This window comes from Aegilops tauschii, chromosome 6 (genome assembly GCF_002575655.3).
Source record: "Aegilops tauschii subsp. strangulata cultivar AL8/78 chromosome 6, Aet v6.0, whole genome shotgun sequence".
In the NCBI taxonomy this organism is placed as follows: Eukaryota; Viridiplantae; Streptophyta; class Magnoliopsida; order Poales; family Poaceae; genus Aegilops; species Aegilops tauschii.
In genome coordinates, this window is record NC_053040.3 from 465171517 (window position 1) to 465243605 (window position 72089).

The 72089-nt window shown below is 44.5% G+C and overlaps 1 protein-coding gene across 1 annotated transcript in view; it reads left to right on the forward strand.

The window, feature by feature from the left end:
• LOC109731639 (photosystem II 10 kDa polypeptide, chloroplastic) overlaps positions 1-1158 on the forward strand; it is a 2715-nt gene extending 1557 nt beyond the window's left edge. Inside the window, exon 4 of the mRNA XM_020290808.4 lies at positions 865-1158. Within this exon, the coding sequence (XP_020146397.1) occupies positions 865-959 (95 nt within the window). The 3' untranslated portion in view covers positions 960-1158. The remainder of the gene's footprint in view (positions 1-864) is intronic.
• The last annotated feature ends 70931 nt before the right edge of the window (positions 1159-72089 follow it).

The window sequence follows — 72089 nt, forward strand, 5'->3', positions numbered from 1 at the left end:
GAGATCAACTAATAATGAAAACTTTTTCTCATGCATGTAGTGGTGGGCCTTTGATGAGGTGGCATGTGTGCATGTTGAGATAAATAGGATAGTGGGGATCAACTTCTTATGTATATAGGATGACACGTACAATCAATGCATGTGATAGTATTTATTTTCCACTATCACAGATATATACTAGTAAGCATAAGTAACGGATGGAGGGTATTTTGGTGGTATACTAGAGACACGTATTGAGAAATTTTTCTTGAGTGATTATCCGTATATAGGCTCCTTTGGTTTGCGGGATTCTAAAAACTCAAAAATAGGGAAAACAAAGGAATAGGCCAGAAATGCATGTGCAAAACAGAGGAATGATAAACACATGAATTATATCAAATTGAGTGTTTGGTTCATAGGAATTGAAAAAACACAAGAAACCTAATAAACATGGTCAAATTAAAATCAACCCACATGAAAATGTATAGTCAGAATATTATCATGCCACTAAGGTTTATAGTCTTGTTCTTCATGCATATGAATTTGAAAAGGAGGTCAAAGTAGGTAGTATGATTCCTGTGTTATTCCTTTGAAACTGGGTTCGAAGGAAAATTTTCTTCATTTTTTCTTTACCTCATTCCTTTGAACCAAAGGCGTGAATAGTATCACCATAGGATTTGTTTTTCATTCTTTCACTTTTACTTTGGACCAAAAGAGCCCTAAGAAGTTTAGGGCTTATTTGGATGGAAAATATTACTCTTTTTCACTTCAGACCGATACACGTTATTTTTCCTCGTGGAAAAAGAAGATGATTTAGAAGTGTTTTTGTTCAAATTCTCCAACAAAACCAGTAAGCTGATCCACGTCCGTAATATTCGCATGCAGGAACGACCGGGCTTCTTATCTGGGCCGTCACCCTCGCCGGCCTCCTCGGCGGCGGCGTCCTCCTCGTCTACAACACCAGCGCTCTCGCCGGCTAAGAGAGCATCTACGTGTAACACAGGGCCGGGTCTCTGCTTGCATGCACGTCTCTGTAATCTACATAGCTACCTCCTGTGAATGTATGCAATCAACGATGCAAAGTAATTGATCCGAACAGATGGTTTATGTGTATGTACGTAACGCTGTAACGATATACTTCCTACTTTGGAAACTGTAAAAGGGTGGATTCTTGGAGCCCGTATGCACGCACCCTCTACCATGCATAGGCGCATCTGTTCCTAGGTATTTGGGACGCGCCTGACTCGTGTCACAGAGTGCCCAGAAGATTAATATAGTGGCCGCCGGCGGTCGCCACCTCGCTCACTGCCCTCGATCGAATTGAACCCCCACTCTGCGACTGCCCGATGGAATCAACAGCGAGACTGAGACGGGGAAGAAGAAATTGGGTGTGGGAGAAATGTTGTTGCCGGTGTCGGATTTGGGGGAGGAGACGAAAAGGAAGTGTAAAGCAGCGTCTCCTGTGGGAGCTCCTATTTGACGCATTTTACGTCAAATTCTGGATCTGCTGCTTGACAATGAGAGCGGCTAACCAGTCGACCTGACAAGTGTTGCTGACTATAGAGGAGCACATATGTCTAAGGCTGGTCACAATGGGCAGGAACGTAAGCTAGTAACCTACACAGTTTCCTAGACTATGTTACTACCTCCATAGTGGGAAGGAACATGTATGTAGTGTCATGCAGCGATGTATTTATTAGGATATAGACTCATTGTTTCTTGAAGTGTGTAATGTTCCGGTAACTTAGCTAGTTACCACAAGTACCTCTCTCTTCATTAAATATGTGCCACATAAGCAAACTTGTGTTGGAGTGTGTGATGTTACTCCTAAGTTTCTGCCCATTGTGACCAGCCTAAGAACTAACTACAATGGAAAATCTGGGCATATCTGGAAAAAAATTCAATATTTCCCTCGAAATTGTGAAGACATTTGTAAAAAAACGAGTAACGTTTGAAAATTGGACAATTGTTTGAATAACTCAAACAAATTTCAAAATTCAAAAAAAACTAAAAACCATGGATTACATGACAGAAACAATTTTTGAAAATACTAAATATTTTCTCAAAAATCCGAACATTTTTTTAAATTTGAGAAACAAATTTGACAATGGAAACATTTTTTGATATTCCGAACAATTTTTCAAAAGCGTGATTTTTTTTGAAATTCCCGAATATTTTTCAAAAATGATTTTTTAATTAGAAAAAATGAGAACAGGGACATTTTATACATTCTGAACAGTTTATAGGAAAAAACATTTTTGGAAATTCCCGTACATTTTTTGAATTTATCAACAAAATTTCAGAACACGAAGATTTTCTAAATTTTGAACCAAAATTTAAATGCGAACATTTTCGAAAACCACGAACCATTTTTCCAAAGTCCAAACATTCAAAAACAAATTATGAACATTTTTGAAAATGCGAAAATTTTCTGAGTTTTGAGAAAAACTTTAAAACAGGAACGTTTCTTAATATTAAGAAAATATTTTAGAAAACAAGAACATTTTTTGAAATCCCCATGCATTTTTGAATTTATGATTTTTTTTTGAAATTTTGAATAAAATTTTAAAAATGTACGCTTTTTTGGAATTTCCAAATATTTTTCGAAATCATGAACAACTTGTAAATAACCTGAACATTTTTGGAGAAATGAAAATAAATTTGAAAAGGAAAAAACGAAAAAGAAAATAAAAAAGAAACAGAAGAAGGAAAGAAGAAAAGGAAAAAAACGAGAAACAGAAAAAAGAACGATGAAAAACAAAAAAAACGAGTAGAAGAAAATAAAAACAGATTCAGGGAATGTCTAGAAGCTTCCAAAACCGGATTGGTAGTTCCTACGCTTTGCATAAATGGACCGGCCAAAGGCGTCGCTCGGCCGCTCACCCTTCGCAAAACAGCGGCAATCTGTCGTAGAATGCGACAAATAGGATTTTCTGCCTCCAGTGTTCGCCCATCTCCACCTCGTATCCAACAATCGTTGCGGCATGGCCCATGTAGATACTGGCTCGGTCCGATCCAGCCCATCCAACCCTATCCAAGTCGGCCTAGGTTGTATTGCGGATAACCGTTGTCGTCCTCGTTCGGCTCTCTCTTCTCCCACCTCTCTACCGAAACATGTCGCCGTCGTGCCACCACGACCAAGGAGAGTTGGGACACGCTAGAATAGCGAACGATGCGTGTTCTGCAGCCTAGCTTCATGTGTGGTTGAGTGGATGGGGAGCAACACCTCCGTCCCTGTCATGCCCCATCTCGAGATTGGGATCAGATTTTGGGAAGAAAAGCTAGGGTTTGTCACGAGGAACGCGAATATGGTATCAAACTAGCATATACTCTATTAGCTATAAAGTGTTTGAGTTGTTCATCATAGAAAATGGCATAGCCTTACAACCAAGGGCGTTATCTTACATAGCTCAGCTGGTAGAGGGTGACGGTAAATAGTAGCAACAATGGAAATACTACAAGAATGGTAAAACGGTACAGTGAATGGTGAGCTCTGTGAGCCATCAGATCTCCTCACATCCTTCCATCTGGGCCGTCCGTTAACTGAATGTAGTGACACTCTTAACTGATGATATGCAGTGTTCTGAAAATACTCCCACCTGAGAGGGAAGTTGTCCTTAAGGAGCCTGACGACTGAATCACATGTTGATCGTTTGCTTGAGGAAGCACTGGTGCAGAGACATGCTATACAAATGGTTTTTAACCCCTTTCTGCAACAGAGTTTTAAACCATCACCTTGCTTGTGTGTGTGATAGGGGGGTCCTTCCCACACGACTCAGAAACCATCGGTGATGATGAGTAATATTTTTACACTCATTTCAACCTTATTTAAACCAAGATATTTTATTAAAAGAGAGATATTCGCTCCGATATTGCCACTAATGACTAATGAATGCAAAGGATTCCACAAATCCCCTCTTTGATATTTTTCCACGGGAAATGGGTTAAAAAGGAAAGAAATCGCGTGGGGGAAAGGAAAGGGAGGAAAATGGAGAAGAAACAAGTCACCAGGAGGCGCGAGAAGCTACCAGAGTCAAAGACGGTGTTCCATGCGACCGCACACACTCGCGTAAGCGGTCGTTTGGCGTGGAGACCGAGGCAGGTCGGCCACCTGCACAAATTTTGAAAAGGGGACCCCGTCAAAATTTCAACAGAAAGGGGAGCGTCGAGCACAGTCAGAACCTCTTCATCATCATCTTCATCCACAAGCCCTAGCGGCCACCATTTTCATCTCCATAGACATCTCCACCACCATAGTTCTCTCTGATCTAGTTCATACTTGTAATCGCGCATCGCACAAGGCATCCATTGTAAGACATATTGCAATCAGTCAATCCCAAGATGTGTTCTTCAATGTTTTCTTCTCGCGATCTGATCTCCATGTGTGAGTAGTTCGGTAAGGTATGGGGTGAGGCATGAGCCTTGCAACCCCAGGTATTTGGTGAAGGGATCAATGGAAGTCTTTGACACGACGTCTCATATGTGTGAAATAAAATTGTTTCGCGAAGTGTCTCTTGTCTTGTCCGCGATCTTCATCCCTGCAGGTACTCATGATCATGGAGATTGAGCACTTTTGAGGCTAGGAGCAAGGGGACCATGAATTGTTATACCGAACACCGGTGACAGTAAGGTTTAGTAGGGTAACATGGATCATATCCTTGGGGATTCATGAGGTGTAGTCATTAAACACCCAATGCTTTTGTCTGATATTATTATCTTAATTATCGGGGCAACCGTGAGATAGATAGAGCCTTTGATAGGACAACTGATTTTTGATGCAGGACTTGTGCCGGTCAAGATGTTATTTCGACACATCCCCCACTCCGATACGAAGCAAGCACCTCTTGATGGGTGACTTCCCGAGCACAAACTAATATAATTTTTATCCCAACATCAATACATGATTGTAAGCATTAAGACCTCAACCTCGTACATTCTTTTTATTGTAAGTGTTTGAATCACAATTTGCTTGCTGATCCGGTTAAAAGCTGGATTTGACGCTTTGGTAAAAGCTTGCTAGAGATCATTGCTTCAAGGGAATCTTCCTCTCGTGGGTTTGATACCCAGGGTCACCTCTGGGAAAATAGGTGTGGGATACCCTTTCTTGTTCCAATACCGGATCAATAAAAAGGAGATATCAGGTGATAGGTCATCCGGTCACACACGCCGGGCAAAAAGAGCTCGTGTGCGATCGGGCAAGCCATTGGAGAAAATTATACATGCCCAATCGTTTCCGTTCGTATGTACATCCCACACGGTGAATCTCAAACAAATGTTTCCGTCCTTATGTATATCACACACAATTTTTTATGTGGAGACTTTTGTGCAAGGTGGCCTAACGCAAATATTTGTCGAGAAGAGGTCGTGTGTGATTGTTCATTGATGCAACACACCTAGTTTCTAGAAACTGTGTGGGTTGTTTTAGTTCATCGCCCACGGTGTTATCTAAGAAACTGTCTACAATAGAAAAACTCAATAAGCAGGCTAATTGGCATATTATTGATAATCTATTTAGTAATCATATTGACATTTCATATCAAACACGTCATTTATTTCATATTTTTATTACGGCAACCAGGATTTCATAATTGAATTACATCAGAGTACAACATCAGATAGCTTCAACACTCCCGAAGTTGGATCGAGAAAAAGAGGAACCTCCCTCTCCCCACTTAGATTCCTTAGATTTGCAATGAGTTCATCTGAATCGATTTAGGCTTCTTAGTTTGTCGTTATATCTCGGTTCAAGAATGATGCCTTTATAGAGAACGATGCTCCAATTGTGTTCGGGATTCATGCTTTGTTTAGTTGAAGAATTCGAGGTCATGATTCATATTAACTTCACATTGTGCGGTCTTTAGGCCGAAAATTGGATGAAAGTAGTTTTCCCTTGTTTCATTAGGAGCGACTATCCTCTTGTATTTCACAGGTTGGGGTGGATTTTCAACTTAGTTCGTGGTGCTCTCGTCAGCTATTTTAATTGTTAGCCAAATCATGAATCCTAATGCACATCTATTTTCGTAGAGATTCCTTAGCACTCTATCCATGAATTACATAGAATGACGACCTTTTGTTTGGGGAGGGGGGATGTTGCGTAGTATTTCCATTGTTTATCGGGAAGATCTTGTCAGGAAGGATATAATAGATTGTTTATTCTATATATCAAAAATTCTATATTACATTGGATCTTGAGTTCCTTGTTTTTAAGGAATGAATGTGTTGTATCTACTTGCGATATCCATAGTATTATAGCGGCGATACATTTTGTTCATCTGAAATTGTGGGGGCCGCTTTTTAACATATACGTTAGCAGCCTTTTTCTATATTGGAATCGATCAAATGTTAAATCACCGTGAACTGAAATGTGACAAGATTGTCTCCCCATTACATGGGTTCATCACTTTTTTTGCTCACTTGTGTCTGTCGTGAGACAAGCATGGTCGCCGATATCAAAACAACCAACCACGAACAGAACATTCCATGGAAACCAATGTGGTCTAGTTATGAAACATGATGCATTATGAGTAGCGAAGTTAAATTGTAGAAATCTTTTTGTCATCTATCATAGAGTTGTTTATATTAGTAATGGTTGCAATAATTATTAGATGTTGTTATTTTATACTGTCAATGACATAAGGTACTATTTTGACTTGATTTGGTTGATAATGATGATTCATTCTTCTGCTTTGCATATCAAAGGGCGTCGACATGATGCCTCGGCCACGGAAGGGTATACCTTTTTATGTAACATCCCAAAATTCTAAATTTTGGAATGTTATATTAAATAGATAGATTTGATTGATTGTTTGATGGTTGTGTGATTGATTGACTGAAAGTGATTGAAATTCGAACTTTTTGAAAGTTAAATGAGAGGGAATAAAAGGACTTTCCCAAACTTTCATTTTGCATTTATGATCTTTGTGAATTCAAATTATTTTCAAATACAAAACCCTAGAGAGAAGATGACATGACTTCTGCCATTTAAATAAATGAAAAGGGTGTTTGAAAAATATTTGAATTCCATTTGGAAATATTTTTCCAATTCAGAAACTTCAAGCAACTCAATGGTTTTCATGAGAGAAGATAAAATGACTTCTTCAAAACATATGAAATATGAGTTGGAAGTTTAAAAGGATCTAATTTAAAGTCCTTTTGGAAATTATTTCCAATTTGGAGTTATTTGGTTTTTATTTCAAATTATTTTTCTCCAAAAATAAAATATATGGAAAATAGGGTAACATGATTCCCTACATCAGAAAATTGGAGATAAATAAATTTAAAATCAATTTGGTTTTTTAAAATGATTTTTATTGGATTTTAGTAGGGCAGTAGCACTCTTTGAATTATATGAATTTTTCTCGATTTTATTTGACTTGACAAAAATGTTCACGTTGTAGAAAATCTTTTTCTGAAAATTTGAATATATTATATGCCTATATAATATTTTTGTTTCTTTTGTTTTATTTATTTTCGTTTGTCTGTGTTTTTTTTAAACTTTCTCCACCGGACCGGGCCAACTGGGCCGAAGCCCAGCCAGCCGGCCCAGCCCAGCCGCAACCGCCTCTCGCGGGAGTCCTCGTCCCGCACGGCGCCGCCGGACTCGTCCCGAGCCGCCGCCCCCCTCGAGGCTATATATAGCCGGGCCCCGGGCCTCGCGCCGCCGCTCGCCTCCTCGCCTCGTGCCGCCGCTGCCGCGCCCTCGGACCGCTGCCGCCGCGCCCTCGCATCTCGCGCCGCCTCTACACTTCGCCGCTGCCGCCTTCCGCCACCCACGCCGCTCTGCGCCGCCGCCGCCTGCTGCTGCCGCTGTTGCCGCCGCCGCCGCACGCGCGCCGCCTCGCCTCGCGTCGCCCCGCTCCTCGCTGACGCACGCCGCCGCGGGAAGCCGCCGGAGATCCGCCGCCGGTTTTCCGATGGAAAACCGATCGAACCGGTATAAACCGTCGACCCCGATCCGGTTTTAATTTAAGTTTTCGGTTTTTCTTTTTAGTCCGGTTTATTTTTTTAGTTAGTTTATTTAGCGAGCGTTCGCTCGTTAGCTTCTGGTAGCAAACGTTTTCGTTCTGTAGGGTTCTGTAGCGAACGTTCGTTCGATAGGATTTTTATTTTTATTTTAGTTTTCGGCCAGGGATCTATTTGTGAGTATTTTATTTACAGATTAGTCCCTGATTTTTAAACGATCACTACTTTCTACTCGTTTGTGCAAATCCAACGAAACCAACGCCTACTTCTTCGTTATGATCTCCTCTTTCTAAAAAAACAACTTAAACATGTTTTTGAAAGATTTAAAATTTGAATTCAAATAGATTTGTATTTGAACTTCATTTGATCATAACTTGAGTTTTATAACTCCGTTTGAGTTGATTCTTTTTGCAAATTAAAGCTCTTGACCTAAAACTTTTTGATAAGGCCAAATTCACATAATTTTGGTACTGTTAGAAGTTGTTTTATGTTGCAAGAGTTATTTGCTTCGTTTTGATGTTTTCCGAATTGTTTTTCGTTCTTTCCGATCTTTTGAGTGATTGCTTATGTGAGGTTACTATTGCTTGCTTATGATAGATTGACCGGAGTGTGACGAGTAGAACTACCAAGAGTTTTGAGTGCGAATCATCTTCATCAACATTGCAGGCAAGTTCACACTTTGATCATATCCCTTTCATACCCAGTTTTTATGCATTAGTTTCACCCTCAAACATTGCATGAGTAGGATTGATAACATGTGGGTATTGGGAAGTAGTTGATGAGGTAGGAACCTATTGCCCTGCATTCAAACCTTGGGAGTTACTACGTTATGCTTATACTGCTATGCTATGCTCGTAGACGTGGATTGGTTGAGTGTATTCATGAAAGATGTGAGAGTTATCATTAATGGTTAACTTAAGGTGGCAACTTTAATACACATCTGGGTGGATTGGTTGGGGCACCCTGGAGTACCCAGTGGTTTGCCCGGGCACCTGGAGAACCCAGTGCTTGCCCAAGGGGATCCCGGAGGACCCGTGTGATCACCCTATGGAATGCCACCCAGGCTCAAAGGGATCATAAGATTATTCATGCTAGAAACTTCCGTGTGCAGCCACAAGCCATTATGGGCTCTGGCATAGTTGAGTAAGTTGCGTGAGCTCTTGAAGAGGTGGACTGGCAGATGTAGGGGATTGTAGGTGTAACGATCTGCCCGGAGTAGAGAGTAAATGCTTCTGAAAGATTGTGTCTCGATCATCCGTTTCTCAAACACCATGTAGCGCGAGAAATCCAACAGAGGAGATCGAGTCTTGTGGGGAAAAGTGCGCAAACCTCTGTAGAGTGTACAATCAAATCATGGTTAGTCGTGTCCCGGGTTATGGACATCTTGAGTATCTAGATCTTGGATTATCATGTGAATCTCATCATCATGTTACTTAATTTAATTTGATTGGGTTAATCACGTTCTTAATTGGGATTGAGTTGGAGGTACCTTCTCAATGTTTAACAACCACCATGATAGTTAAATAAAATTTATTCCTTTGTGGTAGGGAAAAGTTGGCTTTTCGCAAAACTGTAACCATAGAGCTTTTCCACCAGCCATATATGCATGTAGTGATAGCCATTGTTCATTATTCTCTATGGTGTGAATTTGCTAGTACATTCAATGTACTGACCCATTTCGGGCTGCAACGTTTCATGTTGCAGGATTCTTACGACGAGTAAGTGATACGTTAGGGTTACGATTTCTACACTCAACTTTGCCGTTGGTGTTGATGGGAATCCACAACCTTGTTGTTACTTCCTCTATTTGGATTGAGGTAATAGTATTTACGTTATTTTATACATGTGATTTACCTCTGTTATAAATCCTCGAGTACTGTGTGTGTCAGCATACCGATCCAGGGATGACACTTAAGCACAGAGACTTGACCGTCTGAGGTCGGGTCGCTAGAAGATGGTATCAGAGCACATGTTGACTGTAGGATGTGACCCTAGAAACTGGCAAGCCCATAGGAAGGATTTTCTCCAAAACTTTCTTTTTCAAAAAGATCTTTTACCTCTCTTCTCTTCTGAGCTTATTCAAACATTCCCTTTAAGTGAGACCATACCCCTTTTCCCTTTGGACCACTCGAAAATTCGACGGATGAGACCACTTCTAGAAGTATAAGATATCGGACAACTAAGACCACTTTGGAATGAAGAAGATTTTACCGTGTAAATGGAAACTACAACGGTTGAAGACTCTGAAGACTAGGAGAATTTGAAGGCTCTGAAGAATTCCCAGATTTGTATGACCTAGGAATGGCTACCCTTATGGAAGTTGGCAGACTATGGAAGCCGTCAATGCCCGAGATCAAGGTGTATCGGAGAAAGACTAGAACGTGGAGCATTAGAAAACAAAGTTTTGTCAAGGAAAACCCTAAGGTAGGAGATATCAACTATGGAGAAATAGCTCATGGAAATGACAAGAGCAGAAACACGGCTATCCATGATGTTATCGCCCGCTTATGCTATTGTCACCGTGCCGAGTTAAGCATGCATATGCATGGAAGTATTGGATGGTAGAAGGCTTATGGAGCACCTATCAGCAAGATGAAGTTTAAACCTTAGCCGGTGTATCACCAGGATCTGGGTGTTACATCAAGAAGTTAAGATGGACCTACAAGAAGCAGTATTTTATAAGGAAGCGTTTCGTGAAGAACTCAGGACCCAGAAGTTGAAAGTAGCCAAGCTAGAGGAGCAAAACCTCGAGATACCGGAGATTCGTCAGGAATTGAAGGACAGTAGGACTATGGTTCATGGTAAGGATGTTGAAATCCAGAAGTTTGGAACGCAATTATTAAAGGACGCCACGAGAGACTTCGCGTCAACAGAGAGGATCTGGCAAAAGGACTTGTGAAAGACAAGCATGATTGGAAGAAGCCATCGGAGACATGAACAAGACTTGAAGAGTTTGGCGACTCTGAAAATTTATTGACCTTTAGAAGACCAAACCCCTGTTATACCTACGTTAGATGCGACGTTTGTGATGCTGTCATTTGTTTGATGTTTTTCCCGACAGCCACAAATAAAATCTGCCTTTTCAAAACTTTTGTTTGTATTGGGTGTATCCCTCTCTATCTCTCTTATCTCACCCCAAACCCATGGACCCAATAGAGGATGAATGGAGATGAAACCATATTTTCTGGACCGATGAGTCAATTGGAGACAGACTGATGAATTCAGAACATGGAGGATCACATGGAGAATAACCCTATAGCCGGAAAGGATATGGCCCAGCATGCTCTTCAGTGTTTTGAAAGAGGTGCCACTACCTGGTAGAGGATGTACCAAACCATCAATGGATGGCAAAGAGTAACCACTTGGGAAGAATTTAAGTTGACTCTGCAAAGATCTCGTATTGTGTCCCAGAAGTTGATGCCTTATGGAAATGATATGGAGAAACCTGGTGCATGCAAGCTTTGTGGAGAAATAGGACACAACCATAAAGAACAAGGACGAATACCCTCATAAGCGGAGGATTACCCAAGGAGTTAGCCGAGGATCTCAGGGAACTTCGGTTGGAGATTGTTCCCAAAGGTTTTGTTGCAGCAAGGGAAGTTCAGTCTACATTGTTGGGAAAGATCCGTGAAGCTCAGAAGGATGACAAAGAGATTGCTGAGGTAAAAGAAAGGATGAGCAAAGGAAAGGCCAAATGTTTTCATAAGGATGAGCACGACACCTTATGGTTCGAGGACCGTGCATATGTGCCCAATAATGCAAAGATCAGGAAGTTAATACTTCAGGAGGCTCAGGACTCACCATACTCGATTCGCCCTGGAAACACCAAGATGTATTTGGATTTGAAGGAGCGTTTCTGGTGGACTAGTATGAAGAAGGATATTGTGGAGTACATAGCAGTATGTGATGTATGTCAGAGAGTGAAGGTAGAACAATAGAAGCCTGCAGAATTATTGCAGCCTATGCCGATACTCGAATGGATGTGGGACAAGCTTGGCATGGATTCCATCAACCGGATTACCCAGGACCCGGTCAGGGTATGATTCTATCTGGGTAGTAGTGGATCATTTGACCAAAGTGGCTCACTTTATCCCAGTAAAAAACCACCTATACAAGTGCAAAGTTGGCCAAGATATATATGACCAGGATCGTATGTCTGTATGGAGTTCCGAGGACCACCGTATCAGATAGAGGAACACAGTTTACCTCAAAGTTTTGGAATCAGCTGCACCATACTTTGGGTACTAGGCTAGAGTTCAGTACAGCCTTTCATCCGCAGACAGATGGATAGACCGAGAGAGTCAATCAGATTCTGGAGAACATGTTGAGAGCGTGTGCACTAGATTATGGATCTAGTAGGGATGATAATCTACCTTACGCGGAGTTCTCATACAACAACAGTTACCAGGCCAGTTTGAAGATGGCACCGTTTGAAGCCCTGTATGGACAAAGGTGCAGAACACAATTAATGTGGGATGAAGTTGGAGACCGTCAGTTGTTTGGACCAAATGTGATCAAGGAGTCAGAAGAGATGTTAAGTTGATTCGAGATAGACTGAAGGTAGCTCAGTCCAGGCAGAAGAGTTATGCAGACTCAAAATGCAAGGAGGTAGTCTATGAAATCGGAGACAGAGCACATCTTCGTGTGCCACCTTTGCGAGGAGTTAAACGATTTGGAGTTAAGGAAAGGTTAGCCCCGAGATTTGTAGGACCATACCGAGTTTTGGAGCATATGGGAGAAGTGGCCAACAAGTTGGAGTCACCCGAAGGACTGTCAGGAGTTCATGATGTGTTTCATGTTTCCCAGTTGATGAAGTGCCATGCAGAGATGGCCAATATTCCCCTTTAAGGACGCTTGACCCTGGAAAGGATAATGATGTTCCACGAAGTGGAGTATGGACTTCATAAGTATAGTTTTTTATCTCGATATGTGGGATATCCCACGAGGATGAAGAGATGAATTACTATTGGATATAAAGGAGGTATGATGTTGGAAATATGGATCAATGGAAACTCCATGATGAGTTTGAGTATTCACGTCCTAGTTTGGTGCCAATAGAAGGAAGGAAGACAGTACAATTGGATGGATTTAAGAACACTAGGAAGTTGGAAGTTGGAATAATGATCAGTTGCTCGATGATAAGTTCAAGGACTACAAGTGATGAGATGGGCCATAACCCACAGGCCCCAGGACCTGCCAAGAAGCAAGCACATTCTTGCTGAAGGAAAAACCCTGGAAGAAGTTACGATTTTACCGACAGACGATCTTATAGGAGTTACGCAAAACCTGAGAGTTGTGAAGGAACGATAGATGTTTGTTTGGCTTGCAGAATCTATGGAGTTATCCGAACTTGGTTCGTTGACAAGAGAAATTCTGCAATGCTTGTGAGGATGACCGAGTGTTAGAATGCGAGATTCACTAAACCGTATACATGGTAATGATTTGGGTGCGGGATGGATTGATCACCATACCGACTTACTCTTATTATTCGCCTTGCTATGTGGGATGGTAAATCTGAGTGACTTACCTATAGTAGAGAGACGACGATCAAAACCTTGTTTAAACCTTAGAATGGTATAGCAATTTTCCCTTGTACAAGGCAGCTTTTGCCAACCGTAGGTTATACGGTGAGGATCGACCAGACCCATTTCCTGCAGGAGAAACCATAAATTGTTGACCACCATGAGATATCGATAGTTGTTTAGTATTGGCGTCAGACCTGTCAGCTAAGAAGACCCAGTCTCGGAATAACCTTACCAAGATGAAAGGACAGGAGAATTAAGGGAAAGGTTATGCCACTACCGGAAGAGCCCAGAGAAGGACTTTTCCCGAGAAGTTGAGAAGATCGGCCCCGTCAAGAATAAGGATGGAGGACAAGAGTATTGATGGAACCGTAACCATGTTTCTAAGGGTGGTAGCACCCCAGACCCCCCTATGATGATTGACGGATTTTGAGAAGACCCCAAACCTAACCTATTTCTTGCTAGCCTCTCCGAATCTCGAGGACGAGATTCATTTTAAGGGTGGTAGGTTTGTAACATCCCAAAATTCTAAATTTTGGGATGTTATATTAAATAGATAGATTTGATTGATTGTTTGATGGTTGTGTGATTGATTGACTGAAAGTGATTGAAATTCGAACTTTCTGAAAGTTAAATGAGAGGGAATAAAAGGACTTTCCCAAACTTTCATTTTGCATTTATGATCTTTGTGAATTCAAATTCTTTTCAAATACAAAACCCTAGAGAGAAGATGACATGACTTCTTCCATTTAAATAAATGAAAAGGGTGTTTGAAAAATATTTGAATTCCATTTGGAAATATTTTTCCAATTCAGAAACTTCAAGCAACTCAATGATTTTCATGAGAGAAGATAAAATGACTTCTTCAAAACATATGAAATATGAGTTGGAAGTTTAAAAGGATCTAATTTAAAGTCCTTTTGGAAATTATTTCCAATTTGGAGTTATTTGGTTTTTATTTCAAATTATTTTTCTCCAAAAATAAAATATATGGAAAATAGGGTAACATGATTCCCTACATCAGAAAATTGGAGATAAATAAATTTGAAATCATTTTGGTTTTTTTAAATGATTTTTATTGGATTTTAGTAGGGCAGTAGCACTCTTTGAATTATTTGAATTTTTCTCGATTTTATTTGACTTGACAAAAATGTTCACGTTGTAGAAAATCTTTTTTTGAAAATTTTGATATATTATATGCCTATATAATATTTTTTTTTCTTTTGTTTTATTTATTTTTGTTTGTCTGTGTTTTAAAAAAAAACTTTCTCCACCGGACCAGGCCAACTGGGCCGAAGCCCAGCCAGCCGGCCCAGCCCAGCCGCAACCGCCTCTCGCGGGAGTCCTCGTCCCGCACGGCGCCGGCGAAGCCGTGCCGCCGCCGGACTCGTCCCGAGCCGCCGCCCCCCTCGAGGCTATATATAGCCGGGACCCGGGCCTCGCGCCGCCGCTCGCCTCCTCGCCTCGTGCCGCCGCTGCCGCGCCCTCGGACCGCTGCCGCCGCGCCCTCGCATCTCGCGCCGCCTCTGCACTTCGCCGCTGCCGCCTTCCGCCACCCACGCCGCTCCGCGCTGCCGCCGCCGCCGCCTACTGCTGCCGCCGCCGCACGCGCGCCGCCTCGCCTCGCGTCGCCCCGCTCCTCGCCGACGCCCGCCGCCGCAGGAAGCCGCCGGAGATCCGCCGCCGGTTTTCCGACGGAAAACCGATCGAACCGGTATAAACCGTCGACCCCGATCCGGTTTTAATTTAAGTTTTCGGTTTTTCTTTTTAGTCCGGTTTATTTTTTTAGTTAGTTTATTTAGCGAGCGTTCGCTCGTTAGCTTATGGTAGCAAATGTTTTCGTTCTGTAGGGTTCTGTAGCGAACGTTCGTTCGATAGGATTTTTTTTTTATTTTAGTTTTCGGCCAGGGATCTATTTGTGAGTATTTTATTTACAGATTAGTCCTTGATTTTTTAAACGATCACTACTTTTTACTCGTTTGTGCAAATCCAACGAAACCAATGCCTACTTCTTCGTTATGATCTCCTCTTTCTAGAAAAACAACTTAAACATGTTTTTGAAAGATTTAAAATTTGAATTCAAACAGATTTGTATTTGAACTTCATTTGATCATAACTTGAGTTTTATAACTCCGTTTCAGTTGATTCTTTTAGCAAATTAAAGCTCTTGACCTAAAAATTTCTGATAACGCCAAATTCACATAATTTTGGTACTGTTAGAAATTGTTTTATGTTGCAAGAGTTATTTGCTTGGTTTTGATGTTTTCCGAATTGTTTTTCGTTCTTTCCGATCTTTTGAGTGATTGCTTATGTGTGGTTACTATTGCTTGCTTACGATAGATTGACCGGAGTGTGACGAGTAGAACTACCAAGAGTTTTGAGTGCGAATCATCTTCATCAACATTGCAGGCAAGTTCACACTTTGATCATATCCCTTTCATACCCAGTTTTTATGCATTAGTTTCACCCTCAAACATTGCATGAGTAGGATTGATAACATGTGGGTATTGGGAAGTAGTTGATGAGGTAGGAACCTATTGCCCTGCATTCAAACCTTGGGAGTTACTACGTTATGCTTATACTGCTATGCTATGCTCGTAGACGTGGATTGGTTGAGTGTATTCATGAAAGATGTGAGAGTTATCATTAATGGTTAACTTAAGGTGGCAACTTTAATACACATCTGGGTGGATTGGTTGGGGCACCCTGGAGTACCCAGTGGTTTGCCCGGGCACCTGGAGAACCCAGTGCTTGCCCAAGGGGATCCCGGAGGACCCGTGTGATCACCCTATGGAATGCCATCCAGGCTCAAAGGGATCATAAGATTATTCATGCTAGAAACTTCCGTGTGCAGCCACAAGCCATTATGGGCTCTGGCATAGTTGAGTAAGTTGTGTGAGCTCTTGAAGAGGTGGACTGGCAGATGTATGGGATTGTAGGTGTAACGGTCTGCCCGGAGTAGAGAGTAAATGCTTCTGAAAGATTGTGTCTCGATCATCCGTTTCTCAAACACCATGTAGTGCGAGAAATCCAACGGAGGAGATCGAGTCTTGTGGGGAAAAGTGCGCAAACCTCTGCAGAGTGTACAATCTAATCATGGTTAGCCGTGCCCCCGGTTATGGACATCTTGAGTATCTAGATCTTGGATTATCATGTGAATCTCATCATCATGTTACTTAATTTAATTTGATTGGGTTAATCACGTTCTTAATTGGGATTGAGTTGGAGGTACCTTCTCAATGTTTAACAACCACCATGATAGTTAAATAAAATTTATTCCTTTGTGGTAGGGAAAAGTTGGCTTTTCGCAAAACTGTAACCATAGAGCTTTTCCACCAGCCATATATGCATGTAGTGATAGCCATTGTTCATTATTCTCTATGGTGTGAATTTGCTAGTACATTCAATGTACTGACCCATTTCGGGCTGCAACGTCTCATGTTGCAGGATTCTTACGACGAGTAATTGATACGTTAGGGTTACGATTTCTACACTCAACTTTGCCGTTGGTGTTGATGGGAATCCACAACCTTGTTGTTACTTCCGCTATTTGGATTGAGGTAATAGTATTTACGTTATTTTATACATGTGATTTACCTCTGTTATAAATCCTCGAGTACTGTGTGTGTCAGCATACCGATCTAGGGATGACACTTAAGCACAGAGACTTGACCGTCTGAGGTCGGGTCGCTACATTTTATTCAACTTTTCTTCTACAAATGTTGTGTTTATTTAAGAAAAATATTTTTCTCCTCTCAGTTAAGAAGAAAGTTTGTTGCTTGTGAAATAACTAGGAAAATTAACAACCACCATCACAGAAAGTTGAGTGCAGGTATATCACATAATTTTTTATACTTTTCTGCTGTCCGGAAGTGATAAGGGTGACACATCTTGCAAAAACCTGATGTTCATACACAACAACCATTTGGTTTGGTGATTTACCTCAGTGCCACTAGAGTTAGTATGTAGGGACAGTCCAAAAATTGGAACGGAACGAGCGATATAAAATAAATGGTTTATACCAAGAATCTATATACTTGTTTATTTTTTATTTTACCATACATAATATTAAGGATTATAAATTTTATTATTTAGTTGCTATAGTTAACCACATGATTAGTCGGTATTGTTAACCAATATTTTTGTTATCAATTGTAATGAATATCATTGATCACTTTGTTTATGCTAAATTTAAATTATATGATGTAACATAAGTTAGCTTTTATTTTATTTTTTATTACACGGATTACATACATATTTGTATGTATGTGCATATGTTCGTGTATATTTTAGTTTCATTAAATATTAAGAGATTTCTAAAGATAATGCCACACTAATATCTTAATAGTGATTTCTAGTGTGTTATTAGGTGTGGATTGATATGTCTCAAGCATGTCTACTTTTCTGAACATTTTTGTTTAATTTTGGACACAAAACATGCTCTAGTGAATAATAACTAACCCAGACAGACATCGTTTTCAGCAATTTCCATGTTGTTCTCTTTCTGTGAAGAAAAGTGTCAAAAAATAAAATAAAAATAGGAGGCGAAGTTTTGTATCAAATAAGGGGCCTAGAATTGGACCAACGGGTGGCCCATAGTGCCTAGACACCCCCTCTAGGCACCCACCTTACACGGGCACCTACAGCTTGTGGGGCCCCTCTGGCTAGCTTGTGATGCCCCATGGCATTATATTGCTCAGAAACCCTCCCGTGTTCTATAGGTAATTTTTCTGCGAGAAAGAGGCATTGCCACTTTATTTCTTCGTTCCAAAGGGCTGCTGGAAGCTAGTGTTTGCCTCTAGAGTGGGGGATTCTTCACGAAATGTCATATTCTGACTTAATAGGAATGATAGACTACTCATATCAACAAGGTGCACCTTCATTTTTGGGATTCCATTGATACGCTAGTAGGAGTTGTTGGATTTCCCAAAGAGGAAAGGTGATGTAGCACGGCAGGAGATAGTATTTCCCTCAGTTAAGAACCAAGGTTTATCAAACTAATAGGAGTCTCAAAGCTAACAACGTTAGCAGTACCGCACACAAAACAATAAAATTGCTTGCACCCAGTAGTAGCAAGGAGGTTTTCAATCCCCTTGGGCTTACTAGTTACATGATTAAAAGAAAATAGTAATAGAGCAAAGCAGCAAGAAAAAGTAAAGGAGCAAATTGTAGGATTTTTTGTATTTAATGGAGAATAGACCCCGGGAGCCATAGGTTCATAGTGGGATATCCCTCGAAAGCATGTAGTGGCATGGTAGACAAATTACTGTTGGGCAATTGACAGAATAACGCAAATTATAACTATGATCATTCATGAAATAATCTAACATAGGCATTATGTCCATGATAAGTAGACCATTAAACTTACCGACGTCTACTACTATCTCCACCCCAAGACCGCTATCCAGCATTGCATCTCGAAGTATTAAGTTCATGATAAACAGAGTAATGCTTTAAGCAAGATGCCGTAATTAATGTTGACAAAGTAAGACCAAGCAATATGTTCAAACCCTCTCGTTTTATCCTTAGTAGCAACAATACAAGATTGAACCCACTACTATGCACCACTCCCACGGCTAAAGATAAATGGAATAAAATTACACATAAAAGAGACTTCAAGAGAATCAATATAAGTCAATGAAAAATCATACCATAAATCCATAATTCATCGAATCCCAACAAACACACCATAAGAATTACATCGGATTGATCTCAAAGGAGATCGTTGTATTGAAGATCAGAGAGAGGGAGAGAAAGAGGGAGGGAGAGAGGGGGGAGAGAGAGAGAGCCATCTAACTACTACTGTGGACCCGTAGGTCCTGGTGGAACTACTCACACATCATCATGGAGGCAGCAAGGTTGATGTAGATGGCCACTCTAATGGCTAGCTCCTCCGGCACAATACCAAAACAAGACACCAGATGGGATCGCTTCAGAACAGAGGCTTACGACGACGATAAAATTTTAGAGTGTGCTTCTGATGGTTACGGAATATTGGGGTATTTATAAGCCTAGAATTAGGTCAAATAGAGGCTCAGGGGGCCCCCATGGGCAGGTGGCACGACCACCCCTCTGGCTGCGCCATCAGTCCATGTGGCTGCCTCTTCGGTCCTCTCCACCTATTCCGAAGCTTCTAGGGTCTCTTGTTGTCCAAAAAAATTGTCAAAAAGTTTGGTCGTCTTTGGACTTCAATAGGTATGGTTTTTTCTGCGAAACAAAAAACATGTAAAAAACAAAAACTATCACTGGGCACTAAATTTCTAGGTTAGTCTAGAAAAGTAATATAAAATTAGATAAAAAGCATATATAAACGATAATAATAGCGTTTAACAATAAAATATTATAGATATATTGGAGACGTATTACCCATCTGAAATAAACCTAAAACTAAAGCGTGCTTGGCTTAGAGCAATTTGAGGATGGGTGGCCAACTGAAAAATTGATCAGGGTGCACACGAGTGCACAGAAAGTGCATAAAAAAGACTAGTGTTGGTATGTGAGGCCAGTCTAGATCGCCGGCGCAATGACTAGAAACCCGGTGGGTTTGGTCGAGGCGTTACAAATGGTATCAGAGCTAACCCTCGCGGTTACAAGGGCGTGTCTGGGTTGGTGACTCATACATGGGGAACATTGAAGGAAATATTCCCTAGAGGCAATAATAAAGTTATTATTTATTTCCTTATTCTCATGATAAATGTTTATTATTCATGCTAGAATTGTATTAACCGGAAACATAATACATGTGTGAATACATAGACAAACATAGTGTCACTAGTATGCCTCTACTTGACTAGCTCGTTGATCAAAGATGGTTATGTTTCCTAGCCATAGACATGAGTTGTTATTTGATTAACGGGATCACATCATTAGGAAAATGATGTGATTGACTTGACCCATTCCGTTAGCTTAGCACTCGATCGTTTAGTATGTTGCTATTGCTTTCTTCATGACTTATACATGTTCCTATGACTATGAGATTATGCAACTCCCTTTACCCGAGGAACACTTTGTGTGCTACCAAACGTCACAACGTAACTGGGTGATTATAAAGGTGCTCTACAGGTGTCTCCAAAGGTACCTGTTGGGTTGGCGTATTTCGAGATTAGGATTTGTCACTCCGATTGTCTGAGAGGTATCTCTGGGCCCTCTCGGTAATGCACATCACTTAAGCCTTGCAAGCATTGCAACTAATGAGTTAGTTGTGGGATGATGTATTACGGAACGAGTAAAGAGACTTGCCGGTAACGAGATTGAACTAGGTATTGAGATACCGACGATCGAATCTCGGGCAAGTAACATACCGATGACAAAGGGAACAACATATGTTGTTATGCGGTCTGACCGATAAAGATCTTCGTAGAATATGTGGGAGCCAATATGAGCATCCAGGTTCCGCTATTGGTTATTGACCGGAGACGTGTCTCGGTCATGTCTACATAGTTCTCGAACCCGTGGGGTCCGCACGCTTAACGTTTCGATGACAGTTATATTATGAGTTTATATGTTTTGATATACCGAAGGTTGTTCGGAGTCCCGGATGTGATCACGGACATGATGAGGAGTCTCGAAATGGTCGAGACATGAAGATTGATATATTGGATGACTATATTCGGACACCGGAATGGTTCCGGGGGTTATCGGATATATATCGGAGTACTGGGGGGTTACCGGAACCCCCCGGAGGCTATTGGGCCTCATGGGCCCAATTGGTGGAAGAGGAGAGGCGGCCAAGGGGCAGCCGCACGCCCCTCCCCCCAAGTCCGAATTGGACAAGGAGAGGGGCGGCCCCCCCCTTTCCTTTCCCCCTCTCTCCTTCCCTCTCCTCTCCTAGTCCAACAAGGAAGGGAGGGAGTCCTACTCTCGGTGGGAGTAGGACTCCTCCTGGCGCGCCTCCTCCTGGCCGGCCGCACCTCCCCCCTTGCTCCTTTATATACGGGGGCAGGGGGCACCCTAGACAGAACAATTGATGTGTTGATCTTTTAGCCGTGTGCGGTGCCCCCCTCCACCATAGTCCACCTCGATGATACTATAGCGGTGCTTAGGCAAAGCCCTGCGTCGGTAGAACATCATCATCGTCACCACGCCGTCGTGCTGACGAAACTCTCCCTCAACACTCGGCTGGATCGGAGTTCGAGGGACGTCATCGGGGTTAACGTGTGCTGAACTCGGAGGTGCCGTGCGTTCGGTACTTGATCGGTCGGATCGTGAAGACGTACGACTACATCAACCGCGTTGTGCTAACGCTTCCTCTTTCGGTCTACGAGGGTACGTGGACAACACTCTCCCCTCTCGTTGCTATGCATCACCATGATCCTGTGTGTGCGTAGGAAATTTTTGAAATTACTACGTTCCCCAACAGTGGCATCCGAGCCAGGTTTTATGCGTAGATGTTATATGCACGAGTAGAACACAAGTGAGTTGTGGGCGATACAAGTCATACTGCTTACCAGCATGTCACACTTTGGTTCGGCGGTATTGTTGGATGAAGCGGCCTGGACCGACATTACGCGTACGCTTACGCGAGACTGGTTTTACCGCCGTGCTTTGCACACAGGTGACTAGCGGGTGTCAGTTTCTCCAACTTTAGTTGAACCGAGTGTGGCTACGCCCGGTCCTTGCGAAGGTTAAAACAGCACCAACTTGACAAACTATCGTTGTGGTTTTGATGCATAGGTAAGAACGGTTCTTGCTAAGCCCGTAGTAGCCACGTAAAATTTGCAACAGCAAAGTAGAGGACGTCTAACTTGTTTTTGCAGGGCATGTTGTGATGTGGTATGGTCAAGACGTGATGAGATATAAGTTGTTGTATGAGATGATCATGTTTTGTTGAAGTTATCGGCAACTGGCAAAAGCCTTATGGTTGTCTCTTTATTTCATAAGATGCAAGCGCCAAATAATTGTTTTACTTTATCGCTATGCGATAGCAATAGTTGCAAGAGCAATAGTTGGCGAGACGACCATGTGACGACACATTGATAGCATAAAAGATCGTGTAGTTTCGTTTGCTAGAGCTTTTCCAATGTCAAGTATCTTTTCCTTAGACCATGAGATCGTGCAACTCCCGGATACCGTAGGAGTGCTTTGGGTGTGCCAAACGTCACAACGTAACTGGGTGACTATAAAGGTGCACTACGGGTATCTCCGAAAGTGTCTGTTGGGTTGGCACGGATCGAGACTGGGATTTGTCACTCCGTATGACGGAGAGGTATCTCTGGGCCCACTCGGTAATGCATCATCATAATGAGCTCAATGTGACTAAGGCGTTAGTCACGGGATCATGCATTGCGGTACGAGTAAAGAGACTTGCCGGTAACGAGATTGAACAAGGTATTGGGATACCGACGATCGAATCTCGGGCAAGTAACATACCGATTGACAAAGGGAATTGTATACGGGATTGATTGAATCCTCGACACCGTGGTTCATCCGATGAGATCATCATGGAACATGTGGGAGCCAACATGGGTATCCAGATCCCGCTGTTGGTTATTGACCGGAGAGGCGTCTCGGTCATGTCTGCATGTCTCCCGAACCCGTAGGGTCTACACACTTAAGGTCCGGTGACGCTAGGGTTGTAGAGATATATGTATGCGGAAACCCGAAAGTTGTTCGGAGTCCCGGATGAGATCCCGGACGTCACGAGAGGTTCCGGAATGGTCCGGAGGTGAAGAATTATATATAGGAAGTCCAGTTTCGGCCACCGGGAAAGTTTCGGGGGTTATCGGTATTGTACCGGGACCACCGAAAGGGTCCCGGGGGTCCACCGGGTGGGGCCACCTGTCCCGGAGGGCCCCGTGGGCTGAAAGTGGAAGGGAACCAGCCCCTAGTGGGCTGGGGCGCCCCCCTTGGGCCTCCCCCCATGCGCCTAGGGTTGGGAACCCTAGGGGGGGAGTTCCCCCTTGCCTTGGGGGGCAAGGCAACCCCTTCCCCCCCTTGGGGCCGCCGCCCCCCTTGAGATCCCATCTCTTGGGGCTGGCGCACCCCCCCAGGGGCCTATATAAAGGGGGGGAGGGAGGGCAGCATACAACAGCCTTGGGCGCCTCCCTCCTCCCCTGCAACACCTCTCTCTCTCTCGTAGAAGCTCGGCGAAGCCCTGCACGAGACCCGCTACATCCACCACCACGCCGTCTTGCTACTGGATCTCCATCAACCTCTCCTTCCCCCTTGCTGGATCAAGAAGGAGGAGACGTCGCTACACCGTACGTGTGTTGAACGCGGAGGTGCCGTCCGTTCGGCACTCGGTCATCGGTGATTTGGATCACGGCGAGTACGACTCCGTCATCCACGTTCATTGGAACGCTTCCGCTCGCGATCTACAAGGGTATGTAGATGCACTCCCTTCCCCTCGTTGCTAGTACACTCCATAGATGCATCTTGGTGAACGTAGGAAAATTTTAAAATTATGCTACGATTCCCAACAATTTTTTGTAATAAGTGTGTGATTGCTACTCTGTTATAAATCCTCCATTTGTACTGTGCGTGTCAGCATTACTGATCAAGGGATGACACTGGTGCACGGCAGCACAGGCCATTTGAGGTCTGGTCGCTACAAAGTTGGTATCAGAGCACACGCTGACTGTAGGACACGACCACTAAGCTTAAGCCCTAGAAAACTTCTCTCTTCTCATTTCTGACCCCTCTCCACTTTCTACTCTTTTAGGAATGGCGAATGCAAGGAGCAAGTTCATACAACCAGATGAAGACACGCCGTTTGGACGACACTTGAAGGAAGTCACCAAGTACTTGAACATAGGAATACCAAGCGTCACCGGAACCTACAACGCCACATTACCTGAAGAGGAGAGCTGGAAGATTCAAGTTATCATTCCAGGAAGGACGTTTGTGCCAATTACTGAACCCATGAGTTTGGTTTTCGAAGCACCAACTTGGAGTTTAGGGAAGAGCATGGCCGCACACATCGCCATGGGACGCATTGGAGAAGTCTATCACCAGGAGCTTAAGGATACAATCTACCAAATTTGTGGACGTCGAGACGCGCAATGGGAGATGATCAAGACCAAGAAGGATGGATCAATTGCAGCTTTCATCCAGGAGCAGAACCAACATATTCGACGCCAGGAGAATTAGATGTGCACGGACAAGGAAGAACTGAAGAAGGCATTCACGAAGATCAAGGAACTCCAAGAAGAACTCAAGGCTACACGCGAAGATTACTTGGAGGAAATCAACGCACTAGTAGGGAAGATTGACGACCTGGAGAATAAGATTGGAGCATTCGTGGGAAATCCAGTGCCAAAAGCAGAAGTCGACGAATGCACTTGTCCGGATAACTACATCATCATCGACGACACCGACTCGGAACCAAGTGAAGACGAATGGATCGATGAAGCTGGAGCAGACATCATGGAGTCTTCAACGGATCAGAATTTCTAGTAGACCACCATATCAGTAGTAGTTTTTCCCCCATTCAATAGTATAGTTCAAGCACTTTGTAACGCTAGTTAGATCGATTGTTTTGCCTTGTATGGATTGATTGAGTGATATTGATTGAATTTGTCTCATGAGCATATGGGTAGTGTTTTCTCTCTAGACCTCATTCTACTCTTAACTCTCATCTTTTCTAAACCTATCAGATGCCTCCGAGACGCGACACCGGATTTGTTTTCCCGCCAGAGATCACCCAGTTGATTCAGCAACAGAATGCCCTGATGCAAGTGTTAGTGCAGAACCAAGGCAACAACAACAACAACCCACCGCCACCACCACCTGTTGATCACTTAGCCCGTTTCTTAAGACTAAACCCGCCGGTGTTTTCCAGTAGCACCGAGCCGATAGTAGCAGATGATTGGCTCCGCAAAGTTGGAAGGGAGTTGACCACTGCAGGATGCACAGATGCGGAAAGAGTGCGTTTTGCCGCACATCAGCTTGATGGACCCGCAGCATCATGGTGGGAGAATTATACAGCCACGCATCCTATTGACACTGTCACATGGGACCAGTTTCAGCAAGCTTTCCGAACAGCTCATGTTTCAGCAGGAGCTATGGCTATGAAGAAGCGTGAGTTTCGCAACCTACGGCAAGGAGGACGCACCGTAGGCCAGTATGTGGAGGATTTCAGTAAGTTAGCACGTTATGCACCGGATGACGTTGCTACAGATGCTGCCAAGCAGGAGAAATTTTTGGAAGGACTGAATGATGAACTGAGTATGCAGTTGATGGTAGCAACCTTCAACAACTACAAGGAGCTGGTAGATAGAGCTCTCATGATTGAAGGGAAGCAACAGCAGATTGAAAACCGTAAGAGGAAGTATGGACAAGGGAAGTACAATTCTGGAGCCCAGCAGAAGCCACGATTTACCCCGAAGCCGGGAGGACAGTTTCAGCATACCCATGGAGGAGGTAGCTCGCACAACCATAATGGCTCCAAGAATGGTAATGGGAATGGAGGAGGAAACGGACAGAACCGCACCAACCCATCTACCCCAACCAAGAGAGATCTAAGTCACATTACTTGTTTCAAGTGCCAGAAGACGGGACATTATGCTACTGATTGTCCCAAAGCCCAAAATGGAAATGGCAATGGAAGCTCTGGGAAGAAGCCGAACCCGTTCAACAAAGGACATGTGAACCACGTGTGCGTGGAGGAGGTTGAAGCTCAGCCTGATGCAGTAATAGGTAAGTTTTCGGTTAAGTCATTTACTGCAACCGTTCTTTTCGATACTGGTGCATCACATTCATACATATCAAGGGGATTCGTAAACAAGTTTAAGATGTCCACCCAAGTTCTCAAAAGCCCCATGTTAGTAACCTCGCCAGGAGCAGAGTATATGGCCACCCAAGGATGTTTTCAGATACCATTGGCCATTGGTAGGCATGTTTTCCCCTCAGACCTCATTGTTTTGGAATCGCAAGGTTTGGATGTGATTTTGGGAATGGATTGGCTATCGTTGTATGGAGGAAACATCGATTGTGCCAGCAAGACGATTTTGCTTACCACCCCGGAAGGAAAAAGGATCAAGTATGTATCCCGGCATATGCCGAAAAGGACTCAAGTGAATTCCTTATCAGGAGTTGTACAGGAGGAAGTACCAGTGGTGAAGGATTATCCGGATGTATTTCCAGAAGAGTTGCCAGGCATGCCACCAGATAGAGACATTGAGTTTTTGATTGAACTTTTGCCAGGCACAGGGCCAATATCTAAGAGACCGTACAGGATGCCCGCAAAGGATTTGGAGGAAATTAAGAAGCAGATCAAGGAGTTACTGGATAAAGGCTATATTCGCCCAAGTTCGTCACCTTGGGGATCACCAGTACTTCTAGTGGAGAAGAAAGATGGATCACTAAGGATGGTTGTTGATTACCGAGGATTGAATGAAGTGACCATCAAAAACAAGTACCCACTGCCGATGATCAATGATTTGTTTGACCGCCTACAAGGAGCTAAGGTATTTTCCAAGATCGATCTACGATCAGGATACCATCAGTTAAAGATTCGAGAGCAGGATATACCTAAGACGGCATTTACCACCAGATATGGATTGTATGAGTATACCGTTATGTCATTTGGACTGACTAACGCACCGGCCTATTTCATGAACCTGATGAACAAAGTGTTTATGGAGTTTTTGGATAAGTTCGTCGTGGTATTCATTGATGATATTTTAATCTTTTCCAAGGATGAAGAAGAGCATGAGGAGCATTTGCGATTGGTACTTGAGAAGCTCAGAGAACATCAGTTATATGCCAAGTTCAGCAAATGTGAGTTTTGGTTGAAGGAAGTTGGATTCCTTGGACATGTTATTTCTGGAGAAGGAATAGCAGTAGACCCTGCCAAGGTTGACACAGTGACAAGTTGGGAATCACCCACGACAGTTGGAGAAATCCGGAGTTTTCTTGGACTTGCAGGATACTACCGGAGATTTATCGAAAATTTCTCAAGGATTGCTAAGCCCATGACTGAGCTATTGAAGAAGGACACCAAATTCAATTGGACTGAGGAATGTGAAGCTAGTTTCCAAGAGTTGAAGAAACGATTGGTTACATCACCAGTGTTGATTCTGCCAGATCAACGCAAGGATTATGAAGTTTATTGCGACGCTTCTCGTCGAGGACTTGGAGCAGTGCTTATGCAGGAAGGAAGAGTTGTGTCGTATGCTTCACGACAACTTAAACCCCATGAGAAGAATTATGCTACGCATGATTTGGAATTAGCAGCCGTGGTGCCTGCTTTGAAGACATGGAGACATTTTCTCATCGGAAACCATTGTGAGGTGTACACGGATCACAAGATTTTGAAGTACATCTTCACTCAGAAGGAGTTAAACCTCAGACAGAGGAGATGGTTGGAACTCATTAAAGATTATGATATGAGACTGCATTATCACCCTGGAAAGGCTAACGTTGTAGCAGACGCGTTGAGCCGCAAGAGTCATGTCAACACCCTCATGACAGGAGAGTTACCTCAGGAGTTAGCCGAGGACCTTCGTGAGCTTTGTTTGGAGATAGTCCCAAGAGGCTATTTAGCGACATTGGAGATTCAGTCTACCTTGATGGAAAGGATCAGAGAAGCTCAGAAGACAGACAAGGAGATTGAAGAGATAAAGGAGAAGATGAGCAAAGGAAAAGCCAAGGGATTTCGTGAGGACGAGCACGATACCTTATGGTTCGAGGACCGCGTATATGTACCAAATGATCCGGAGATCAGGAAGTTGATTTTGCAAGAAGCCCATGATTCACCATACTCGATTCACCCAGGGAATACCAAGATGTATTTGGATTTGAAGAATACTTTCTGGTGGACCGGAATGAAGAAGGATATTGCGGAGTATGTAGCAGTTTGTGATGTATGTCAGAGAGTGAAGGCAGAGCATCAGAAGCCAGCAGGATTGCTACAACCATTGCCGATACCCGAATGGAAGTGGGATAAAATAGGCATGGATTTTATCACAGGATTACCCAGGACTCGATCAGGCTATGACTCAATATGGGTTGTAGTCGACCGTTTGACGAAAGTGGCTCATTTCATTCCAGTGAAGACCACTTACACCAGTGCTAAGTTGGCAAAGATATACATGACCAGGATAGTATGTTTGCATGGAGTTCCGAGGACCATTGTATCAGACAGAGGAACCCAATTTACCTCGAAGTTTTGGAAGCAGTTACATGAAACATTGGGAACCAGGCTGGAATTTAGTACAGCTTTTCACCCACAGATAGATGGACAGACCGAGAGAGTCAACCAGATTTTGGAGGACATGTTGAGAGCTTGTGCACTAGATTATGGATCTAGTTGGGACGACAATTTGCCATATGCGGAGTTTTCGTATAACAACAGTTATCAGACCAGTTTGAAGATGGCCCCTCTCGAAGCATTATACGGAAGGAGGTGTAGAACACCGTTGTTATGGGACGAAGTTGGAGACCGTCAGTTGTTTGGACCAGATTTGATTAAGGAGTCAGAACAGAAAGTGAGGCTGATTCGCGATAGGCTCAAGGTAGCCCAGTCCAGGCAGAAGAGTTATGCTGATTCTAAACGAAAGGAGACAGTTCACGAAGTCGGAGACAGAGTGTATCTTCGAGTATCACCACTTCGAGGAGTGAAGCGCTTTGGAGTTAAAGGAAAGTTAGCGCCCCGTTTTATCGGACCATACAGAGTGTTGGAACGTATGGGAGAAGTGGCTTACAAGCTGGAATTGCCCGAAGGATTGTCTGGAGTTCATGATGTATTTCACGTTTCGCAGTTGAAGAAGTGCCACGCAGAAATGGCTGAGATACCACTGAGAGATACTGTGCCACTGGAAGCGATTCAGTTGGAAAGTGATTTGACTTATGAGGAGAAACCAGTGAAGATTCTCGAGTATGCCAGCCGAGTTACCCGCAGTAAGGTTATCAAGTTTTGCAAAGTTCAGTGGAGTCACCACACAGAGGATGAAGCCACCTGGGAGCGAGAGGAAGATCTACGGAAAAACCACTCCCACCTGTTTTCTAGCCAACCCGAATCTCGAGGGCGAGATTCATCTTAAGGGGGGTAGGTTTGTAACATCCCAAATTTCCAATTTGGAATGTTATACATAGATCATCATTGCATATCATGTTTTGTTGCATTTTGACAAATCCTCGATAAATCCTAAGCAACTCAAGGACCCTCGGAGAGAGTTGGGGATTTTCTCGAATTTTTTTCAAATTTGATTTTCCAACGAGGGTTGAGGTTTTAATTATTTTCCTCTCCGGAAAAATATTTCAATTTTAAAAATAAACGAGAGGAGAAAATATGACTTCTCCAAAACAATTGAAATACTGGAGGAGAAATATTAAAATCATTTATTGGCATTTATTTGGATTTTATTCGCAATTTTTGTTGCATTAAAAATATTGCATATTTTCAAAATATTTATTTTTGATTATAAAAATGTTCACCCTATTCTAGATTTTCTAACTAGACCGGGAGTAGGACTCCCTCTTTTCCTAGTTGGAGTAGGAGGGGGGAAGGAAGGGAGAGAGGAAGAGAAGGAAAGGGGGGCGCCGCCCCCCTCCTTGTCCAATTCAGACTAGAGGGGGAGGGGGCGCGCGGCTGCCCTTGGCCGCCCCTCCTCTTCTCCCACTAAGGCCATGAGGCCCAATTAACTCCCCGGGGGGTTCCGGTAACCCCCCGGTACTCCGGTATATGTCCAAAACCTCTCGAAACACTTTCGGTGTCCGAACATAGTCGTCCAATATATCAATCTTTACATCTCGACCATTTCGAGACTCCTCGTCATGTCCGTGATCGTATCAGGGACTCTGAACTACCTTTGGTACATCAAAACACAAAAACTCATAATACCGATCGTCACCGAACTTTAAGCGTGCGGACCCTATGGGTTCGAGAACTATGTAGACATGACCGAGACAGGTCTCCGGTCAATAACCAATAGCGGAACCTGGATGCTCGTATTGGCTCCCACATATTCTACGAAGATCTTTATCGGTCAAACCGCATAACAACATACGTTGTTCCCTTTGTCATCAGTATGTTACTTGCCCGAGATTCGATCGTCGGTATCTCAATACCTAGTTCAATCTCGTTAACGGCAAGTCTCTTTGCTCGTTCCGTAATACATCATCCCGCAACTAACTCATTAGTTACAATGCTTGCAAGGCTTATAGTGATGTGTATTACCGAGTGGGCCTAGAGATACCTCTCCGACAATCGGAGTGACAAATCCTAATCTCGATATACGCCAACTCAACAAGTACCTTTGGAGACACCTGTAGAGCACCTTTATAATCACCCATTTACGTTGTGACGTTTGGTAGCACACAAAGTGTTCCTCCGGTAAATGGGAGTTGCATAATCTTATAGTCATAGGAACATGTATAAGTCATGAAGAAAGCAACAGCAACATACTAAACGATCAAGTGCTAAGCTAACGGAATGGGTCAAGTCAATCACATCATTCTCCTAATGATGTGATCCCGTTAATCAAATGACAACTCATGTCCATGGTTAGGAAACTCAACCATCTTCGATTAACGAGCTAGTCAAGTAGAGGCATACTAGTGACACTATGTTTGTCTATGTATTCACACATGTATTATGTTTCCAGTTAATTCAATTCTAGCACGAATAATAAACATTTATCATGATATGAGGAAATAAATAACAACTTTATTATTGCCTCTAGGGCATATTTCCTTCAGCCGTCACAAATTTTCTCTGAATTGTATAGTTTAGTTAGTGTAGAGATTAATATAGTGTAGACAAGTCATATTGAGAATGGTAGTGTTAATATGTTTGTGGAGGCATTTTAGTGCATAGTTAGTATAGTGGGTAATAATAGTGTTTATTGTGATTAATGAGAAGATGACAATGTCTGACAGGTGAAAATGTCTGAATCAGTAAATGTGACTGTTTACTATGGCGCTGGTAATGTTCGATATAATGAGTTGGGGGTTGATCTTAGCGAGTTTAAAAATGGCGTCATGACACTAGCAGACCCGGACAGACTGGACATTAGACAGTTGAAGTACTGGTTGACAACTAGTTTCGGGCTGGATCCTGAAGTATGTTTCGTTAGTATTCATGCATTGTGGACCAAATCCTGTAACAATGTGAAGTGGGAGTTGATGCCGATAGATAGGAGCCAGCATTGGTTGACCCTGTTAAGACGTTGCCGAGACCGAAGAATCCACCCATATGCCCTTGTGCAACCTGTGGTGAAGGAGGAGAATATCGTACAACTCCACAGGGGGTATGAACCCGGCCAGGGCAGTCAAGTGGCTAATGAGATTGATTTATCCGGGTCACAGCCAACCGATGTGGATGGTAGCCGACCCAATAAAGAGTCGAACTACGTGCCACACAATGTTTGTGGTCATGGTACTGGGCAGAGTAGCCAGTCGATAATATTAGTTGGTTTTGGTTTTGCTGATGGGGATGAGGAAGGGGATGAAATGCAGAGGGTGATAGAGGAAGAGGACGAGGATGGATTGGCGGAGGATCTGGATTCTGAAAATTCCAAGGATGAAGTGGAGGTACCGATTCCTTCTGCATGGGATCAGGACATATCCACTAGCCTTACGGTCAACGATGGCCATGAGACTCCATGGCAGTGTAATCTGAATCAAGTCCAAATAGGGGCTATGTTTGATACAAAGAAAAAATTGAAGTGTGCGGTGATCAAGTGGGCTATGTCTACACAGAGGGTTTTTCGGACACACATATCAAGTCCAACAAATTATACCGTGAAATGTGCTGAAATAGGTTGTCCCGGGAAGGTGCACAGGCACGTGCCGAAGTATGACTTCCACTGGGTTGTCACCAATGTCGTCCCACATAATTGTGTGAGGAAAAACCTGTTGGTGAATCATCCTAACCTGACTTCAACTCTCATTGTGCAACTCATGTATACTGAGATATTAGAGAAGAAAGATATGGAAGCAAAACACATCTAGACTGCAGTGAAGGTCAGATGGAATTATGTCATTCCTTATGGGAAGGCTTGGAGGGCTAAGCAGAAGGCTATGGAGGAAAGGTTTGGGACGTTCTTCGACTCATATGATAATGTTGTCCGTCTCCTTGACATATTGAAGGAGAGGAATCCCGGCACGTATGTTAACGTACAACACACGAGGTTGCCGAGTATAGCAGATTTCAAGGTGTTGAAACGAGTATTCTTCTCTTTCGCCATGTGCATCGAAGCTTTCCAGCATTGTCCTCCTGTTATGTTTGTGGATGGTACATTCCTGACCGGTCTGTACAGAGGGTGTGGACGGGAACAATCAAATCATCCCACTTGCCATGGCATTTGTGGAGAGTGAGAACTTTGAGAGCTGGGTATGGTTCTTCCGGCAAGTGAAAATTGCCATCGTGCAGGACTGACCAAATGTGTGTGTCATTCATGATACACATGCTGGTATATTGAAGGTCGTGAAGACACTAAGTAATCCAACAGCTGATGAACCAACACCTTGGAGGGACTTGCAGAGTCGGTGGTGCATGCGCCATTGGGGCTAATTTTTTTTTCACAGTTCAAGAACAAGCGGTTGATGAACTTGTTCAAAAAATTATGCAAGCAGAACTAGCAGTGCAAATACGGATTTATTTGGTCAAAACTAGATGAGTTTACTAAGAAGCAGGTTCGTACGAGGAAGAAAATGGAACAAGATCAGGTTAAATTAGCAGCACTAATTGCGGAGCTAGAGGAGCCAGTAGGTCTCTGTGACTTGCCAGGAATTGACCCTCCTAATACTAAGAGAAAGAAGGGGAGGGAAATAAAGAATTTTTCTGAGTGGATAGAGAAAGAGCCTCATGTGAATTGGTCTTTGCTGCATGATATCCATGGAGCTAGGTATGGCCACATGACAACCAATCTTGCAGAGGTGTATAACTTTCTACTCAGAGGGAATAGAGCATTGCAACTCACAGCTATTGGAGGCCGTATTCCATGGCACTTTGAGATATTCCAGAGAAAGGCACGAGTTAGCAAGGAAGCATATTGCAGATAATCAGAACACACCTTATTGTAGCCGTGTGATAACCCACAAGTATAGGGGATCAATTGTAGCCTCTTTCGATAAGTAAGAGTGTCGAACCCAACGAGGAGCTAAAGGTAGAACAAATATTCCCTAAAGTTCTATCGACCACCGATACAACTCTACGTACGCTTGACGTTCGCTTTACCTAGAACAAGTATAAACTAGAACTACTTTGTAGGTGTTTTTGGAGCACGTAAATAAAAGCTAGGGGCTGTTTAGATAAAGACACAATAAAGTAAATATAGCGAGTGTGGAAAAGTGGTGGTAGGAGTTGCGAAATTGTCCCTTAAGCAATTGACTACTTTACTAGACCGATAGCAAGTTTTATGTGGGAGAGGCCACTGCTAGCATGTCATCCCTGACTTGGAATTCTATGCACTTATGATTGGAACTATTAGCAAGCGTACACAACTACTAATGTTCATTAAGGTAAAACCCAACCATAGCATTAAGATATATTGGTCCCCCTTCAATCCCGTATGCATCAATTTCTATGCTAGGCTGAAGCTTCTGTCACTCTTGGCCTCCAATACATAGTCTTATCAACATACAACTAACCCTATGGTGTGATCCACGCGCGCGCTCATATGATGGGCACCAAAGGAGAGCAATATAACCACAAGCAAATTAAATCAATCATAGCAATTCATCAACCACCGATAGGACAACGAAAATCTACTCACACATCATAGGATGGCAACACATCATTGGATAATAATATGAAGCATAAAGCACCATGTTCAAGTAGAGGGTACAACAGGTTGCGGGAGAGTGGACCGCTGTAGATAGAGGGGGGAAGGTGATGGAGATATTGGTGAAGATGGCGGAGGTGTTGGTGAAGATCGCGGTGATGATGATGATGGCCACGGCAGCGTTCCGACGCCACCGGAAGAGAAGGGGAGAGGGGGCCCCTTCTTCTTCTTCTTCCTTGACCTCCTCCCTAGATGGGAGAAGGGTTTCCCCTCTGGTCCTTGGCCTCCATGGCATGGGAGGGGCGAGAGCCCCTCCGAGATTCGATCTGTCTCTCTGTATCTCTCTGTTTCTGCGCTCTCCTCTTTTGCCCTTTCACCGTTTCGTATATATATGTAGATCCGTAACTCCGATTGGACTGAAACCTTCACCGAGATTTTATTCTGAAAATTAGCTTTCTTGCGGCAAAAGAATAGCATCAACCACCTTACGAGGGGCCCATGAGGGTCAGGGGCGCGCCCAGGGGGGTGGGGCGCGCCCCCCTGCCTCGTGCCTCCCACGGGCACCGTCTCGCCATGATTCTTCTTCCCATATTCTCCAAATATTCCAAAAATATTCTCCGTCCGTTTTTATCCCGTTTGGATTCCGTTTGACATGGGGTTTCTGCGAAATATAAAACAAGCAACAAACAAGAACTGGCACTGGGCACTGGATCAATATGTTAGTCCCAAAAATAATATAAAAAGTTGCCAAAAGTATATGAAAGTTGTATAATATTGGCATGGAACAATCAAAAATTATAGATACGACGGAGACGTATCAGCATCCCCAAGCTTAATTTCTGCTCGTCCTCGAGTAGGTAAATGATAAAAAAGATAATTTTTGATGTGGAATGCTACCTAAAATAATCTTGATCATGTATCTAATCATGGCATGAATATTAAGACACGAGTGATTCAAGGCAATAGTCTATCATTTGACATTAAGACAATAATACTTCAAGCATACCAACCAAGCAATTATGTCTTATCGAAATAACATAGCCAAAGAAAGCTCATCCCTACAAAATCATATAGTCTGGCTATGCTCCATCTTCACCACACAAAGCATTCAAATCATGCACAACCCCGATGACAAGCCAAGCAATTAGTTCATACTTTTTAACGCGCTTCAGCCTTTTCAACCCTCACGCAATACATGAGCGCAAGCCATGGATATAGCACTATGTGTGGAATAGCATAATATGATGGGGGTTATGTGGAGAAGACAAAAAGGAGAAAGTCTCACATCGACGCGGCTAATCAACGGGCTATGGAGATGCCCATCAATTGATGTCAATGTGAGGAGTAGGGATTGCCATGCAACGGATGCACTAGAGCTATAAGTGTATGAAAGCTCAAACTGAAACTAAGTGGGTGTGCATCCAACTTGCTTGCTCATGAAGACCTCGGGCATTTGAGGAAGCCCATCATCGGAATATACAAGCCAAGTTCTATAATGAAAATTCCCACTAGTATATGAAAGTGATAACTCAAGAGACTCTCTATATGAAGAACATGGTGCTACTCTGAAGCACAAGTGTGGTAAAAGGATAGTAACATTGCCCCTTCTCTCTTTTTCTCTCTTTTTTATTTTTTATTTTTTTTCTTTTTTTGGTGGGCTTCTTTGGCCTCTTTTTTTATTTGGGCTTCTTTGGCCTCTTTTACTTATTTTTAAGGTCCGGAGTCTCATCCCGACTTGTGGGGGAATCATAGTCTCCATCATTCTTTCCTCACTGGGGCAATGCTCTAATAATGATGATAATCACACTTTTATTTACTTACAACTCAGTATTACAACTCGATGTCTGGAACAAAAATATGACTCTATATGAATGCCTCCGGCGGTGTACCGGGATGTGCAATGATCTAGCGTAGCAATGACATCAACGGACAAGCCATGAAAATATCATGCTAGCTATCTTACGATCATGCAAAGCAATATGAAAATGAATGCTCAAGTCATGTATATGATGATGATGGAAGTTGCATGGCAATATATCTCGGAATGGCTATGGAAATGCCATGATAGGTAGGTATGGTGGCTGTTTTGAGGAAGATATAATGAGGCTTATGTGTGATAGAGCGTATCATATCACGGGGTTTGGATGCACCGACGAAGTTTGCACCAACTCTCGAGGTGAGAAAGGGCAATGCACGGTACCGAAGAGGCTAGCAATGATGGAAGGGTGAGAGTGTGTATAATCCATGGACTCACATTAGTCATAAAGAACTCATATACTTATTGCAAAAGTTTATTAGCCCTCGAAGCAAAGTACAACTACGCATGCCCCTAGGGGGATAGATTGGTAGGAAAAGACCATCGCTCGTCCCCGACCGCCACTCATAAGGAAAGCAATGAAAGAACACCTCATGCTCCGACTTCGTAACATAACGGTTCACCATACGTGCATGCTGCGGGACTTGCAAACCTCAACACAAGTATTCCTCAATTTCACAATTACTCAACTAGCACGAATCTAATATCACCACCTTTATATCGCAAAACTATTGCAAGGAATCAAACACATCATATTCAGTGATCTACAAGTTTTATGTAGGATTTTATGACTAACCATGTGAATGACCAGTTCCTGTCATCTCTCTAAATAGATATAAGTGAAGCAAGAGTGTTTAATTCTTTCTACAAAAGATATTCCCATGCTCTAACAAATGTAAGTGAAGCAAAAGAGCATTCTACAAATGGCGGTTTTCTATGTGAAGAGAAACATGCAATCCAGACTTCAAATGATATAAGCGAAGCACATGAAGCATTCTATAAAGCCATACTCAAAAGATATAAGTGAAGTGCAAAGAGCATTCTATAAATCAACCAAGGACTATCTCATACCATCATGGTGCATAAAAGAAAAGTGAAAACTAAATGCAAAAGACGCTCCAAGATTGCACATATCGCATGAACGAAACGAATCCGAAAACATACCGATACTTGTTGAAGAAAGAGGGGATGCCTTCCGGGGCATCCCCAAGCTTAGACGCTTGAGTCTCCTTGAATATTTACTTGGGGTGCCTTGGGCATCCCCAAGCTTGAGCTCTTGCCTCTCCTTATTCTCCTCACATCGAGACATCCTCGATCATCGAACACTTCATCCACACAAAACTTCAACAGAAAACTCGGTAAGATCCGTTAGTATAATAAAGCAAATCACTACTCTAAGTACTGTTGAAAACCAATTCATATTTTGTTTTTGCATTGTAGCTACTGTAATATAACCTTTTCATGGCTTAATCAACTGATAGGAAGTGATAGTTTCATCAAAACAAGCAAACTATGCATCAAAAACAGAATCTGTCTTAAACAAAACAGTATGTAACAATCTGAACATTAACCATACTTATGGTACTCCAAAAATTCTACCAAAATTAGGAAAAATAAAAAATTTCTATAGCAAGACAGTGCAAGAAGAATCAAAACCATTTGACGTTCCAGTAAAAAATGTAAAATCGCGCACTATAGACAAAGTTTCTGTCCTGCACCGCACAAACCAACAAGCATTGTAAACATCCTAAAGGCAAACCTTGGCACATTATTTTTATAATACAATGGAATTGTACAAGGGGATAATTATTTTTATTGAAAAGTTTATGTAATCAAGATTCACAAAGTTTCCGTGAGCATGAACAAAGTTCAAGGAGCTCCCCCACTTCAACAATGCTTGTCTCTCTCACTTTCGCTTTTATTTTTTGAAAAGTTTTAGGTTCCCCTCTTTATTTTTTTGTTTTTAAACTATATGAAAGCACACAACAGAAACATATGAGTCTCTAAAACTTCCGGGTTGTCTCCCTGGCAGCGCTTTCTTTAAAGCCATTAAGCTAGGCATATAGTGCTCAAGTAATGGATCCACCCGGATCCCAAGGTATATCAAAGCCAATTTTAATTAACAATGATTTGTAATTTAGTAGTGAGCACAAAGTAACATATATCATGCAACAACGAAGTCTAACTCTCTTCCTATGCATCGGCATGTCATAAAAGAACAATTCATGCACACAAAGTAAAGGCCAATGCATAGTATAAGCAGTTTCTTGTAATTTTATCATATTGGAAACATGGAGAGGCGGAGATGTAGTTCCTCTCTCATAATAATTGCAAGTAGGAGCAGCAAGCACATGCATATTATATTCATCAAAATCATCATGTGCAACGGTAAAAGGCAACCCATCAATATAATCCTTAATAAGTGCAAACTTCTCCGATATAGTATAGTCGGGAGAATTCAAAAAGATAATAGGACTATCATGCATGGGTGCAATATAAACAATTTCATCTTTAACATAAGGAACTATAGCAAGTTCATCTCCATAAGCATAATTCATATTGGCATCTTGGCCATAAGCATAGCAAGAATCATCAAAAAGGGATATTTCAAGAGAATCAATGGGATCATAACAATCATCATAGCAATCATCCTTCGGTAAGCACGAAGGGAAATTAAACAATGTATGAGTTGAAGAGTTACTCTCATTAGAAGGTGGGCACGGGTAGCTAATCTGCTCTTCCTCCTTTTGTTCTTCGCTCTCCCCATCATCTTTTTCATCCAATGAGCTCACAGTTTCATCAATTTCTTCTTCCATAGACTCCTGCAAAATATTAGTCTCTTCTTGGACAGCGGAGGAGACCTCGATAAATGGTTTAACATAGGCATTAGAAGCATAATTCTCATAACAATATTCAAGTATGGCAAAATTTTCAGATTTGTAAAGAGTAGCATCATACTTTTCAATCAAAGAAGCAATTTCATAAGCACCCTTAAAAGCAACAAATTCTTCAATTTGTTGAACATCATAGTAATTATAAACACCCTTAGCATAAGAAGATACGATTCCATTATCACTAAACAAACATTGGTAGGGAAGGTGTTTCTTAGGGTCTTCAGAACAACAAGTAATATCATATAATTCACATAAATTCCAAGCATAGCATTGCAAACGATGAATTTGATCCAGTAAACGTTTCCCTTTTTCAGATATGCGGTGTCGCACATAACAAGCATGCTCATCTAAAGATTTGCCCTCAACTAAGCTAGTTGGGGTTTCAGCACGAGCACATAGGGATCGAAGATGATCCAAGTAATAAGCTTCAGGAGTGTGATAGATTTTGAGTGGTTCTTCAACCATTGGTGTAGTAGGTACAACTAATTTTTTTGGCATTTTGCGTTTCCTACCCATAACTAAAGATATAAAACAACTAAGAACAGCAAATAAAAATTACTTAGTGATAAAGCAAACAAGCACACATGAGAATATTCACCCCACGCTATGACTCCCCGGCAACAGCGCCAGAAAGAGGTCTTGATAACCCACAAGTATAGGGGATCAATTGTAGCCTCTTTCGATAAGTAAGAGTGTCGAACCCAACGAGGAGCGAAAGGTAGAACAAATATTCCCTAAAGTTCTATCGACCACCGATACAACTCTACGCACGCTTGACGTTCGCTTTACCTAGAACAAGTATGAAACTAGAAGTACTTTGTAGGTGTTTTTGGATAGGTTTGCAAGATAATAAAGACCACGCAAATAAAAGCTAGGGGTTGTTTAGATAAAGACACAATAAAGTAAATATAGCGAGTGTGGAAAAGTGGTGGTAGGAGTTGCGAAATTGTCCCTTAAGCAATTGACTACTTTACTAGACCGATAGCAAGTTTTATGTTGGAGAGGCCACTGCTAGCATGTCATCCCTGACTTGGAATTCTATGCACTTATGATTGGAACTATTAGCAAGCGTCCGCAACTACTAACGTTCATTAAGGTAAAACCCAACCATAGCATTAAGATATATTGGTCCCCCTTCAATCCCGTATGCATCAATTTCTATGCTAGGCTGAAGCTTCTGTCACTCTTGGCCTCCAATACATAGTCTTATCAACATACAACTAACCCTATGGTGTGATCCACGCGCGCTCATATGATGGGCACCAGAGGACAGCAACATAACCACAAGCAAATTAAATCAATCATAGCAATTCATCAACCACCAATAGGACAACGAAAATCTACTCACACATCATAGGATGGCAACACATCATTGGATAATAATATGAAGCATAAAGCACCATGTTCAAGTAGAGGGTACAACGGGTTGCGGGAGAGTGGACCGCTGTAGATAGAGGGGGGAAGGTGATGGAGATGTTGGTGAAGATGGCGGAGGTGTTGGTGAAGATCGCCGTGATGATGATGATGATGGCCACGACAGCGTTCTGGCGCCACCGGAAGAGAAGGGGAGAGGGCCCCTTCTTCTTCTTCTTCTTCTTCCTTGACCTCCTCCCTAGATGGGAGAAGGGTTTCCCCTCTGGTCCTTGGCCTCCATGGCATGGGAGGGGCGAGAGCCCCTCCGAGATTGGATCTGTCTCTCTGTCTCTCTCTGTTTCTGCGCTCTCCTCTTCTGCCCTTTCACTGTTTCGTATATATATGGAGATCCGTAACTCCGATTGGACTGAAACCTTCGCCGAGATTTTTTTCTTCTGAAAATTAGCTTTCTTGCGGCAAAAGAATAGCAGCAACCGCCTTACGAGGGGCCCACGAGGGTCAGGGGCGCGCCCAGGGGGTGGGGCGCGCCCCCTGCCTCGTGCCTCCCTCGGGGACAGTCTCGCTTTGATTCTTCTTCCCATATTCTCCAAATATTCCAAAAATATTCTCCGTCCGTTTTTATCCCGTTTGGATTCCGTTTGATATGGGGTTTCCGCGATACATAAAACAAGCAACAAACAGGAACTGGCACTGGGCACTGGGCACTGGATCAATATGTTAGTCCCAAAAATAATATAAAAAGTTGCCAAAAGTATATGAAAGTTGTATAATATTGGCATGGAACAATCAAAAATTATAGATACGACGGAGACGTATCACCGTGTCATGGAGTACATGGCAAAGAAGATAGAGAAAGCAAAGAAGCACACTGTGAGACTCATAGGTAATGAGGAAAGGAGGTATGAGGTTCAGCTTCCTACCAATGGTTTTGGTTCTGCAAATGAGGTGAAGACGCACGAGGTAAAAATTGGAATAGAATTTTATCCAACGTGTGAGTGCACATGCAAAAAATTTGTTGCACCTACCTTGCTCACATGTGTTGGCTGCCTGTGGCCAGATTGAGTTGGACGCTATCTTCTTCGTGTCCCCATACTATTTAAAAGAGGCAGTACTCAACACATGGACAGGTGAGATGACAGGGTTTAGAGTCGTCAGCAATTTCAACAAGGTAAACGACGGTGAGAGAGTATACATCCCGGATCCAGAACTTTGCCGAACAAGTAGGGGCAGACGAAAGGCTCGTCGCATCCGAAACGATATGGACCAATCTAAAGCTAGTGGAGCAACCAGACAATGTTCATACAATGTCTCGTTAGGATATCCCAATGTTCAGTTGTCAGAGGCACAAAATGACCGATCCCTAGAGGCATATATTCTGTGGCTGTTCGGCAAGACGATATTTACGGAGAACCATGTGACCACTGTCGATGCACGGCTCATCGGTATTGCACGAGAGATAGCTGACACACATTGCCCTGGGGACATTTTGCAGAGGAGTTTTGGTTCTGCTATGTTATCGGCTACGTACAGAGGCCTGTGCAAAGCTTGCTTGTTGAAGTCTAGAAAATCAAGTCTTGTTGGATGTCCATTATTATTGCAGCTCTGGTCATACGAGAGATTCTCTATTGGATGATCCTATGTCTACGTTGATAAACTTTTTGGTTTGGAGGACTTAGCTGGGTCTTATGTACCTGCTATCGGCGACTTGCCTACTATGGGATCTGTTTGGGCACGACGAGAGGTACTTTCATATTAAGTAACAATTATTTAGATTATTTCTTGCCATACAATAGTATTACTAATGCTTATTTGTTGTCATGCACAGAGACAATTTGTGCATAGCTAGGTGAGGGGCTGCTACCTGTCCTTCACGAAGCAGTTTGATAGTTTGCACGAGGATCAAGTTATCTGGGAGCCATACTCGTATCAGGCTATATTATCCAGGTGCCCGGTTGGGATTTCTGGATTGTGCACTAGAGATCGACACTATTGGATGACCAAGGCCAAGTTGGTGTTCGACGCGACGGTTGAGGAGATGGCTCTTCATAGGGTGATGAGACAGATCGGTCTATGTCAAGATCCTGACATTCCAGATATTCCACACTTACTAGAACGCGTGCACAAGTAAGTAGTAATACTATTTTAGTTCTAAGCTCTGCATTCAGAATATACCTAATCATGTAACGCGCATGTCAATCTCAGGACAGTCGCCTTGGAGGAAACAAGTCCATGACTTATTGGCTTCAGAGCATTACCCCTTACGTTGACGAATGTACTACCGCACTGACAAATATCTGGGATGAGGTTCGGTCCTTTAACTGGGACAAGTTCGGGTTGTATCTGCAGCGTTACCGGCATACGACGAGGATCTACTTGGTTCCATCAGCTGCTCCTGATCAGATCGAAGCCCCTCTCACCAGCGATATGTACCCAACTACCTCTATTGTGGGAACCAGACACCACGCGGTATGTGCCATGGTTCTCATATGTTAAGTCTTTTCTTAACCTAGACATAATCAATTGGTTATCGATTCGTGTTGTCTATCATACAACGAGGATCTAATTGGTTAACTCTTCGTGTACAGCATGACTTGACAAGCGAGGCGCGGGAGGAGGTTTCCGCCTTAATGCAGCGCTTTCAGAGGTGAGATACTATCCCACCATGAGAGCACGTCTCATGGTTGAGGCGTCTTGATGACAAGCTACGCGGGATTTACGCAGCTGTTACATGTAGACGATCTTCGGATGTTGCACTTCCTCCTCTAGCACATCGTCCGCCACGTCCCTCTGTACAGCATTCAGAACCACGACCCTCTGTGCACCATTCAGAACCTCATCCTTCACAGCCAGGGAGCTCTTCCTGGCATCAGCCACCTCCTTCACAACTAGGGAGCGCTTACTCGCATCAGCAGATGGAACTAGGTAACACTACTCCCTACATTCTCTTCAACATTGTAGTAATCGTTCATGCATTCTCTGCAGTCACCGATGCTTAGTGCTGGTTCTTCGTTCATGCATTTGTATCAAATTTACATGATTTACTTTACCGCAGGCGGCAACCAGTCGTAACCGTTCATGCATTCAGTGCAGTCACCGATGCTTAGTGGTGGTGCTTCGTACTTTGAGGGCGATGACGAGGATGATGACCAAGCTGCAAACACTTATGACTTCTCGCAGACAGTGTTTCACACTCCACCACCACAACCGATGCAGGAGACACAGACCGTGACAGACGAGGTTAACTATGGTCGTGGTATCGCGAGCCTCGTCCACCGCCTCAGCGCTTATCGCCTTCCGGTCCTCGCCCGAGGAAGATCCAGACTCGTCGTCGTCCCCCGCAGTGATATGGTTATCTATGTATGAGTCATTATCTATGTTAGTTTCAGACTATTCGCATCTGTGAGTCAGTATTTATGTATGAGACATGCTTCATGTATGTGTTACTATCACACTTGCTTCTATCTGATCAGGAGACATATATTGTTTTATGTATGCGAGAAAGATATTACTATTAATTCGCATTGTTATTCCAGTTACATTTCCAAAGAGACTGCAACCGATAATTAAGATACAAGAACAAACTAATAAGACAGTACAAACTAATAATGCAAGTACATCTGAATTAAATGGTAGAACTGGAATACAGCTTAAAAACTACATGAAGGCATCATCGTCATCCTCCGTCGATGCAGAACTCTTGCCCTTCGAGGATGCAGAACTCTTACCCTTGGACGATGCAGAACCCTTGCCCTTCAAGGATGCAGAACCCGGAAGCGGCGGCATGAAGATATCATCTTCGTCCTCGTTGTCGTCAGTCCATAAAAATGGATGCTTTGCTGCAGTCCTTCTAAAAGTTTCACTCTTCGGCTCCACTACCTTCTTCCACCTTTCATGCAACCTAAGAAGTGTTGGGGAATGTAGTAATTTCATAAATTTTCCCACGCACACGCAAGATCATGGTGATGCATAGCAACGAGAGGGGAGTGTTGTCCACGTACCCTCGTAGACCGAAAGCGGAAGCGTTAGCACAACGCGGTTGATGTAGTCGTACGTCTTCACAATCCGACCGATCCAAGTACCGAACGTACGGCACCTCCGAGTTCAGCACACCTTCAGCTCGATGATGTCCCGCGAACTCCAATCCAGCAGAGCTTCACGGGAGAGTTCCGTCAGCACGACGGCGTGATGACGGTGATGACGTTGCTACCGACGCAGGGCTTCGCCTAAGCACCGCTACGATATGATCGAGGTGGAATATGGTGGAAGGGGGCACCGCACACGGCTGGGTGAGATCAACAGATCAACTTGTGTGTTCTAGGGTGCCCCCCTGCCCCTGTATATAAAGGAGTAAGGGGGGAGGCCGGCCGGCCCCTGTAGGGCGCGCCAGGAGGAGGAGTCCTCCTCCTAGTAGGAGTAGGACTCCCCTTTCCTACTCCTACTAGGAGGAGGAAAGGAAGGAGGAGAAGGAGAAGGAAGGAGAGGGAGGAAAAGGAGGAAAGGGGGGCCGCGCGCCCTACCTCCTGTCTTCCACCACTTGGCCCATGAGGCCCATTACTTCTTCCTTGTATTCCCGTAACTCCCCGGTACCCCCGGAAATACCCGAATCACTCGGAACCTTTCCAATGTCCGAATATAGTCGTCCAATATATCGATCTTTATGTCTCGGCCATTTCGAGACTCCTCGTCATGTCCCCAATCTCATCCGGACTCCGAACTACCTTCGGTACATCAAATCACATAAACTCATAATACCGATCGTCACAGAACTTTAAGCGTGCGGACCCTACGGGTTCGAGAACAATGTAGACATGACCGAGACACGTCTCCGGTCAATAACCAATAGCGGAACCTGGATGCTCATATTGGCTCCGACATATTCTACGAAGATCTTTATCGGTCAAACCGCATAACAACATACGTTGTTCCCTTTGTCATCGGTATGTTACTTGCCCGAGGTTCGATCGTCGGTATCTCAATACCTAGTTCAATCTCGTTACCGGCAAGTCTCTTTACTCGTTCCGTAATACATCATCCCGTAACTAACTCATTAGTTACAATGCTTGTAAGGCTTATAGTGATGTGTATTACCGAGTGGGCCCAGAGATACCTCTCCGACAATCGGAGTGACAAATCCTAATCTCGAAATACGCCAACTCAACAAGTACCTTTGGAGACACCTGTAGAGCACCTTTATAATCACCCAGTTACGTTGTGACATTTGGTAGCACACAAAGTGTTCCTCCGGTAAATGGGAGTTGCATAATCTCATAGTCATAGGAACATGTATAAGTCATGAGGAAGGCAATAGCAACATACTAAACGATCAAGTGCTAAGCTAACGGAATGGGTCAAGTAAATCACATTATTCTCCTAATGATGTGATCCCGTTAATCAAATGACAACTCATGTCTATGGATAGGAAACATAACCATCTTTGATCAACGAGCTAGTCAAGTAGAGGCATACTAGTGACACTCTGTTTGTCTATGTATTCACACATATATCATGTTTCCGGTTAATACAATTCTAGCATGAATAATAAACATTTATCATGATATAAGGAAATAAATAATAACTTTATTATTGCCTCTAGGGCACATTTCCTTCAGTCTCCCACTTGCACTAGAGTCAATAATCTAGTTCACATCACCATGTGATTTAACACCAATAGTTCACATCACCATGTGATTAATAACCATAGTTCACATCGTCATGTGACCAACACCCAAAGGGTTTACTAGAGTCAATAATCTAGTTCACATCTCTATGTGATTAACACCCAAAGAGTACTAAGGTGTGATCATGTTTTGCTTGTGAGAGAAGTTTAGTCAACGGGTCTGCCACATTCAGATCCGTATGTATTTTGCAAATTTCTATGTCAACAATGCTCTGCACGGAGCTACTCTAGCTAATTGCTCCCACTTTCAATATGCATCCTGATTGAGACTTAGAGTCATCTGGATCAGTGTCAAAATTTGCACCGACGTAACCCTTTACGACGAACCTTTTGTCACCTCCATAATCGAGAAACATATCCTTATTCCACTAAGGATAATTTTGACCACTGTCCAGTGATCTACTCCTAGATCACTATTGTACTCCCTTGCCAAACTCAGTGTAGGGTATACAATAGGTCTGGTACACAGCATGGCATACTTTATAGAACCTATGGCTGAGGCATAGGGAATGATTTTCATTCTCTCTCTATTTTCTGTCGTGGTCGGGCTTTGAGTCTTACTCAACTTCACACCTTGTAACACAGGCAAGAACTCTTTCTTTGACTGTTCCATTTTGAACTACTTCAAAAACTTGTCAAGGTACATACTCATTAAAAATCTTATCAAGCGTCTTGATCTATCTCTATAGATCTTGATGCTCAATATGTAAGCAGCTTCACCGAGGTCTTTCTTTGAAGAACTCTTTTCAAATACTCCTTTATGCTTTCCAGAAAATTCTACATCATTTGTGATCAACAATATGTCATTTACATATACTTATCAGAAAGGCTGTAGTGCTCCCACTCACTTTCTTGTAAATACAGGCTTCACCGCAATTTTGTATAAAACTATATGCTTTAATCAACTCATCAAAGCGTATATTCCAACTCCAAGATGCTTGCACCAGTCCACAGATGGATCGCTGGAGCTTGCACATTTTGTTAGCACCTTTTGGGATTGACAAAACCTTCTGGTTGCATCATATACAACTCTTCTTTAATAAATCCATTAAGGATTGCAGTTTTGTTATCCATTTGCCAGATTTCATAAAATGTGGCAATTGCTAACATGATTCGGACAGACTTTAAGCATCGATACGAGTGAGAAAATCTCATCGTAGTCAACACCTTGAACTTTGTCAAAAACCTTTTTCGACAAGTCTAGCTTTGTAGATAGCAACACTACTATCAGCGTCCGTCTTCCTCTTGAAGATCCATTTATTTTCTATGGCTTGCCGATCATCGGGCAAGTCAACCAAAGTCCACACTTTGTTCTCATACATGGATCCCATCTCAGATTTCATGGCCTAAAGCCATTTTGCAGAATCTGGGCTCATCATCGCTTCCTCATAGTTTGTAGGTTTGTCATGGTCAAGTAACATGACCTCCAGAACAGGATTACCGTACCACTCTGGTGCGGATCTCACTCTGGTTTACCTACGAGGTTCGGTAGTAACTTGATCTGAAGTTACATGATCATCATCATTAGCTTCCTCACTAATTGGTGTAGGTGTCACAGGAACAGATTTCTGTGATGAACTACTATCCAATTCGGGAGAAGGTACAATTACCTTATCAAGTTCTACTTTCCTCCCACTCACTTCTTTCGAGAGAAACTCCTTCTCTAGAAAGGATCTATTCTTGGCAATGAATGTCTTGCCTTCGGGTCTGTGATAGAAGATGTACCCAACAGTTTCCTTTGGGTATCCTGTGAAGACACATTTCTCTGACTTGGGTTCGAGCTTATCAGGTTGAAGCTTTTTCACATAAGCATCGCAGCCCCAAACTTTAAGAAACGACAACTTTGGTTTCTTGCCAAACCACAGTTCATAAGGCGTCGTCTCAACGGGTTTTGATGGTGCCCTATTTAACGTGAATGCGGCCGTCTCTAAAGCATAACCCCAAAACGATAGCGGTAAATCAGTAAGAGACATCATAGATCGCACCATATCTAGTAAAGTATGGTTACGACGTTCGGAACCACCATTACGCTGTGGTGTTCCGGGTGGCGTGAGTTGTGAAACTATTCCGCATTGTTTCAAATGTAGACCAAACTCGTAACTCAAATATTCTCCTCATGATCAGATCATAGAAACTTTATTTTCTTGTTACGATGATTTTCAACTTCACTCTGAAATTCTTTGAACTTTTCAAATGTTTCAGACTCATGTTTCATTAAGTAGATATACCCATATCTGCTTAAATCATCTGTGAAGGTGAGAAAATAATGATACCCGCCGCGAGCCTCAACATTCATTGGACCACATACATCAGTATGTATGATCTCCAATAAATCAGTTGCTCACTCCATAGTTCCGGAGAACGGCGTTTTAGTCATCTTGCCCATGAGGCATGGTTCGCAAGTACCAAGTGATTCATAATCAAGTGATTCCAAAAGTCCATCAGTATGGAGTTTCTTCATGCGCTTTACACCAATATGACCTAAACGGCAGTGCCACAAATAAGTTGCACTATCATTACTAACTTTACATCTTTTGGCTTCAATATTATGAATATGTGTATCACTACGATCGAGATCCAACAAACCATTTTCATTGGGTGTATAACCATAGAAGGTTTTATTCATGTAAACAGAATAACAATTATTCTCTAACTTAAATGAATAACCGTATTGCAATAAACATGATCAAATCATATTCTTGCTCAACGCAAACACCAAATAACATTTATTTAGGTTCAACACTAATCCCGAAAGTATAGGGAGTGTGCGATGATGATCATATCATTCTTGGAACTACTTCCAACACACATCGTCACTTCACCCTTAACTAGTCTCTGTTCATTCTGCAACTCCCGTTTCGAGTTACTAATCTTAGCAACTGAACTAGTATCAAATACTGAGGGGTTGCTATAGAACACCAGTAAAGTACACATCAATAACATGTATATCAAATATACCTTTGTTCACTTTGCCATCCTTCTTAACCGCCAAATACTTGGGGTAGTTCTGCTTCCAGTGACCAGTCCCTTTGCAGTAGAACCACTTAGTCTCAGGCTTAGGTCCAGACTTGGGCTTCTTCACTTGAGCAGCAACTTGCTTGTCGTTCTTCTTGAAGTTCCCCTTCTTCCCTTTGCCCCTTTACTTGAAACTAGTGGTCTTGTTAACCATCAACACTTGATGCTTTTCTTGATTTCTACCTTCGTCGATTTCAGCATCACGAAGAGCTTGGGAATTACTTTCGTCATCCCTTGCATATTATAGTTCATCACTAAGTTCTAGTAACTAGGTGATAGTGACTAGAGAACTTTGTCAATTACTATCTGATCTGCAAGATTAACTGCCACTTGATTCAAGCAATTGTAGTACTCAGACAATCTGAGCACATGCTCACTAGCTGAGCTATTCTCCTCCATCTTGTAGGCAAAGTACTTGTCAAAGGTCTCATACCTTTCGACACCGGAATGAGTATGAAATACTAATTTCAACTCTTGGAACATCTTATATGCTCCGTGGTGTTCAAAACATTTTTTAAGTCCCGGTTCTAAGCCGTAAAGCATGGTGCACTAAACTATCAAGTAGTTATCATACCGAGCTTTGTCAAACGTTCATAACGTCTGCATCTGCTCCTACAATAGGTCTGTCACCTAGTGGTGCATCAAGGACATAATTCTTCTGTGCAGCAATGAGGATAATCCTCAGATCACGGATCCAATCCGCATCATTGCTACTAACATCTTTCAACATAGTTTTTCTCTAGGAACATATCAAAATAAACATAGGGAAGCAACAACGTGAGCTATTGATCTACAACATAATATGCAAAATACTATCAGGACTAAGTTCATGATAAATTAAAGTTCAATTAATCATATTACTTAAGAACTCCCACTTAGATAGACATCCCTCTAATCATCTAAGTGATCACATGATCCAAATCAACTAAACCATGTCCGATCATCACGTGAGATGGAGTAGTTTTCAATGGTGAACATCACTATGTTGATCATATCTACTATATGATTCACGCTCGACCTTTCAGTCTCCAGTGTTCCGAGGCCATATCTGCATATGCTAGGCTCGTCAAGTTTAACCTGAGTATTCCGCGTGTGCAAAACTGTCTTGCACCCGTTGTATTTGAACGTAGAGCTTATCACACCCGATCATCACGTGGTGTCTCAGCACGAAGAACTTTCGCAACGGTGCATACTCAGGGAGAACACTTATACCTTGAAATTTAGTGAGAGATCATCTTATAATGCTACCGTCGATCTAAGCAAAAAAAGATGTATAAAAGATAAACATCATATGCAATCAAAATATGTGACATGATATGGCCATGATCATCTTGCGCCTTTTATCTCCATCTCCAAAGTACCGTCATGATCTCTATCGTCACCGGCATGACACCATGATCTCCATCATCTTGATCTCTATCAACGTGTCGTCACATGGTCGTCTCGCCAACTATTGCTCTTGCAACTATTGCTATCACATAGCGATAAAGTAAAGCAATTTATTTGGCACTTGCATCTTATGCAATAAAGCGACAACCATAAGGCTTCTGCCAATTGCCGATAACTTCAATAAAACATGATCATCTCATACAACAACTTATATCTCATCACGTCTTGACCATTTCACATCACAACATGCCCTGCAAAAACAAGTTAGACGTCCTCTTCTTTGTTGTTGCAAGTTTTACGTGGCTGCTACGGGCTGAGCAAGAACCGTTCTTACCTACGCATCAAAACCACAACAATAGTTCGTCAAGTTAGTGTTGTTTTAACCTTCTCAAGGACCGAGCGTAGTCACACTCGGTTCAACTAAAGTTGGAGAAACTGACACCCGCCAGCCACCTGTGTGCAAAGCACGTCGGTAGAACCAGTCTCGCGTAATCGTACGCGTAATGTCGGTCCGGGCCGCTTCATCCAACAATACCGCCGAACCAAAGTATGACATGCTGGTAAGCAGTATGACTTGTATCGCCCACAACTCACTTGTGTTCTACTCGTGCATATAACATCTACGCATAAAACCAGGCTCGGATACCACTGTCGGGGAACGTAGTAATTTCATAAATTTTCCCACGCACACGCAAGATCATGGTGATGCATAGCAACGAGAGGGGAGAGTGTTGTCCATGTACCCTCGTAGACCGAAAGCGGAAGCGTTAGCACAACGCGGTTGATGTAGTCGTACGTCTTCACGATCCGACCGATCCAAGTACCGAACGTACGGCACCTCCGAGTTTAGCACACGTTCAGCTCGATGATGTCCCGTGAACTCCGATCCAGCAGAGCTTCACGGGAGAGTTCCGTCAGCACGACGGCGTGATGACGGTGATGACGTTGCTATCGACGCAGGGCTTCATGTATGTGTTACTATCACACTTGCTTCTATCTGATCAGGAGACATATATTGTTTTATGTATGTGAGAGACATAGTACTATTAATTCGCATTGTTATTCCAGTTACATTTCTAAAGAGACTGCAACCGATAATTAAGATACAAGAACAAACTAATAAGACAGTACAAACTAATAATGCAAGTACATCTGAATTAAATGGTAGAACTGGAATACAGCTTAAAAACTACATGAAGGCATCATCGTCATCCTCCGTCGATGCAGAACTCTTGCCCTTCGAGGATGCAGAACTCTTACCCTTGGACGATGCAGAACCCTTGCCCTTCGAGGATGCAGAACCCAGAAGCGGCGGCATGAAAATATCATCTTCGTCCTCATTGTCGTCAGTCCATAAAAATGGATGCTTTGTTGCAGTCCTTCTAAAAGTTTCACTCTTCAGCTCCACTACCTTCTTCCACCTTTCATGCAACCTAAGAAGTGTTGTGGAATGTAGTAATTTCATAAATTTTCCCACGCACACGCAAGATCATGGTGATGCATAGCAACGAGAGGGGAGAGTGTTTTCCACGTACCCTCGTAGACCGAAACCGGAAGCGTTAGCACAACGCGGTTGATGTAGTCGTACGTCTTCACGATCCGACTGATCCAAGTACCGAACGTACGGCACCTCCGAGTTTAGCACACGTTCAGCTCGATGACGTCCCGCGAACTCCGATCCAGCAGAGCTTCACGGGAGAGTTCCGTCAGCACGACGGCGTGATGACGGTGATGACGTTGCTACCGACGTAGGGCTTCGCCTAAGCACCGCTACGATATGATCGAGGTGGAATATGGTGGAGGGGGGCACCGCACACGGCTGGGAGAGATCAACAGATCAACTTGTGTGTTCTAGGGTGCCCCCCTGCCCCTGTATATAAAGGAGTAAGGGGGGAGGCCGGCCGGCCCCTGTAGGGCGCGCCAGGAGGAGGAGTCCTCCTCCTAGTAGGAGTAGGACTCCCCTTTCCTTCTCCTACTAGGAGGAGGAAAGGAAGGAGGAGAAGGAGAAGGAAGGAGAGGGAGGAAAAGGAGGAAAGGGGGCCGGCCCCCTAGTCCAATTCGGTTTGGGCTAGGGGGGGTGCGCGCCTTGCCTCCTCTCTTCCACCACTTGGCCCATGAGGCCCATTACTTCTTCCTTGTATTCTCGTAACTCCCCGGTACCCCCGAAAATACCTGAATCACTCGAAACCTTTCCGATGTCTGAATATAGTCGTCATCGATCTTTACGTCTCGACCATTTTGAGACTCCTCGTCATGTCCCCGATCTCATCCGGGACTCCGAACTACCTTCGGTACATCAAATCACATAAACTCATAATACCGATCGTCACAGAACTTTAAGCGTGCGGACCCTACGGGTTCGAGAACAATGTAGACATGACCGAGACACGTCTCCGGTCAATAACCAATAGCGGAACCTGGATGCTCATATTGGCTCCTACATATTCTACGAAGATCTTTATCGGTCAAACCACATAACAACATACGTTGTTCCCTTTGTCATCGGTATGTTACTTGCCCGAGGTTCGATCGTCGGTATCTCAATACCTAGTTCAATCTCGTTACCGGCAAGTCTCTTTACTCGTTCCATAATACATCATCCCGTAACTAACTCATTAGTTACAATGCTTGCAAGGCTTATAGTGATGTGTATTACCTAGTGGGCCCAGAGATACCTCTCCGACAATCGGAGTGACAAATCCTAATCTCAAAATACGCCAACTCAACAAGTACCTTCGGAGACACCTGTAGAGCACCTTTATAATCACCCAGTTACGTTGTGACGTTTGGTAGCACACAAAGTGTTCCTCCGGTAAACGGGAGTTGCATAATCTCATAGTCATAGAAACATGTATAAGTCATGAAGAAAGCGATAGCAACATACTAAACGATCAAGTGCTAAGCTAACGGAATGGGTCAAGTCAATCACATTATTCTTCTAATGATGTGATCCCATTAATCAAATGACAACTCATGTCTATGGCTAGGAAACATAACCATCTTTGATCAACGAGCTAGTCAAGTAGAGGCATACTAGTGACACTCTGTTTGTCTATGTATTCACACATGTATCATGTTTCCGGTTAATACAATTCTAGCATGAATAATAAACATTTATCATGATATAAGGAAATAAATAATAACTTTATTATTGCTCTAGGGCATATTTCCTTCAAGAAGTTCTTTACTTACCTCCTCATAGGTCCTTTCAGGCCACCCAGACCTACATAATTCGTGAGCCAACTCATTCATTATGGTGTCACTACCGGTGAGTTCGTCCCATGGAACTATCCTATTGTCCATCCTGAAATCGGTGGCTAGCCTCAGAAGACATCTGCTCATCCCAGGGTGAAAACTATGATCGAAAGGATAATGGGACATCTCGACTACACTACACTGGACTGCTTATCCACCTCTGTGTGAAGGGGGTTTTATAGGTAGAGAGGAGAAAATGGCGGGAAAGAACGACTGTGGTATGGCGGGAAAGGGTTGGCGGGAACATATGGCGGGAACGGGTTGGCGGGAAACGGGTGGCGGGAAGATATGGCGGGAAGGGGTTGGCGGGAAACGGGTGGCGGGAACATATGGAGGGCAAGAGTTGGCAGGAAAATATTGAGGGGAAAGGGTTGCGCGAAAATATATATTTTGAATGTCTAAGATGGGAAACGGTTGCACAGTATTTATATGCCAAAATTTCAAAAAAAAAATCGGCCTAACGTAAGCCGAAGAATGGAGCCATACAACTTCGGCCAACCGTTAATGTGAAAAGGTGGGCCCAAAGGCCTTTTCGGCCTACTGCCGATCAAAAAGGACTTTTCGGCCTACCGCTGACCAAAAAGGTCTTTTCAGCCCAGGTACGCACCTCTTCGGCCAAGGCATGGCCGAAAAGTCCATATCGGCCAAGAGGAGGCCGAAAAGTACCTTTTCGGCCAACACGAGGCCAACAGGGTTATAGTTTTGCTTCTTTTTTTGCACTGGTGCTATAGTTTTCGAAATTGCTGTAAAAAAAGAACAACGAAGAGCCTTGTAAAAGAAGCGGCAAAATTCCGATGAAGAACTCCAGCAGTGACACAGTTGTTTGGGAAATGATCAAGCCCGGCGACCAGAGCCGTCTGTTCGCGTAGGCCCCGGTGGCAGCCACGTTTTTTTTACAATCAGTGGCAGCCACGCTAAGGCATGCGGAACCATACGCATCCTTCCCCACCACGACTCCCTCACCCCCCCCCCCCCCCCCCCCCCCCACCCCCTCCACCACTTGCATGTGGGACCGCATTGTTATGGGCCCATGTGTACAGTCAGACAGAGCTCCGGATAGGTATGGCTGCTAGTGTAGCAGAAAAGTCGTCGATTACGTTGCACCCGATATTTGTAATACGACAGCTTTGTCCAGCATCGTACGGTGCTATCTTTGAGCCACACAGAGTAACGGATGTGAGTTTTTTTCCGAATAAACGGATGTGAGCATCTTTCTTTTATTTTGCGAGAAAACGGATGTGAGCATCTGACGGGATAGACAAATAAATGGTACGTACTGAAATCAGATGAAATCCGTGTACGCATATCATTGCTCCGGGTGAAATGTGGGAAGTTCTCCTCGCAACAAATACAAACCTCCCCTTTGAATAAAAAGTGTAAGAAAATCACACATTTAAAAAATGCTTGTGTTTAACCAAGTCATAATAGAAGCAAACGTAGCCAAGCACCACGTGACACGTTAGCAAGCGTACACAAAAGGTCATGTGTCCACCTCGTGCCCTCAGCGCTGATCACCGGCGCTCAAGGGCCTGTCACCCTGCAACCACTAACCATCCTATACGTTCAAAAGCAGCTCGAGACTGCCGCAGATGAATGAAACTAATCGTCCACCGTATCTTGGCAGCCATCCACAAAGCAAGGATAGGAAGGTCGGGACATGCCCGCTGCCAGTAGGTTGACAGTGCATCCAACTATGAATTGAAGAGCATCCCGTGGTCTCTGGAGCAGCTTACGCCATCGAGTTCGAAGCCATTGGAGTCGAGAGTAAGGAGGAACCCCATACTACAAGGATAATGGCCGCTGAGGACCTTTGCCTCCTAAAAGCTCAATAGAATACAATAACCCAAATACGGGCCTCGTCGAAAAACGAGTGGGATGAGTGCTTGGGACGATCGAAGACGACAAACGTTGCGAAAGTGTTGTATATACTCATGATCTCTACTCCTAATGGACGACTTGGTGAATAGTCTGCGCGGTTTATTTTCGCTGGTTTTTTTCGTCATCCTCCCACCTCCGGTTTTTCTTTCGTCTCTCCGCCTCGATCGTAAAAAAAAACAGCCTCGAGACTCCCCTCGATCTGTTTCCTCGTTCTATCGTCAAGACTCCCCCAGCCGCTGAGCCCTTCGCCGCCTCTGAGATCCGCCGCCGCCGCCGCCCCTCTGATTCTGGCCGACGCCATCCGACTCACGCGCCGGCCGCCACCAGCGCGGCTCACCCTTGTCTCCCCAATCGATGCACAGCACCACCTCACCGTTCCCTCCCTGCGCGCGCCCCTTCGGCTAACCCTAGCCGCCAACTCGTGTTGCGGGCACTGAGGATGGGAGCGGGGCAGCCGCGTCACAGAGGGGTTGGACCGGCTGGGGCGTCACCGCTTGGGTGGAGAATTAGGGGCAGCGGTGGCGCCGTGTTGGGGCGGAGGAGAAGGATGGCGACGACGGGCGAAGACATCGTTGGCGGCGGGGGCGAATCTGGTAGAGCCCCTTTCTCTTCCCAAGCCTGCCCCTCTCACCCTCTTCCTCAAGCGGCAAGACCCCAGGGGGATGGAGGACTGACGACGCGGGCGTTGGTGCGCGGGCGTGGCGGTCCAGTGGTGGCCGGAGGACGCCCATCCCAGCCTGAAGCAGCAGAAGGCAACTGAAAAGCGGAGCAGATCAAGCACCCGGGGTCACCTGAGGCGGCTCGGTGCACCTCCAAGTGCGTCAGTAGCTGCGTCCTCCGTGGAGCCGGCGTTCCCGGCATCATCAGGCCCTTCAACGTCAGAAGGTAATTAGACCAAGGGATGAGTCATCGATGGATGGATTATGTCCAGCCATTCATTATCGCCATGCTTGTTCTAGCCGATCAACTATTGTATTTGACTGATGCTTATAATTGCACACATCCAGACCCCTGATGGTGTTCAAGGAAGTTTTCCGCAGCTGGCAGTAGTGCCACGTACGTGATGTAGAGCAGTTCGGACCATGGAATTCTTATACTCGATTCAGAACGGCATCAGTGTAATGTGTTTGTCTGTACAAGTGCTCTGACACCTACATCCTAATCATGGACGAAGAAGACAAAGACAATGATCCATGGTATCATCAACATGTATGCTGCAGCTAACAAAGGTCAACTTATCCAACTATTCTCCATCCCTACCGCATTCCACAATTACCAGATGATGGCGACCTATGTAGGTAAACGCCTCCTCTCATCTCTCTCCCTAGGATGCCCTGCCCTCTCCTTTCTTTGTCTGCCATTCATGGCAGCGGGGGATCCGGGGAACGGGGGCCGATGGCGGAAGGGAATGGGGACCAGTGGCAGCGGGGAATGAGATCTGGAAGTATTTATTAACAGATGGTGGTGTTCTCAGATATTTGTTATTCAAGTTTCTTCGTGTGTTGTGCACCTAAACCCATGTGCTATTCCTGTTAATTGCATTATATCTTCCTTTCCTCTGTATTTAACACATTATCTGCCCCTAACTGAAGGCACCCATTGTAATACCCCGGATGTAACTTTCTATATTTTAACTCCAACTGAAAGGATCGATACGGTCGACTAGAGGGGGGTGAATAGGAGACTACAAATTTTACTCTTTCTTGTCAATTTTAAGGCTTAGCGGATAAAAAGGGTTCACTAGATATGCAACTAGGTGAACACAACCTATATGACAAGCAAGTTCTAAGCTAAGTATGCTAGGCAACAACTAATTAGCAAGCCAACAAGCATACAAGGCTAAGTAAAGTGCGGGAAAGGATTAACCACAAGTGAGACGAGGACGCGGATTTTATCCCGAAGTTCACTCTTCCTTGGGGAAGAGCTACTCTCCGTTTGGAGCGGTGCCGGAGCCAAAGCTTGCGGAACGCCACCGAAGGCTCACCGTAATCTCCTTCGAGTCACCCCCAACGGATGAGCCTCGAATCACTCGGGGTTGGTCTTGAAGGCGACCACCACACCTTTACAAACTTCTCCGGAGCACACCACAAGCAAGGAAGCTTCCGGAGGAACCTCTAACCGCCTAGGATCCCAAGCTCCAAGAGTAACAAGTCATGGTGGATGAATGTTGCGGGGAATGCGATTTGGTTTGGTCAAAGTGTAGATCGGGTCTTGCTCTCCCAATCCCCAAAGTTTCAACAAGATTGGGTGGAGGGATTGAGAGTAGTGAGCAAAATGGGGTGTAGCAATGGAGGAGCTCAACAAGACATTAGGGTTAAGGGATGGAGGAGGAAGAAGGGGGCTTTTATAGTGTTCTTGGCCGGGAGGGGATTTCTGCCCGTTGGACCCCGTGCGCACGGGCCAAGTCAGCCCCGTGCGCACGGGGTGTCCAGTGAGATGCGAGGTACCCCGTGCGCACGGGCCAAGTCAGCCCCGTGCGCACGGGGTGTCCAGTGAGTTTCGAGGTACCCCGTGCGCACGGGCCAAGTCAGCCCCGTGCGCACGGGGTGTCCAGAAATATTCTGACTACCCCGTGCGCACGGGGGTCAGAGACCCCGTGCACACGGGGTGTCCAGAAGATTTCTGATGAAAACATCACAGGACACCACGGCAAAGCACACAACAAGTGGAATATCTGAGGAGGTGTAGGAGGGCTGGTGTATCTGTCTTGGAGGCATTCCCACACGACACTAATTCCACGAAGACCCCTCTTGATAGTGCGGTTTTACCTACGACTCAAATCGAACCAAAACGAAAAACCTTCGAGTCGCCGGTAACCACGCCTTTGATCTTTTTGGACTGGGGGGTCGCACACCTCCATCAATGGACACCTTGGAACCAATGTCCTGAGATAAACTTTAGCAACCAACATTAGTTCCACTAACCACATTGTCATCACACCAAAATATAATCTAAGTGATACTTGCACTTTCAATCTCCCCCTTTTTGGTGCATTGATGACAACATGGTTAGGACATGGAATATAGGATACAACTTAAGTAAACAGCCATGCGACAATAGTTGATCAAAGGAGCTCCCCCTATATATGTGCAAGGGAAAAAAATGCTTGATTATGCATCAAGCACACACATATGAGGCTCCCCCTAGATCCACATTGTCAAGGCATGTGATCAACATAATAAAACCCAACACGGTGCCTAGATCACATGCAAGTGTGGTGAGCAGAAAACGTGAGACTAACATATAGAAGCTTGATCATACTCCACAAGATATATCAACATAAGCATAGATAAATTCCATAAAGTAGATAGTCTCTCACATAGACTAGGTAGCTCACGACCACACCGCGAAAGCAAGTAAATAAGAGTATCTCAAGCCAAATAAACACAACCAAAACAAACGAGAAATGAGGCCTTGAGATCTCACCCAACTGAAACCAACTGCAAACGCCCCTAATAGAACACTTCTCCCCCTTTGTCATCAAGACAACAAAAAAGGGAAAAGGCGATGCTAACGAGACTCTAGACAAGAGGAGGTGCGCTCGAAGCATCATCATCATCATCAAAGTGCCATCCCCCCAAGGGAAAGGAACGAGCTGCGGCCACACTGTCGATGTCCTCAGACCCTGAACCAACCTCCTCACCAGCTGCAGCACGCTCAGCCTTCTCCTGACGCCTCACCAGCTTGCCCTTGTTGATCTCCTTGACCTGACGGCGCTGAATGGACTGACACATTTTGAACATGTTGCTCACGGTCTTCAGAAGAGACTTCTTCTCCTCTCTGGTGAAACTGGCATCAGTAGCAACTTGCTTCCCATTACTACGCGGAATCCGCACAGAGGATGAACATCCCTCAGTGTAGGTAGCACGATCCTTAGGCCTGGGGTTGCGCCCCTTCTTGGGAGGCACATATGGTGGAGGGGCAGCCGGAAGCCAGTTGGAATCACGCTTCGGAAAGGAGGTGCGGTACTTGGCAATGTACCTGGCGGGACAGACGGACTCAATCAAAGCTTGGATGAACGGAGCATAGATGCATGACTTGTTCTCCTGAACACACTGCCTGATCTCAAAGAACATGAAGTCCAGAACATCCACTTTCTTCTTGTTATGAAGGTAGACAAAGATATCCAACATGGAGCTCCTCAGATTGTGAGAGTCCCCGGTCTTAGGATTAAGCGTGTACCTAAGAATGTGACGCATAGTATCATAGGTTGGCTTCAAATGTTTGATAGAACCGGTGGTGAAAGCCTTGTCTGGCTTGTAAGCAAAAGCAATCTCATCCTTGTCTCTACCTGTCTCACGAACACGGCCATACTCAGGATGCTCCTCAGCAAAGAACCGATACGGAATGATGTCAGAGAACTTGTCCATGGAGGCCTCACACTCATATGTGCCAGACATCCAAGTCATAGTGCGAGCCTCATCACTGTGGAAGTATACGGTGGCAAAGAACTGCATCACAAGATCTTCACTGAACGGATGGTGGAAGGCGACGAATGGGATCAAGCCAAGCCTCCCAAGAGCACTATACACACCGGGATAGGTATGATCATTGTCCCGAAGAGCCTCCACATTGATTTGCTTGTGGGGGGCAAACTTGTTTTTCTTGGTCATGATCAGCTCAGAGAACACCCGGTGTTGAAAATCATTCTTGAATCTTGGGTCAACCCCTGCATCAGTGTTTGGCACATAGGGGAAATCCTGCCTGCAAGCTCAAAGCTTTGGCTTGGTCCACTTAGAGAGAGGTAGATTCTTGACATTCCGACCTCCTGGGAGCACATGTTCCTCTCCTTCCTCCTCATCAACATCATCAGCAGAATCATCCTCATCTTCTATCTCTGCATCTGCGGGGTTCTCATAGTGAGCATCTTCCTGCGAATCATACTCCTCTTCTGAATCCTCGGAGGCTTCAATCACTGGCTGCTTGGAGGCGGTACGGCGAACACGGCCCATCTCAGAGCCCTGACCACTTCCTTCGGACGGCTGACGAGGAGCCAAAGAGAATTCCCTGGAACCTGCCTTGGTGCGCTTGCGACGGAGCTCGGACCTCTTGTCAGCAGAGTCTGAAACACAACAGCAACAAAGCACAACAAACACGAGAGACACAAATAAGTACAAGTGCTCGAGAAGCTGGCGAGGAATGGAAGACAGAGAAGAAGGAGGACTGGCACCACTGTGTACCCCGTGCAAACGGGGGTCTGACCACCGTGGACACGGGGCCCGTGCGCACGGTACAAGGGCCGTGGGCACGGGGTCCCCGTGGGCACGGTACAAGGGCCGTGGGCACGGGGTATCCAGAGGATTTTGACAGGAGGAAGCTTGTTGGGTTATGGCTGAATGCAAATTCTTACCAAGACCCCAAAGAGCATTCCCGCCTCACTTCTGAACACGTCGCAGAGGAAATCCAACACTACTAGAAAGGAGTATGTGTAGCACTTGCACTGGAAGAGACTCGAGAAAACACACACTCACGGAAACACGAACACAAGGACAAGAAGAACACAAACAAAAGACAAAAATAATCCAACCTCCAACGGAGGGCGGTGGCCGAAGCCACCATGTTTGAGTTTGTTTGGTATGGCACCGCGAAGATATGAACCTTGGGTCCAAGACCAATACTCATCTTTGAAGCACAAATGCCATCTTCAAATGGCTAATGTGAAAGATTTTGATCAATTTATGCACTAGTAGGATAAGATAGCTCATTAGTTGAGCTAGCTCCCCCTACTTAGGTGCCTACATCTAAAACAAGATACTAGTAGAGTATGTGTGTGTATGCAAGAACCTCAATCCAAGTTACTTATATCCACGATATTCAGCTCATGCCTTAACTCGCGGAATCTTGCTTCATCAAGTGGCTTGGTAAAAATGTCGGCAAGTTGCTTCTCGGTGTTGACATGGAATAAATCAATGTCTCCCTTGGCCACATGATCTCGAATGAAGTGATGACGAATCTCGATATGTTTGGTTCGGCTATGTTGCACTGGATTGTCGGCGATCTTGATTGCACTTTCATTGTCACAAAATAGAGGCACTTTGTCACATTTGACACCATAATCCATCAAAGTTTGCCTCATCCATAATAATTGTGCACAACAACTTCCTGCAGCAATGTACTCGGCCTCGGCGGTTGAAAGGGACACACAATTCTGCTTCTTTGAAGACCAACTTACCAATGACCTCCCTAGGAATTGACAAGACCCGGAAGTGGACTTGCGGTCTCCCTTGTCTCCGGCCCAATCCGAATCCGAATATCCTAATAGCTTGAAAGTTGCTCCTTTGGGGTACCAAAGGCCCAAGTTTGGGGTATGAACCAAATATCGAAGGATTCTTTTCACTGCCGAAAAATGGCTCTCCTTGGGAGCGGATTGAAATCTTGCACACATACACACACTCAACATAATATCCGGCCTAGATGCACAAAGGTAAAGCAAAGAACCGATCATAGAGCGATATACCTTTTGATCCACATCTTTACCATTGGGATCAAGATTAAGTTGGCCATTTGTGGGCATGGGCGTCTTCATGGGCTTGACATCGTGCATTTTGAACCTCTTGAGCATGTCTTGAATATAAAGTGCTTGGTTGATGAAGGTTCCTCCTCTTAATTGCTTCACTTGAAATCCGAGGAAAAACTTCAACTCTCCCATCATGCTCATGGCAAATTCCTTGGTCATAAGATTCTCAAACTCAACGTTAATAGCATGGTTAGTGGAACCAAAAATAATATCATCAACATATATTTGGCACACAAACAATTCTCCTTTTACCCTCTTCGTGAAGAGAGTGGAATCTATTAACCCGATCTGGAACCCCTTCTCGCTTAAGAACGCCGTAAGGTGATCATACCAAGCACGAGGTGCTTGTTTAAGTCCATAGAGCGCCTTATGGAGTTCATAAACGTGAGAGGGGTGATCGGGGTCTTCGAAACCGGGAGGTTGTTTGACATACACCAACTCCTTAAGAGGACCATTAAGAAATGCACTCTTCACATCCATTTGATACAATTTGAAATCATGATGTGAAGCATATGCAAGCAAGATACGAATGGACTCAAGACGGGCAACGGGGGCAAAGGTTTCACCGAAGTCCAAACCTTCAACTTGGGTGAACCCTTGTGCCACTAACCTTGCCTTGTTTCTAGTGACTTGTCCATGCTCATCTTGTTTATTCTTAAAGATCCACTTTGTTCCAATGACATTATGATGTTCTTTGGGTCTCTTCACAAGAGTCCATACTTTGTTGCGGGTGAAGTTGTTGAGTTCTTCATGCATGGCATTTACCCAATCCGGGTAGTCAAGTGCATCTTCAACCTTAAGGGGCTCAACACAAGAGACAAACGAGTGATGTTCACAAAAGTTTGCCAAACGTCTACGAGTAGTTACCCCTTTGTTGATGCTTCCATAAATGTTGTCGGTGAGATGTTGAAGATGCTTTAACTTGGCGGACGCTTTTTGCACTTTGAGGGTAAGCTCTTCTTCACTTGGTTTTGAACTTGTGGAAGAAGCTTGGCCTTGAGAATGCTTTAGCCTTGGAGACACCCTTCTCTTCACAACCTCTAGTTCTTGATCACTTGGATGTGATGATGTGGAAGACACTTGAGGTTGGTATTGATCTTGATCTTGATCTTGATCAAGAGCTTGACCTTGGGCCTCACGGATTGGTTCTTCGTCATTTGGTTGGGCTTGCCCTTGATCTTACTCGGGAACATGAGGGACTTGATCTTGTTCTTGGATAGGTTCATGATTTTCCATAGCATCTTGACCTTGTGGTGGCGGTGATGACTTCCCTTGTGGAGAATCCACAAGAGGGGCTCTTACTCCTTCTTCTTCTACTTGGACTTGGGGTGTTTCTTGTGGACGAATGTGGCCTATCCCCATAGTCCTTATAGCTTGTGAAGGAGCCTCATCACCTACAACACTAGGAACAATTTGCTCCGCACGGGAACCATTATCTTCATCAAACTCCACATTTACCGTTTCCTCAATACATCCGGTGGATTTGTTGAGAACACGGTAAGCATGCGGGTTTGATGCATATCCAACAAATATGCCCTCATAAGTTTTAGGCGCAAACTTAGCTAAACGGGATTTCTTATTTAGAATGAAACACTTACAACCGAATACTCGAAAGTATTTGACGTTGGGCTTTCTCCCGATTAGGAGTTCGTAGGGAGTCTTGTTCTTGAGCTTACGAAGATAAAGCCGGTTTGTAGCATGGCACGCGGTGTTGATGGCTTCGGCCCAAAGCTTGTATGGAGACTTGTACTCGTCAAGCATGGTCCTTGCCATCTCAATGAGAGTCCGGTTCTTCCTTTCCGCAACACCATTTTGTTCGGGAGTGTATGGCGTGGCATATTGATGCTTGATCCCCTCATCGCTCAAGAACTCGTTCATAGTGTAATTTTTGAACTCGGTGCCGTTGTCACTTCGAATTGCCTTGATCTCACAATTATGTTGACGTTGAGCTTCTTTGGCAAAGTTGATGAAGGTGTCTTGAGTTTCATCTTTAGTCTTGAGGAAGAACACCCATGTATATCTTGTATAGTCATCGACAATGACAAGGCAATACCTCCTCCCTCCCAAACTATCATAAGATGGAGGCCCAAAGAGATCCAAGTGAATGAGCTTGAGAGGTCTCAAAGTGGTAATGATAGTTGACACCTTATGAGCTTTTTCATGAAGTTTTCCGGCAATGCACGCACTACAAGGACGATCTTTGGCAAAAGACACATTGGTTAGTCCAAGGATGTGCTCCCCCTTTAAGAGAGCTTGTAAATTTCTCATGCCAACGTGCGCTAGCCGGCGATGCCAAAGCCACCCCACGTCGGCCTTGGCCATTAGACATGTTGCAAGATAAGTTTTCTCATTTGAGAAATCAACCACGTAAAGGTTGTCTTCAACATGCCCAACAAAGACCACTTTGAGATTGCTTCTCTTAAAGACGGTCACATGAAATTCACCGAAATGAGAATCATAACCGGCACGAGCCAATTGAATCGTAGAAAGTAAATTGTAGTGAAGAGATTGAACAAGCATGACATTCTTAAGTGATGCATCACTAGAGATTACCACCTTGCCCAAACCCAATACCTTGCCCTTGATATTGTCACCAAAAGAGATGTTTGAAGTGGCCTTGACCGAATCAATGAACTCCACAAGCATCTCCCTCTCTCCGGTCATATGATTGGTGCAACCACTATCGATCACCCATTGTGTTCCACCGGAGGTATAGTCCTACAAGAATCAAGCTTTGATTTTAGGTCCCCATTTTGCAATGGGTCCTAGAGAGTTAGCAATAAGGGTCTTAGGAACCCAAATAGTCCAAGCATAATCATCATAGTTAGTGCCAACAAATTTAGTAAAGGTATGACCATCATTTCCTCTCATGAGGACATAAGATGGGTTGTTCTTGCCGGCAAACTCTTTGGGAATGGCCTTGGAACTAGTCACAAGGAGCTCATGTTCCTCAACAAGTCTCGTGTGATCAACTAGAAGCTTTTCAACCCTTACTTTAAGGGCATCGTTGTTCTCAAGAGCAAGTTGCAACGCATCATCGGTTTTAACGAAGTCAATTTTATGAGAAGACAAGGCTTCCTCAAGTGATGCTCTCATGACACTCTCTTCATATAGCTCGTGCTCGAGGAGTTCGACTCTCTCTTTTTCCTCTATGAGGAGGTTTTCAACATTCTCAATAAAATCATCGCGTTCGGCGAGTGATTTAAGGAGATCACTAAAACGAGCACGAGCTTCACCATGAAGAGTGTTCATGAAAGCCATCAAGGATTCCTCATCATTATCCACACCATCATCACACTCATCCTCCACTATCTCACATGAAACATTGGGAGTGTGGATGAAGGGTTTTTGAGAGTTGGACTTTGTTTTTACCTCTTTGGCCATGAGGCAATGATGAGTGAACGGCTTGTCCTCGTTGGGAGAGTCGAAGAGGCCGGTGGTGGAGGAGGAGGTAGTGGCATGCATGGCAATAGCGGCCGTGCCCACATAATCATCATCACCGTCATCTTCATCTCCGGACATGTACTCCTCATGAACAAGAGCCTTGTCATCTTTCCTCTTGGAAAACTTGGTGAACTTCTTCTTCTTGAGCACAAGCTTCTCGGACTTGTCTTCACGTCTCTCATAAGGACAATCATGCACAAAATGTCTTGGGCTATCACAATTGTAGCATTTTCTTCGTCCAAACGATCTTCCTTGCAGATTCTTCCCTTTGTTTGCCATGGTCCCGGAATATTTCTTGACCAAGAGAGCCAAGTCTTCCGCAAAGTCATTTGTTGGGCATGAGGTGTCAACATCTTCCTCACAAGTCTCTTCAACAACTTCTTCATCCCTTGAGGGTTGGGCAACTACTTTCTTGGCCTTCAATGCAAGATTTGAGTTCTTGGTGGCTTGAGCTATGGCAAAGGTCTTCTTGGACTTGGTCTCCAAAAGAACATGAGTTGAGAAGGTGGATACAACTTGTGCCGCGGTCAACTTTTGATAGTCCGGGCGTTGATGTATCATCATCACCATGGTATGTTCCGTGAGAACCATAGCATCAATGAACTTGTCCTTAATGAAATCATCATTCGCCCAAGTGCACCCAAAGGTTCTCAAATTGAGCACAAGAGACTTCAACCTTCGATATACCTCTTCCGCGGACTCACCCTCATTTCTCACAAATAGGTTGACTTCTTGCTTGAGCAAAGCCAACCGAGATCTTCGAATTGCTTCATCACCTTCGAAGGCCTCCTCAAGGCAATCCCAAATTTCCTTGGCGGTCTTGAGGAGAGCAATGGAGTCACTATAGTCATCGGTCACCGCGGTGCGCAACATGTGGTGGGCGGTAGCATTGAGTTGATCATCAACTGCTTCTCTTGGAGTGAGATTCATGGGATCCTTGGGGTTGAAACCATTGACCCAATCCACCATAGTTGTGTAGATGCAATGCGAATATGAGACTCCATATCTAGCTTCCACTTAGCAAACGTGTTAGCTTTCAAAGGGGGCGGAGGCCCCACAGGATTAATGCGAGGGTGCTGCAAGGGTTGTGGTGAGTAAAATGGTTCCACGGCATTGTACTTGGGAACTTGAGTGCGAGCCGGGGATGCAAGAGGTTCTCTCGAATCATCCGCATCATGAACCGCATTTGGATCAAATGAGTTTGAGGCGGATGTCGAGGGCTTTAAGCGAGCATCAATTTCCTACTTGACCGAGGAGCGAACTTCTTTCAACATAGAAGTTTTGAGGTCCGCAAACATTGAAAGAATATCGGCCGTGGTCAACGGGGCACCCGGGTTAATGGGGGCGACGGGAGCAACGGCCGGAGCAACAAGTGCGCCGGCCGCGGCGGGGGGTAGGTTTTGACCATCCTCCGCAAGTGGTGCGACACCTCCTCATTCCCTAGATCGGCCATATCCTCTAAGGTTGTAAAACCTTATATTAGAGCACGAGGCTCTGATACCAATTGAAAGGATCGATACGGTCGACTAGAGGGGGGGTGAATAGGAGACTACAAATTTTACTCTTTCTTGTCAATTTTAAGGCTTAGCGGATAAAAAGGGTTCACTAGATATGCAACTAGGTGAACACAACCTATATGACAAGCAAGTTCTAAGCTAAGTATGCTAGGCAACAAACTAATTAGCAAGCCAACAAGCATACAAGGCTAAGTAAAGTGCGGGAAAGGATTAACCACAAGTGAGACGAGGACGCGGATTTTATCCCGAAGTTCACTCTTCCTTGGGGAAGAGCTACTCTCCGTTTGGAGCGGTGCCGGAGCCAAAGCTTGCGGAACGCCACCGAAGGCTCACCGTAATCTCCTTCGAGTCACCCCCAACGGATGAGCCTCGAATCACTCGGGGTTGGTCTTGAAGGCGACCACCACACCTTTACAAACTTCTCCGGAGCACACCACAAGCAAGGAAGCTTCCGGAGGAACCTCTAACCGCCTAGGAGCCCAAGCTCCAAGAGTAACAAGTCATGGTGGATGAATGTTGCGGGGAATGCGATTTGGTTTGGTCAAAGTGTAGATCGGGTCTTGCTCTCCCAATCCCCAAAGTTTCAACAAGATTGGGTGGAGGGATTGAGAGTAGTGAGCAAAATGGGGTGTAGCAATGGAGGAGCTCAACAAGACATTAGGGTTAAGGGATGGAGGAGGAAGAAGGGGGCTTTTATAGTGTTCTTGGCCGGGAGGGGATTTCTGCCCGTTGGACCCCGTGCGCACGGGCCAAGTCAGCCCCGTGCGCACGGGGTGTCCAGTGAGATGCGAGGTACCCCGTGCGCACGGGCCAAGTCAGCCCCGTGCGCACGGGGTGTCCAGTGAGTTTCGAGGTACCCCGTGCGCACGGGCCAAGTCAGCCCCGTGCGCACGGGGTGTCCAGAAATATTCTGACTACCCCATGCGCACGGGGGTCAGAGACCCCGTGCACACGGGGTGTCCAGAAGATTTCTGATGAAAACATCACAGGACACCACGGCAAAGCACACAACAAGTGGAATATCTGAGGAGGTGTAGGAGGGCTGGTGTATCTGTCTTGGAGGCATTCCCACACGACACTAATTCCACGAAGACCCCTCTTGATAGTGCGGTTTTACCTACGACTCAAATCGAACCAAAACGAAAAACCTTCGAGTCGCAGGTAACCACGCCTTTGATCTTTTTGGACTGGGGGGTCGCACACCTCCATCAATGGACACCTTGGAACCAATGTCCTAAGATAAACTTTAGCAACCAACATTAGTTCCACTAACCACATTGTCATCACACCAAAATACAATCTAAGTGATACTTGCACTTTCACCAACTCTTGCCATTTCCGGCTATGTGTTATGATATTCCCTCCGTGGTTGGGTTTCGTTTTCGTTTTGCTTTTTGTTCATGTCATGCATCTCATATCATGTCATCATGTGCATCTCATTTGCATACGTGTTCGTCTCATGCATCCGAGCATTTTCCCCGTTGTTCGTTTTGCATTCCGACACTCCCACATGCACCGACGCACCCCTCTTGTCTCTTTTCGTGAGCGGGTGTTAAACGTCCTTGGAATGGACCGAGGTTTGCCAAGTGGCCTTGGTACACCACCGGTAGGCAACCTGTCAAGTTTTGTTCCATTTGTAGGTCGTTTGATGCTCCAACGGTTAACCGGGTAACCGCAAAGGCCTCTTGTGTGTTGCAGCCCAACACCCCTCCAAACAGCCCAATAACCCATCTAAACCCCCTCCATGCTCTCCGTCGTCGGATGACGATCGTGTGGGCGAAAACCGCACTCCATTTGGAGTCTCCTAGCTCCCTCTAGCTATAAATATGTCCTCCTCGTCCAAATCGCGGGCCCCGAAACCCTAGCCCCGCTCCCTCTGCGCGCCGGACACGTCCGGTCCGCGCCGGACAAATCGCCGCCGCCGCCCGCGGCCAATCGGGACGCGCCACGTGGCACGCCGCCGCTTCCCACCGCCGCCGGCCCGCGAGCCCGAGCGGGCCCGGTCTCCCGCGCGCCGCCGTCCGCCGCCGCCCGCCCGGACTCCGGCGACCTCTCCGGCCCGGCCACCCGACCTCCCAGCCGCCGACTCCGCCGCCGCCCGGCCTGCCTCCGCCTCCTCCCGGTCGCCGCCCGCCTCCGCCGCCCCGGTCGCCGGTCCTGCTGCCCCGTCCCGCCGGCGCCTCGCCGCCTCCCTCGTCCCTCCGGCCACCGTCTCCTCTCCTGCTCCGGCCGCCTCCATCCGCGCCCAGATCCAGATCCACACGAGGTTAACTCCCCCCCCCCCCCTCGTTTTTTCTGCTAAGTCCCGATTTGCTCATATTTTGTGGCTCTCTTCATCGCATCATAACTCCGTGACCGTAGCTCCGTTTCATGTGCATGTTATATCGGAATTTTCATCACGAGATGCTCTTCAGTTTGTTCCATTGTGCCATGCTCGTTTGAGTTCATCTTGATGCCCAAATGTCTGGTGCAAGAGTGCTATATGATGGTTACTGCTGTTACTTATCAGAACTTGATGTTTTGTTATTTTTGTTGCATTTGATGTGTGCATCTTATGGGCATGAGCTCTACAGGTGTTTTCATCTATGCCATGCCATCTTTACAAAGCTGTATCCCATGTATTTTTGTGATCTATGTGGTGACTAGCACAAGCATGCAAACTAGTCTTCGTGATGTTTCTGTTTTCAGGGACTTAAGTCTTTTTCCTGCTGTTATTTTGATGCCATGTATCCATGTGTCTACAGTGAGATCCATGCTTCTTTTGAGTATGTTTAGTAAGGATGTTTTGTAGATATAGTTGTGCTCTATGCATCAATGCCCCTGTTTGCAATTATGGAGTGCCCTAGCATGTCTTAATCTTGCTCTACTTTTGCTATAAAATATTCTTGACAGATTGTTAACATGATATTCCATTTTGCCAAGGTTGTTGTAGTTGATCCATTCATGCTATGAACTTGCTCTTGCCATGGATAGCTTCATAAACATGCCATCTTGCCGTAGGTATGCTTGTTTTGTCATGCATTGCTTTGTGATGAGTGAATAGAGCTCACAAAGATGACCTTATAATTTCTGTTAATGCCATGCTCTGTTTTCTGCTAAGTGTGAAACCTGTTAACGAAACTTGCTATGTTTACATGGGTGCCATCATATCTTCTGATCCCTTTTGGCTCATGGTCAGTAAGGGACTTCTGTTCTATGCATTTAGTAGATTCATTCCATGCCTTGTTTTACTATGTTAAGTTCCTGTAGCATGTTGATTGCTTGCTCTGAACATTGCTACCTGATGCTGTTTCAGCCATGTTCAGTATTTTCACCAAGTCTGTGAAGCTGATATCTTTTGCACTTTTGCCATGCTTGTTTGAACCTATTATGATGTGATCTAGCCGTAGCTCAGTGTTCATCTTTTGTCAAGCATCTCCTGTAGATCACTGTCATATGCTTTGTTGCTATGTTGGGGTGCTGTAGTATAGTTACTTGATTTATTCTATATGCTATCATGCTGTTAATCGCAGAATCGTGTCATTCTTGTTTTACTCGCCATTTGCAAACCGTGCATCCGTTTCCGGTGATCTTTATATCGATTTCGACCGAAATCATCCCATCTTTCCAGCGGCATACTTGGTTTGCCAAGTTGATGCCTTGTTCATCTTTTCTTCCGGAGTACGCATATGCATTGCATATCACATCTCGCATATCATGCATGTTCTGCATCATGTTGCTTGTGCATTGCACCGTGTTTGATCGTGGTTCCATTGCTTGTGTTCTTGCTTTGGGTAGAACCGGGAGACGAGAACGCTTACGAGGAACCTGTTAAGAACGCTTACGAGGATCAAGCTTTCGACAACTCTGAGAACCTTGCAGGCAAGATGACCATACCCTCGAAATCACTTCTATCTTTGCTTTGCTAGTTGTTTGTTCTATTGCTATGCTGCGCTACCTACCACTTGATATATCATGCCTCCCATATTTCCATGTCAAGCCTCTAACCATCCTTTTCTAGCAAACCGTTGTTTGGCTAAGTTACCGCTTTTGCTCAGCCCTTTCTTATAGCGTTGCTAGTTGCAGGTGAAGTTGAAGTTGGTTCCATGTTGGAACATGGATATTTTGGAATATCACAATATCTCTTATTTAATTAATGCATCTATATATTTGGTAAAGGGTGGAAGGCTCGGCCTTATGCCTGGTGTTTTGTTCCACTCTTGCCGCCCTAGTTTCCGTCATACCGGTGTTATGTTCCTTGAGTTTGTGTTCCTTACGCGGTTGGGTGATTTATGGGACCCCCTTGACAGTTCGCCTTGAATAAAACTCCTCCAGCAAGGCCCAACCTTGTTTTTACATTTGCCTACCTAAGTGTTGAGGATATAACCATTAGAGTCACCCGCCCAGGAGGGGCCGGGTTACGTCATAATGGTCATCACGCGAAGCCCAGTACCAAACTTGAAAACGGCGGGTCAATAATGGGCTTAAGACCCGGAGATGGCTTAAGGCCTGTAGTGATAACCGCCGTTATGGTGAAACTTGTAGTGTAAGGCAAGAATAGTTAAAAGTCCGAGCCGGACACTGTTATGAGCCGGCCGGGACTCTGAGAGCTGCTGGGCGTCAACCTCTCTATATAAAGGGACGACCCGGCGGCGGTTTAGGGACAAGTAAGACCAAATCAATAACCAGGCAGGACGGTTTAGCTCCTGGTCGTCGAAACCCTAATCAATACCACCCCAACTGGACGTAGGCTTTTACCTTCACTGTAAGGGGCCGAACCAGTATAACCCTCGTGTTCCTTGTCCCGTTTAACCCCTTTAAGCTTCCTAGCTGCGATGGCTCCACGACTAAGTCCTTGCACGAGGACATCTGCCGTGACAATTCCACGACAGTTCAGTTGGCGCCCACCGTGGGGCTGACGCACGGTGGATTTGAGTTCTTGAAGGGCAGCTTCGAAGGGCTCAAGGGATACGCTGTGGGCCGGATGACCAAGAGTCGTCGCGGCAAGCTCTACATCGATGATGCAAACTGGGGCCCCGACGCCGGCTCAATTGAGTACGGATACCGGGTCCCCTTTGGCGGAATTCATGTCTTTATTGGCAAGATTGGTGAGCCGGGCCCTGAGCTGGACCTCTGCACCGATCTCATCGAGACGGCTCAACGTGCACGACCCGCCCGGACTTTGCCTGCCTTGAAGCGTGT